The sequence below is a fragment of the Aythya fuligula genome, chromosome Z (genome assembly GCF_009819795.1).
Source record: "Aythya fuligula isolate bAytFul2 chromosome Z, bAytFul2.pri, whole genome shotgun sequence".
Classification (NCBI taxonomy): Eukaryota; Metazoa; Chordata; class Aves; order Anseriformes; family Anatidae; genus Aythya; species Aythya fuligula.
In genome coordinates, this window is record NC_045593.1 from 58113459 (window position 1) to 58185547 (window position 72089).

General features: G+C 37.5%; 1 protein-coding gene across 1 annotated transcript; it reads right to left on the reverse strand.

Moving 5' to 3' along the window:
- Nucleotides 1-14022: 14022 nt before the first annotated feature.
- On the reverse strand, nt 14023-45262 carry SLCO4C1 (solute carrier organic anion transporter family member 4C1). Its single transcript, XM_032206314.1, has 13 exons — nt 44989-45262; nt 39441-39704; nt 32246-32440; nt 29310-29406; nt 28549-28670; nt 27554-27669; nt 27115-27259; nt 25577-25772; nt 20513-20666; nt 18511-18698; nt 16495-16559; nt 15250-15387; nt 14023-14147 (listed from the first exon to the last, which is right to left on the reverse strand). Exons 1-13 carry the CDS (start codon nt 45260-45262, stop codon nt 14023-14025), a joined length of 2079 nt encoding a protein of 692 aa, XP_032062205.1.
- Nucleotides 45263-72089: the final 26827 nt, after the last annotated feature.

A 72089-nucleotide genomic window follows, 5' to 3' on the forward strand; every position in this document is an offset into this window, starting at 1 on the left:
ACCTGCTGCAAGTGATGTTATGCAATATGCTGAAACAACATTACTGTTCAGGCAAATACTAATAAACCTGATCAGCATATCTTTGCAATGTGTTGTCCTTGCTTTACTTCTTCACATCAAAAAGTAATGAATGCTACCCATTGCTAATTCCATACTGAATGTGATGGATATTGTCATGTGCAAATCAAATTTAAAAATGGAAATGAAAGGAAAATATTTTGTCTGCCATAGACAATGTGAAGAAGTTACAAGATAAAATTAGAAACTATCACTTTCTGCTTTATTCATTGAAATATGTTAGTGAAGGACAAAGAGATATATAATGAATGCATCAATCAATCCATGCAAACTGCTACTGGGTTCACAGAAATACCAATCAAAGTAACCCTGAAGTTTTGCAAAGAACACAGTCTTAAAATGAGACACTTAAAATGAGCCCATTCACTGTGAGTCTAAAAAGATTTTGGACTTTTTACACAGAACACGTAGTGACAGTATTGAGCCCTATAGGTAAGCTGTATGATTTCAAAAACACAGTATTTGTGTGTATATATATCTATATGTAATTTATATATAATTTATATATATATATAAATATATATAGTGTGTGTACAAATATATACACACAAAACTATACAATCCAACAAATGGAATAATTCAACTAACTATATCACCACTGTCAGTCTGGTTTATTATTCCTCAGAAAGAGGCAAACTTCATCATTGTGCTCATACCAACTTTAGTACAACTGTTTATATACACACAGGGTATCAGGTTCATGTTGATCCTATTTCAGGATCAAATGTCACAAAAAGACAATGAACAAAACACAAAGTTCCGCCAAACACTAAAACTGAAGACTAAGTTCCAAAAAGCACATTAATATGCAATATACATATTTAATATATATTAAAAAGATACTGCATAGTATGTCCACTCTACTGATTGCACATTTTTTTCCAGAATTATGCCTCTATTTCTTCCTGAGAATTGACTACATGGTATAATAATTTTCATTAATAATTTTCATTAACCAACAGCATATAATAATGTGTTTCTGCTGAATAGGAAATACTATTGGTACAAAGCTAGTTGAATATAAAAACACCTAAATAAAATGTGTGTGAGTTTATTACCTCTGTATTCAATTGTATCATCTTAGGAATGTACCTCCTGATCTGCTCGCATTCTGTTTTTGAATAAAATCTATTTTCAGGGCTGCTAGGTACTCTAAGTAATAATGTGCTAAAACTTACCTATAAACTTCTGACTTGCCATTATTTTTATATCATTTTTATGCCAGACCATTGACACAAGCATCCCTTACTTCTAACTCTTAGGACAGATGTTCTACCATATCAACTTCTATCCAGCCCACACCAATTTTCATCATGTTTTATTATAAACAAACTGTTGATCTATAGCTTAAGGGACTTGGAATGGTATATATCAAATCATCCCTTTACATGATAAATTTTCTTGCCCAGCAGTGTTATAGCCATAAATATTTAAAGGAGTGATCACAGCACATGCTCATTATTATTTTTGAGCTTTACAGATATTTTAGGCAGAATTCCCCATCCCCGAAGTAATTTTGTTTCTTAATTATAAGCAAGAAGGACAAAAACAGACTTTATTTCTCAAGTAAATTACGAAGTCTTCAGCAGCAGCTATATTACCTGCTGCAAACACTAGTGCAGTAAAGAGAGAGAGAGAGAGAATAAGAGAAAGAGGGAGAAAAAAGAAAGACGGAAGAGGAGCGGGAAGTAAGGAGGGAAGGAGGAAGGCAGGAAGGAAAGAAGGAAGGAAGGAGAAAACCAACCACACAACTGCATAATAAAGAATACAAAGGAATGCAAAGTTCAATCGAGTTAGTAAATAGAACATTATTTAATAATATTGTGCATTCCACATATCTGTATCGTTGGAAAAGCAGCCATTATAGAAATTCTTTTAAAACAGCCTGATTCTGAATTGATTTACAAAAACCTTAAAATTACTTTAAATCTAGTATGTCTTTAGCACAGCACACAAAACTGTAAAAGTTTAAAGGGAAAAAAATATTAATTATTACTATCTACTAATGTTTGGCTAAATTATTGCCCATCATACCTTTTCAGTCTCCCGTTACTTTATTGTTGAATTCTGTTTTTTTTTTTGCACAATTGTTTGCTTTATACATGTAATCTCAACTTTTTTGTTTGTTTGTTTGTTTAATTATTATTTTATTCTTCACTTTGCATGCTTTGAAGTGAGCCAAAATAACAAGATGATACATAACACAGGAAAACTTCTATTGCATTAACCAATATCCCTCTAGTCATTTTGAGAACTGTTCACTGGCAGCTGTGGAAAGCACTTAAAGCATGTGTGTTGGGTCTGTCTGAGCTGGAGTCACCTTTTCCCTGCAGCAGCCCACACAGTGCTGTACTCTGCACTCGTAGCTGGAACAGCACTGATATCACTCCAGTGTTGTGTCTGTTGCTGTGTAGTGCTAGCACAGCATCAGGACTCCTTCCAAGCCCCCAAGAGCCAGCAGGCTGGGGGTGGGCAAGTGATGGGGAGGGGACATTGCTGGGGCAGCTGACCTAAACCAACCAAAGGGATATTCCATAACACCTGATGTCACACTCAGCAATAAAAGGGGGGGCTCTCGTGGGGGAGGGGGCGGTTCCTCCTGAACAACCACTACACGTTTGAGGCCCTGCTTCCCAGGACGTGGCCGAACACCGCTCGTTGATGGGAAGTAGAGGATAATTTTTTTCTCTCTCTCTGTGCTTCCGCGCAGACTGATTGTTTCTTTTGTTTCTTTTTTCCTCCCCATTCCCTTTCCCTTTAATTAAACCTTTCTCATCTCAAACCTTGAGTTCTCTGTGTTGTATTTTCTCCCCCTTCCTCTTTGAGGAGAGGGGGAGTGAGAGAGCGGCTGTGGTGAAGCTCGGTTGCCCACCTGAGTAAAACCACCACAGCATGGGAGACCAAATAACAATATTCAAAAAAAACTCCTGACTATCTTCTTAGACTGACTGGAACAGGACATTAAATCCTCTTTCATGCCTTGACCCCTGACTCTTGCTATTATACAGGAGGAAAACTTCATTAGATGAATAATTTTTAAACTTAACAAAGCTGAGGCACTTGGTAGCTTTTTCACCTTCATACATGTAGCCTCAAATTTCTGAAAAATGAATAAAAGGTAAGCAGAATACTTGTTTAATCATTCATGGGCTTCAGTAGTCAAAAACTTCCAGCACACATCAGTTTATTAGCACAGGAGGCAAGACAGTTTTTTCTCGATATAGCAGTAAAAAAAAAAAAAATCTAACTCCAAAAGGTTCAGAAGCAGACTTCCCATATCAGTTCAAGTATTCAGGAAAACAAAAATGCCTCAAAAGGTCATAATAAATCCTACTGACAGATGCAGGAAGATCTATAAATTGCTTATTTTCCACACCAGCATTGTTTTCAATTTCATCTCTTCCAGTAGTTCTTGCTAAAAGACTCATTTACACTGGAACTGAATTAATAACATCTAATTGTTTTTGCAATTGTTTTAATAGCTTCATCTCTTTCCTTTGGGCTTCATGATTTAAATGATAGCATATGTTTGTCTAAAGGCGTGAGCATGATGAGAAAACTGTTTCAGGGTAGATGTCACTGTCTCAGAAGCTCACAGAATTATTTTTATCTTTTTCCTTAAAAACATTTATGCATCTGCTCTCTTTGAAATCTACAAATACTTTTAGGGAGCTGCAGACACAACTGAAGTTAAGGATTTCCACACAGATTGATAGGATCAAAATATCGGTAAAAATCTTTTCCACCTATTCCACAGAACAGGGTGTGGGGAAGACAGTTCAACAGTAAGTGGTAAATAATGACAAAACTGGTGCCTGTGTGAAGACAAAGAGTTGTCTGCATTAAACAAAGTGAATTTTAAATTTGTCTAATCTTGAAGATTTTTAAATATAATAATATGTGCCCAATTACTCTCAGTAAAGTTTAAAGTTTAAAGTTTAAACTAGAAAACTTCATTCTGCCCTCCAGATCTTAGGGAAACATTTTGAAAGAACAAAGTTGTATTTTAAAGTGTTCTTTAATTCTTTTTCTGGGGGAAAAAAAAAAAAAAAAAAAAAAAAAGTCAGAGTAAGACAAGAGCAGAGAGGTCACACAAGAAAATAAACAAAAATGGTATGAAGCTGAAAGGAAAACAAAGGGTTTTGAAGGGTTTTATGAAGCTGAAAGGAAAACAAATAGAAATGAACAGCAGAAATATTAAAAACAAGCCGGTTTTGTTATGGGCTTGTCATCCACCTGCAGCACCACTCCCAGAACTGCCCCACTGGGCACCTACGAGCAGCAATCACTCCTTCAGATCTATATGTAACTGTCTGGCTGACCTCTAGCTTTTAGAAAAGATAGATGGCTGAGTTGCAACTTTCTTTAGTGGATGGCAGCCAGCAATCAGTTCTGATGCTGTCTGATGAACATTTCTAGAAGTTTCACATATTTGTGTCTTCTGTTTCTGTTAAATTTGGTACAGATTCATTCACATCCACAAAAATTCCCAAGAAAGACATGGAGGCAATCTTAAAGAAGTAGGGAACTGACAGAATAGGTCAAATTTTTCTTGTTTTTTTAGCAGATCAATCTTAGAAGAATTCTTATTGCAGTGTTTTTTTTGTTTGTTTGTTTGTTTTGTTTGTTTGTTTGTTTGTTTGTTTTGCTTTGCTTTTTCTTAATGATAGGACAACCAAAGAAAAGAGGCATGCTCAGGAGAAAGTCATGAAAAAGCAAACCCAGTTAACTGAAAATATCAGCACATTACCTGGTAAGCAAAATCCACAAAAATTAGATTAGCATATGTACATGAAAAATATAGCCTTAGAGTTTTTACAGCATTAGAAAGTTAAATTTAATTTCATATACTGCATCTTACTTCTTCTACCTATCCTACCATATATCATAATATGCCCACGGTATCAGGTTGTTTTTTTCTGCAGTTTGTTTCCAGGAGGCTATGCTCCTATGCAATCAACTACTGTACATCCTTCTGCTCCTTTGAGTACAAATTACTGATTTACAAAGCATTTCAAATGAAGGTCGTTCACTTTGACTAGAACAAAATATAACAGGAATGTAATCTTCTTCATCTCCTGTATGAATTTCCTTCCATGTGTCTCATTTTCAGCCCTCATTACTTCTGTCTCATTTCATATCTCCAATTATAGCTGTTTTTGTGTGTTTATTTGCCAATATATTGCTGGAACTGCTTCAGTTCACTTATTGTAGGTAATTACCTTGGTGTTTTGGAGCCTTCATTATCTCTAGTCTGACAGTTTGCCATTCAAAGGAATGACAACAGATGCCTGAGAAGCAGGAAGCACAAAGGTGGGGATGTGGATTTGCATTAATTGGTGGTCTTTTCCCAATCTACAAAGCCAAAGCCTTCATCCAGCTGCCTAAAACAAAAGAATTGAAACATCTTTAGAAGGTGATTAGGTAGGAGAAAAACCTCATGAAAAGCATTTCTCTCTGCCCAGTCTGCACTTCTGTCATTGCTCAGTCATATCTTACTAGGTTTATAGGTTATCAAATACTTTCAATGTAGTTACACCAACTTCTGCTAAGTACAACAAATACTAAACTGTTGTCATGTAATTTGTCTAAATACCTTGATACTCATTAAGTAAATAGCAAAACCTTCACTTTTCTTCAAACCAACTGTTGCTGCTTTATGGTTCTGTTTTTATTTCCAAACAAGTTAAATTTCTCATCATTTTAATCCTTCAAATAAAATATCATAGTAAAATGGGTGTGGGAAGGGGTGAAAACATGCCTCCAGGTAGCCTAGCCATTGTTAGGAATTCTTGAATAATTTTGAGGGAATAACAATCTCCATGATCAGCCTGGATTTTATTTTCCTGGTTTATATTTCACCTCTTCTCAAGGTGAGGTTTCGAGTCATACTAACACACATGTTCAATATGAAAGCTGATTAATAATAATCAGAAAAGCTTTATGTGTTTCCCTGGACTTCCATTTACTAAGGTATTCAGGGGCTGTGGAGGCGTAATTGTCTAACCAGTTACCAACACTCATATTACAGATTTGAAATGCATACACTGCATGGAGCTGAAGGAAGCTCTAATTTGTAAGAGTCTTAAGTAAAGCAGCAGACTCACTCTTTCTGTGTATATATGCTATGGGGGATGCACACATATAATGTATTTCAGCTTTTTTCATCTTTACTACTGAGATACAAAATTCATTGTCTCTCTCTGTATTTTTGCAAAGCTTCTCCAAACTAAAACTGATCCTTGTTGCCTAAGGATACTTTGTCTTTGGGGAAAAAGACATAAAAGAACCCATATAAAAATACAGTTGCATAGAGTGCTACACAAATGTGTCAGGGAAAAAAAAAAATCATAAACAAGCATATTCATATATTTACCACAACAAGAAATCCACACAAGAAATCACACAGACAAAAGAGAGCAGCCATGCTTCCATTAGCAGAATATTTCTGCAAAAGCTGCATATTTTCTTCCCTGCACTCCAAAAATGACTTTTGTTAACAGAAACAGAGCCATCTACTGGCAAAAAAATAATAAATAAATAAATAAATAAAAGGAGGGGAAGTTAAAAATTTTGTTTTCCTTCTATAACAAAGGATAATAGAAGTATTTCACATACATTCATTCCAAAACTGAAATACTACTCAATCCACAACCCTTTTGAAGACTTTCAGAGCTGAAAGATATATTTTCAGTAATTTTTCAGTAAAATTCAGTAATTTTCTTAAATACATTTACACCTGATCTAATTTTAACATGTTTTAGACCAGGAAGCACTATAATGCCAGCTCTTACCAATTCAGTAGTGGTCAACAACTAAACATCAGGTATGTAAAAATATCTAGCAAGCTGCACCATTCCTAAGCTTCCCATCTTTCAGTCCATGAATTACGGAGAAACACTAGGGTGTACTCTGCTTACATCTTGCCATTCCAGGTCATCTTTTTTAAGTATATATAGTCATGTGCAAAGAGATACTGCAAGCAAGGTGAGTATACAAATGAATTTATACATTCAGTTTTAAGTAATGTTACCTACGATGGTCACATGCAAAATAAAATTCAGATTTTCCCCTTTCTCGGTATTAATGAAGCTGGGAGGAATGTCACGTGCCACTGCAATGAACTTCAGAGTTAAGCTATACATACTTTCTGTAGAAGTACTCAAATACAAAGAATTAACTTAGCTTAACAGAGTTCCAGCTTCAGCTCTCCAAATACAGCTTGAAATTCTCTTATCATAGTCCTTCCTTTGCAGAACAGTCTTGATTTTCAGATAAAAGGAAACATAAGAGCTAAGTTTGAATCAGAGGTTTAGCCTCAAGCTACTGTAACTCCCTGGTAAATCTCGTGGGAAAATAAAAAAAAAAAATAAAAAAGGAAGCAGCAACATTTAAATTTTAAAGGTAAGACAATCTATAGCTAAGTAATTTGCAGTACTGGCAGTCCCAGTGTTGTTTTTTTTTATTTTGTTTTGTTTTGTTTTGTTTGTTTGTTTTTCAGTTTACTCAACCATACAGCATGTCACAAAATTTCACTTTCTTCTATGATATTTCAGAGAATGGATCAGTAGGACATGCTGTAAACCTGCCCTTTTTAGCCAAAAGAGAGAATGAATATATCAATTTTCTAGAGTTTTGGATGCTCTTGATTTCTCACCTCTTGAGCAGAAAAGCTGTTGATGCTGAGGAAAGAGGGGGAAAATAAAAAAAATAAAAAAAAAAAAAAAAAAAAAGGCATGTTTGTTAATGTATGGAAATGCAAAAGTGACTCTTGAGGAACAAACCGTCTGCTAGAGGTAATGGCAAAACACAAAAATAAAGGTCAAAAAAAATGTTAAAATGTTTCAGTTAAACATTAATTTTTAAAAGAACAAAGATCCTGATACACTAAGGTCAACAAATGACTCTTGTATAGCTGCTTTCCATCTTAAGAGCTTCACAGAACCACAGAACCACAGAATGGCCGAGGCTGGAAGGGACATCTGAAGATCATCCAGTCCAACACCCCTGCAGAGCAGGATCACCTAGAGCACTTTGTGCAGGATGGCATCCAGGCAGGTTTTGAATATCCCCAGAGAAGGAGACTTCACAACTTATGTGGACAACCTGTTCCAGTGCTCTGTCACCCTCACAGTAAAGCAGTGCCCCCTCATATTCAGCTGGAATCTCCTGTGCTTCAGTTTTTGCCCACTGCCTCTCGTCCTGTCACTGGGCACAACTGAAAAGAGAGCGGCTCCACCCCCTCAATACACTCCCCTCAGGTATTTACATGTATACACATTGATGAGTTCTCCCCTCAGTCTTCCCTTTTCCAAGCTAAACAGGCCCAGCTCTCTCAGCTTGTACTCATACAACAGGTGTTCCAGTCCTCTAATCATATTAGTAGCCCTCCTCTGCACTTGCTTTAGTAGTTCCATGTCCCTCTTGTACTGGGTAGCCCAGAACTGGACACAGTACTCCAGGTGTGGCTTCACCAGGGCTGAGTAGTTCATCACCATTTCCAAGTAAAAAAGAAAGGAAGAAAGCTTTAAATAAACATTTTTAGTTGGAAGTTGGGCTACTTCACTGTAGCCTTAGTATACTCAGGGAGAGAACAAGATTTGCAGATAGCAGAAATAGTTTTAAGATCAGTTCACATACCTTGAACATTAAAATTTGTTTTCAGGAACACAAGGCCTTTTCTCAAGTGAGAAACAGCTAAATTTGACTTCAAAGATAAATACCTTGAGAATAACTCTCAGGAGTCTTTTCTGACACATGTTCCTGGCAAGATCATGGAGCAGATCCTCCTGGAAACTACGTGAAGGCACATAAGGAGGTGACTGGTGACAGCCAACATAGCTTCACTAAGGGCACATCATGACTGACAAATATGGTGGTCTTCTATGGTGGGGTTACAGCATTGGAGAATAGGGGAAGAGCAATTGACATCATCTACCTGGACTTGTACAAAGCATTTGACCCTGTCCTGCAAAACATCTTTGTCTCTAAATTGGAGAAACATGGATTTGACAGATGGACCATTTAGTGGGTAAGCAATTGGCTGGGTAGCTACACGCAATCAGCTGCAGTTGACGGCTCAATGTCCAGGCTGAGACCAGTGGTAAGTGGTGCTCCTCAGGGGTCAGTACTGGGATCGGTGCTGTTTAATACCTTTGTCAGTGACATGGCAGTGGGATCTGGTGCACCATCAGCAAGTTGACAAATGACACCAAGCTCTGTGGTGAGGGTGACACTCAGAGGGAGCTGGACAGGCTTGAGGCACATGTGAATCTCATGAATTTCAGCAAGGCCAAGTGAACTTGAATGGCTGAATACATGTGTTTATGATCAAAAAAAAAAAAAAAAAAAGTGTCCTAACGCTGCCCTTAAATCTGCCATAACGTGTGTGGGTATCGCTTAATGTTAAGAAATCATTTGTTAAGAAATATTCATCTCACCCTTTTCAGTTACAAAGAACATTGCTGTTGTTATAGTAAAGAAGGTGTAATCCTGGAAGATACAAATACTCTTCTGAATTCAGAGGTAGGTTGTCAGCTAGGTAAATGCACATTTGAAGTCAATACTCAAAAATTATACTTGTTTGTTTGTTTGTTTTTTCATTCTTCGTATTCTGCAAGTACTTGTTTAACCTATTGGTGGAGCTCTATCCTGCAAACCATACAAGCAGCACATTAACATCTAAAAAGAAACAAAACACTTTGAAATTTACTATTACTTTAGAACTTTAGATATCAAAAAGTTACAGCAAAAACAAAACTAGCTAATGTGAGTAAGTATACTATACTTCAAAAACGTTTTAGAAACTTATAAAATAAAATACTAGCCAAGAAAGCAACAGAAATTTACCAAGCTGAGGCTCCAGTAGGACTCTGGAGACCTTATTTGAGCTGGAAATGCAAGGCAATATACTCAGTTAAAAGCTTCCTTCTGCTTCAGAGATTAAGACATTTTATCATCTACAGTGTCGGATTGCATTTATTTGCACTAGGAATAGTTTTTAAAAATAGTCATGCTAGTTAGAATATGCAACATTCAAAAACTTTTAAATCATCTTTATTTTGGATAATACTCAGGATTGTACAAGCACATTAAAAAGGAGTTCACAGAGCATATATAAATCACAAAAGACTGTCAACTGCTGTTTGAAATGTTTTGTTGATCAGGAGTGTTAGCATGAACGGAAATATTACAACCTAGCAATATACACACACCAAGTGTTAGATTCTGAACATAGTTTAATTTGATGTACATGTACAAGCTGATATATACATATGCTAGAAAACAAAACAAAACAAAACAAAAACAAAAAAAAAAAAAAAAAAAAAACCACAACTGTGCAATAACAAGTAGGTCTTCCCTTGCTAGAATCCATACAGAAGTTAAAGAACTAACACATCATATACAATGGGGAACAAAGACCACAATAACTATTTCAGAAAATCACTGAAGCAAGTAAGTTGCAAGGGGCCTCGTGAGATCATCTAGTCCAACTCCCCTGACTGAGAAAGTTCAGCTAGCATAGGTTATCCAGGATCAGGTCAAACTGGGTTCTAAATACCTCCATGAATGGAGACTTCACGACATCTGAGCACCCTGTTCCAGTGTTTCACTGCCCTCCTAGTAAAAAAATAAATAAAACTGCTCCTGTGTGGGCTCCTTTCCACAAGCTGCAGCTCCAGCCCAGGGCCTGCTCCTGCAGGGGCTCTCCATGGGCCGCAGCCTCCTCCAGGCCACGTCCACCTGCTCCACCAGGGGCTCCTCCACCCATGGGTGGGGCTGCGGCATGTAGATCTGCTCCATGTGGCACCCATGGGCCGCAGGGGGACAGCCTGCTCAACCAGGAGCCTCCCCACAGGCCACAGGGGAATTGCTGCTGCCTGCCTGGAGCACCTCCTGCTGCACTGACCTGGGGGACTAGAGGGCTATTTCTCATTCCTCTCTCCCAGCTGCTGTCGTACATCAGTGTTTTTTTATTTTTTTTTTTTATTTTTTTTTTTTTTTTCCCTTTGTTAAATCTGCTCTCACAGAGGCCCAAACAACACCCCTTTTCGACTTGGCTCTGGGCAGTGGCAGGTCCCTTTGGAGCCAGCTGAAACTGGCCCTCATTTAACATGGAGCAGCTGCTGGAATCTTCTCAGAGAGTTCAACCCGGCAGCCTCCTGTTACCAAAACCCTGTCATGTTATCCCTCTACAGTTCCAGTGGAACTTCATGTGTTTGTGACCATTTCTTCTTGTCCAGTCAGTTGGGCACTACTGAGATAAGTTCAGCTTCCTTCTTTTCATTCTTGCCATCAGATAGATATTTACATGTTGGTAAGATCCCCCTGAGCGTTCTCTTCTCCATGCCAAGAGCAGCCCCAGCTCTCTCAGCCTGCCTATATGAAAGACGCTACAGATCTTTAGCCATCTTTGTAGCCCTGCAGCACACTTGTTGCAGCAATTGTGCAACTTTCCTGGGCTGAGGAACCCCACAACTAAAGAGCACTGCAGCCTCACCAGTGTTGAGCAGATTTTAAAATGCTAGCAGTGCTCTGCCTAGTGGAGCCTATGACCTTTTTTTTTTTTTTTTCTGAAAGTACATACTGCTGCCTCTTCATCACCTTTCCTACCATAGGCTTTCACTGCAGAGCTGTTTTCCAGGTGGTCGGCCTGTATTGTATGTACAAGTATACATACACTTGAAACTGTTCCTCCCTCAGTGCAGGATTTTACCTTCCCTTCATTTAACTTCATGTTTCTGTATATTCATTTCTCCAGCTTGTCATAATACCTCTGGATGGCCCTTGATACTTCTGTAGTATCTGTGATGTTGCTGAGAGTACACTCTAATCCCATTATCTGGGACAGTTTTTTCAATCCACAACACCATCTAAATACCAATACAGACCTTGTCAGCTCATCTGTGACATTTACCTCTATTTAGTAAAACCTTTAACATGCTATCTACCACTTTGTCTATTTATTTGGAGAGAGAATTGAATGTTTTTATAATGCAAGGTAAATGAGTAAAATGAGTAAATCTACCCAGCTCTATGCATTTTATCTCCCTTCTATCTATTGTGTTGGTCTTCCTAACTAGCCCACGTTATCTTTAGCAAGTCAAAAGTTAAATTCTAAGTTGCAACAGCCTTTAACCTTAACTGTAACTTTACACCACAGCAATACTTCCTTCCTTATCCACCCAAATAGCCACCCCAATAGGAACTAAGAGCAACTAAGAGCGTTAATAACTTCCTCAGAAGAGGAAGGTCCTGTTGCTCTGCCTGACAAATTTTGTAATACACCCAAACATGATAACCAGTATAAACTAAACTATAATCTCACATCTCAAGTCAGACCAAGAGAAGAAAGTTTGCCAGCTTAGCTACCATACTACACATCTTTACTACTAAGTGATTTCCTATACCTCACATGGAGAAACTCAGCAGGAAAACAAATTTGAAGTTTTAGGCCATATTCCCAAACTTTGAAGATCACTAGATCTTTCAAGGGAAGTTAGCCACCTCACTGTAAGTCCAGTCATAAGGCAGCTGTGTTATCAGGAGTTTTTCAACAAGAGAAAGCCTAACTTCAATTGTTTTGAATTGTCTTCCACCACTTTTCTCCTCTGTCTTAAAAACATGAAGTCTTGTGCTTTAGGGTTGTATAGTCTTCTTCTGCTCAAACCTCCTCTCCCCCTCTCCCTTTGAACAGCTCTATCTGAATAACTCTGCAGGATTCTCTTGAGCTGTCTACTTACATCTGCCTAGTTTAAGCACTACATTTGGAGACTCAAATGAAATATGACTCATTTGTTACAAAACTTCATTCTAGTACTTGTTTGAAGTTTTGATAGTCAATAAGAAGTTATGTAAACAGAGAAGATGGGTACACATGACTACATAAAAGTGGCATGCACTACCAGTGTACAAGATAATTGGTTTACATTAGCTAAAACAAGTGCAGAGAATATCTTGCTTATTAAAACAACCCAGTCAATATTGAATGATATTTCAGTAGAAGGCAATGCAGTTTAATACCCAGTAAGAGTGGCTAAGTCACATCTGTCATGTGAAACAGAAACAGCTTCAGTACACAGTACACAAGTCAACAGGATAATTAAAGCCATGTTTTATTGCTTCTAATGTTGGTATACTTATTTGTTTTCCAGCTTTTTGTTTCTTTGACTCCTAGGCTTCTTAACTCACTCGCATACAAATGACACAGCATACACAGAAGTTTAAGAAAATAGGTTTTATTTTCAAAATTTATAGAAAAAGTGTTGACATTCCCTAAAGAAAGAAGCTTGACAGCAACTTTCTGTATATATTATATATTTCAAATAGAAACTAATGCATTTAAGTTAACAAACACTATGCTGTCAAATGCACCTACCTATAACTATTTACAGTTTTCTACAAATACTAAGAAGTGAATTAATGCCATTAGGATAACATGTAAAAATATTTAAAACATGTCCATACTTGCAAACTCCCAAGTGTATCTACAGTCAGAATCCATACTTGAAGTAAAGGCCCAGGCAATGTGCACATAAAAATAATCCCCATTTTAAACATTGACAGTTCCCTTTAACATACTAAGTTCCACATTTTCTCCCACTAGAGTTCCTCCCTTAGGTATTACTGTATAGGCAGGGAAAATGTGACTCACAGTCAGTCCCATTCAGCTCATTTTTGCCATTTTTTGATTGGAATATTCTACTTTGTTTCACTTCAACATTCAAAATTAAACTAGAAATATATGGACTTTTTTGGATATACAGAATGTAATACTAAATATCACATTCAGCAAATTAAAGAATGTGATACACATTCATAAATAAAGTTCAAGAATTAAATATTATCTTTTATATTTTATGTTGTACAAGAACTTTGGTATAAGTGTCTTAACAGTGCTTACTCTTATTGGCTTCTTTTGAAACTCCCTGATTTGCTCACAATTTATGTGTGTATAGCAGTCACCATTTCTGAATCCTTTTGTGTCAGGGCTGGACTTGTTTGTGGAGGCTTATACAAAAGTACTGCCATGATCACAAAGATGATTGTGATGATTTTGCAAGCAGCACCTGAATGCAAAGAACAGAAGAGTCCTTCAGTGTTGAGACAAAACCATTTCACCTATTCATAAAGTTTCACACTGCAAGATTTCAACTGCATTTTTAATTGATACTACAAATTTCAATGTGTTTTAGATGAGCAAAGGGCAGGTATAGTCAGCATTTCAACTGACTTTAGACCTCTCATCTGCCTGTTGGTTCTTGCTTGCAGCAGTTGCTATTGCCATTACTTCAGTTCTATATTTCTTCACCCCATTCTAGCCTAAAGTGCAAGTCTTCCTTATTTCTTGCTTCACTGTTCTTTGTTGCATCAGTATTCTATTTTCCTCAAGCTAGAACTGCCCATGTACAACAGGCCTGGTAAGTATTCTTCCTCAGCTATCTTAAGAAGTTATTCATTTCAATTTCAATAACATTTCATAAGTTATTCATATTCAACACCAGTGGTGCTGACTGGTGTTTTGACCAACTATGGGTGGGATTACATTCTATCACTGAAATATGCCTGAGAGATACTGAAACCTGAAGTTGAGACTTTTTATTTTTTAGTTTAAAGATTAGATGCTAGTCGTTCAGTTTACACACTTTAAGTACCTTAATTACCAGAAGATATGACAACTGCATTTATCACGATTGTACACTTAGCCTGTATTCCCTCCCCCAGACATAAACTTGAAAGGAGCAGCTTGTTAGACAAGTTGGGAAAAAAATTCTCTACTGTTCAGAGATATTTTCATATTGTTAATTGAATAAAAAGAAGTTAAATATGACAAGAGTGAGTTCCTCTTATACCTTAATTTGTAAACGGACCAAAATAGTTAAGACTGAAATGTGTGCACTAAAAGCCCTTAAATTCAGTAAAGTGTGACAATAAAAAAAAAAGACTTGAAAAGTAAAACAATTCTGTATTATGGTTAAATTTTTGTATATGCTTCCCCCAATATTTTGCTTTTTCTGTTTAGGAAAAACAAAAGTTTGTTGCTGATGCTTTTTTCTTTAAAGACCACTACTAAGACAACAAAAGCTGAATGTTGTTTTAAAACAATTCCTTCTAGCAGTCAAGGTCAGCATATTATCCTGTACATGTATTTAATATAAAGAAGTCACTTACTTATGCCCATCAGCAGATATGCCATTCTTTCATTGTCATACACCCAACAGGCTCCTTTAGTTTTACATTCATCAATATCCCACAGAGTACAGCTGTTATCTATTGCAACACCAAACAAAATTGGTCCAGGGATAGTGCCTAAGAAAACAGGGTAACATGTTGAAATGTTTGGAATGGTCTTACCCAATCTTAATGCATAGTGTGAAATGTCAAGCTGGTGGGGAAGATAAAGTGGGAGAGCAACACGCTAAAGGTACATGTAAGTAAGCCCCATGACTTCAGTTAAAATACTTGTATTAGTTACATAGCAAACACCTCTTCAACTGACCTCAGTGAATAAGTAGGATGCACAGAATTTGTTATATATACAGCTCAAAGCAATTTTCAAAGACTTCACTTTTCATAATTTTCATTGGAAAAATGTAATTAGAATTAGGGGATAGAACAGGTAATTACTGAAGTAGGATTTTAACTGAAGGAAAAGAAAGTCCCTTTGTGTAACACACTAACTTGTTCCAAGTGCAGAGGAACAAAACAATATATAATCAAACACATTAATATAACATTTTCCCATTACTCTGATGTAGCCAAGCTTCTAGGAAAAAATTAATGTAGAATGAATATCATTTAATATTATTCCTGCTTAGAATTCACTATATTTGTGTTATTTTTATCACAACAATGCTTTATAAATCACAAGTGGTTTGCATCCAGTTTTATTATACACTTGAGGTACATCACTGCATGTCTACCTAACCTGCTCAAGGACTAAGCTGTTCTTGAGGAAACATGCAGCTATGTCATCACTACAAATCCTCTCTCTAGGGTCCCTGCATGATCCATTAAGTCTATAGCATAAATATCAGTAGTAATGTTGTTAGGTGCTGCCTTCTTTAACTACAGTCGCTGCAGGCAGTTCAAGTTCTTAGTAAAATTTCCATCAACCTTTAGAGTGTGCTTCCTTTTGGAGAAAGTGTCAGAAGGTGCCTTTTGCTGAAAGAATGACATTTACTGACATTTTGTTCTTGCATATATATATATATATATATAACAACAAGAAAGGCTAAAATGAACAAGCATACCTATTTAAAACAAATTTGAATTCTGATAGCATTTGCCTTCTAATAAGTGCATTTTCTAAGCCAACAAAAGGCTGCTACACACCCCTCTGAAAGCTTCTTAATACATGTTGAAGTCTAGAAAAATGTCAAAAGGAGATTGAGAAACAGGAGTTTCAAGTCATACCTAGTAGTCGTAGAAATACTGACTGTACTCCAAGAGCAAATGAACGCTGTTTATCTGGCACACATCTGTAAACAAGATGCAATTTAATACAGAAAACAAGTTTTAACTGTTTCATTTCTCAGCTATATTCCTCAGTGAATATCTTTTAGCTTAATATATTCTTTTTCCAGGGTTTTTAGAAATCCTGTGTGCAGAACAAATAACTAAAGGACTTCAAGAGATTCTTTGACCAATGAATATTATATATATAAATATAAAAGCTATTCCTACAAGAGGTTAAAGGAACTGAAATTAAACTAGCTTAACAAAACAAACTAATCAAAAATCTAGCTTACTAACAGCACCCTGATACACTGTTGAACATCTTTTCAATAGAACAACCAAGGATTTAAGGATTTAAGGCCCGTGCCAGAGAGTTAATCCTGAGCTATTGTACCTGAAGAAGCAATACATAATTGAGTCTAGGCTACAGCACAACACCCTTATAACATTTACATAGGCCAAAAGTGATTAATTATAAGGTTGGGTGACTATCTTATAGAAGTCAATATTATTTCTAATATAAAACTAGTAGATTTTACCTCCTACCCATTTCTTTCAGATATTTCCTTAGCAGCAAACATTTTATCCTGGTAATGTCTTAAAGAAACTACACAAAGATTAACACAACTTGATCTACATCTTTTATACAACTTCTTTTATACAACTAAGCTTCTGCAGCATTTTGTTTACTCAGAGTGTAGGATGTATATTGAAGTACTTCATCTAAAATGAGCAGTTAGCACCTGCCACTGTTAGGATTCCCTTACCATAAAGGCAAACACAGGTAAGAGAATGAGCAGTCTTACATAGTGTGGGTGTTTAGTTCTAGCACTTGAATATGTCAGAAACACCTAGATTTACACTTCAGCGCATACAGAATAAGTTTGCTGAAGAGATAGAATATGCTAGAGTCATTTAACTCACATTTAGCTATTTAAATTTTTTCAAAATTTAAACTGCTTTACAGTCCTCTCATCAGAAACTGTTTCATTGTTTCAGTTTATATAAAGATTCCAAATTACAAATGTTACTGCTTAGAATTAACAGAATAAAATTGTCAGCTCAATTCTGAAGATCATGTAAAATTTCTGTAGCCAGACTAACAGGATAAATTCTTAAGCTCAGGTTTACACCAACCCTAAACAGGAGATTACTACAAAGTACAGTTGCAGAATATCATTCCTCATCCCACCCCAAAACTTGACAAGAAAATAACAGCTTCCCCTCACCCAAGCATCATGTGACGAGTATACATGTCTATTCATCATGAATATTTTCTCTCCACAAATATTGGAAGTGTAAGTCACATTTCAACGTAAAGTGAAACAGCTCCACTTCCACTAAAAAAGTGTATCTAGCTTTCATGCATATGAATGTTAGAGTGTTAGGGATCTGAAAAGCAGCCAAGCCAGCAGTTAAACACATACATGCTGTCAGGTTTTATATTAGTGACTGTCATTGAATCCCCCTATTACAACATTAATGATAGGTAGTCTACAGTTCCTGTCAGAGTACAATTTTACACATCAGAACCCAATTAGAGAGTCAATTTAGAATTAAGTACCTATTGACTTTTATTAGGTTATTGGTAAAATTTGAAAAACTGGAACTACATACACACGGTAGTTGAATACTTTCTTCATCCAAGCATGTGGCACATTTACTGTGTTCTTTTCAACAAAGCAGCCAAAAGTGTGGTCTCATGAAAATGGGAGCTTTTAACTTTTGCTAAAAGTTGGAAAAGGTTATTTTTATGGATTCAAACAGTATCTGCTAAGCAAATGTAACTATAGAGATAGGAAACAATGACATGATTATACTCTGCTTCAAATACTGCCTGCTTTATCCACAAAATACTACAACAGGAAATCCTCTTGCACATTGGTTTGAATCCGTACTCAAAAATGAAATCATTTAGATTTCACTGATCGGAGTTTTCACTAAAATGCTTTTTTCCTGAGCCCAAAAACTTACCTGAGAATGGCCACAGTTGTTGGAGTAACAGCCATAAATGTAAAAACAACAGCAAAAAAGAAGAAGATCAGAAATAAAGGTAAAACTGTGCATTGTGTTGGACATTTTCCAGGTATAGCTTCATAGAGAATGTCTTCTGAACCATTTTCTATTTTCAGCTTCCCAATACAGGAACAGTTGTAGTAAGCCTATAAATAATTTGTAAAACAAAATTTAGCTTTAAGAACGAAGAGTGGCAGTAACATTGTAGATGTTCAGTATGTCTGCATCCCATGGAATACAAGGAAAATAAACTTATTTCACAGTATGGGAAACAGTCTGCTTTCTCATGATCAGATAAAAGGTAACCCTCATTTTTAAAACCAGTTCAGCACAACTTGACTGATCCAGCTCACGTGAGCAGCAACTATTTGTGTGTTTTTTTTTTTTTTGATATAAAAAGTGACAGTTTTTTGAGTAACAAGTTTTGAGACAAAACACGAAAGGCATAAAACTAAAGGAGATCCTGCAGCTAGAGCCACAGTCATATGTAATACATGACATTATGCAAGACCAGCAAAATAAAACTTGAAAAGCTAGCTTTCACACTCAAATCTTACTATCCATCAGTGAAGGGAATCAGCAGCAAACATTGTTTATAATTAGGAAAGGGCAAGCTTTAGAGTCTCCAAACCTAGTTTTATTTTTGCATATAATTGTGAAAATGACTTTCAAACAAAATCTCCTCACAGATATTATAAACACTATGTACAGTGTCACAGGTTAGTGTCCTTTTTTTCTTTCCCCAGGTGAAAGAAATGTTTCATTTGCAGTGTTTCACTTCTAAATAAAGTATTGTCAAAATCTGCAGTTCCCTTACAACAAACTATCTCTAACATGGTTTTCAAAAACTTTTCCCAGTACTGACGTTAGCTGTTGTTAACTGTTACCTTATTTATTAAACAAAGCTGCTGGTTATTTCTATACAATTGAAAAATTTTACTCCAAGCAACTTTAACTACAAAAACTTGTTACACTAAAACAGTGTTCACTCTTTAGATTTAAATCTACTTATGCCACTATTTCCTCAAGCCTCACTCTTCAGGCTTCGTAAAAATTATCCAGTTACAGTGGGAGAACAAACTAAAAACTGCAACAGTCCTCATTCTTCTGAGTTTTTAGAAAGTCTCAGATCATCTGTCTCTATAGTCTTGGTTATAAACAAGCTGGTTTTCACAGCAGGCTGTACTTGACAAGAAAAGAGAAGATATCTACTCAAAAACTTAAGTGGTAAAGAACAGAAGTAATGAGTTGCTTTTGTAAGGATGTGAACAAATGGGATAGTTCCAGGTTCTCCATTTAAATCCACTCTGTTTTAAAACAAAGTATAATTCAAAGTGTTCAGTTATTTGCCAGAAAGTAGTCACCCACCATCATCCTTTTCTTGCCTACGTTTTAAAGACTTATCTGCCTACAATGCTGCTAAAGAGTTTCTTGTGCTAGTAGAGACAAGCGCAAAAGAGACAAGCACAAAAGACTCAATTCTGGGAAGTCTAGATAATATCCACGACTTTCATGGCTTTGGCTTACCACATTCATGGCATACCACCAGAGCAAACTGACATTCAGGGATGCAGACACACACAAACAGATTGCCATGCATACAATAGACGTTATATTATGCTTAAAGATCAAGGTAAGTACTGCTGCTTAATGTCAAAGCAGTAGCTGATTTCTATTTTTCTGACTGCCAATTTTATTCAAAGTAAATTCAGGTTTGATGTGTTTTCAGAATAGAAAGTTTAGTAGCAGTGACACTGCACAAGTAAGAAGCATATCAACATTCATCCTACTGACAAATATTTGCTTCCAATGCACATTAACTTTTCCTGTAGTAATTACCACTTAGTTTCAGAAATACTGTGATTTACCAGCATACTAGGGGAAGAACACTTTCCACATTTAATACTTTTTGTATGAAACAAAAACAGACCAGGTCAGCTACCTGCATAAGATAAAGTACCTTTTTCATGTTGGTAAGAAGAGATGATGTACATCCTGCATAACATGGGGAAAAGTACTGGACTTTATCTCTGCCACAAACTGGGTAGTACGTAGAACGCAAGCATTTGCAGTTAGCATTACATGGTGCTGTTAAGTTATGTAGCATGCCTGTTCTGGAAGGTAAATAGGCTTTTTAATAAAAAATAGCAGTTATGTAAATAAGCAATACAGTATTTATAGGATAATGAATCACAAAATATTTAGTTCAGATTATTTATGCACATAATTGTTCAAAAACAAACCAATATTCCTAGTAGCTACATACAGCTATAGGGGAAATTCCTATTTATTCTGCATGTAGCTGTTTTGTGCTATTATTACTTTCATAGGTTATTTCTCCAAAATACATTCACAAAACAGATGAAAACTCCATGTCTCAACTGAGTTCTTCTACTGTCTCCACTATCCCACATACATATTAAAATTGAATAAATTGAGTTGTAAGGTCTTAAAAATGCAGCAAGATTAAACCCAGTATTTGGTGATGTTTATTCTATTAATTAAATTTCAAGTTTTGTTGTTGTTTTGGATTCAAGTCGAGTTGCAAACCCATTGCATTTCTACAACCTTTAACCCTGTTGTGCAGGCATCTACATCATTCCAGAACCCAGATGACTGCATACAGTAAATACAGAACCATTCTTGATTTATGCATTTTGTTTTCAGTACAACCATACTATGTCCTATATTTGAAGCAGTCCCAATATATTGTCAATATATTGTTAATATAAAGTCAACTTGAGATGTGGGAAGACATTATGTCTTAAGGCATAATTGGAGAAAATAAAAACACTTGATTTTCTAATAGTGGTGCACATAATAAGCACAAAAGCTTCATGGGCTAGAATTTCAGTCAGCTGAAAACAGTCAACTGAAAACAGGATTCTGAGAGTCAGTAGCTGAAATATTGTTCTGTAATCTGAATGTTTCAGATTCATTACCTCAAAGTTAGGATACTTTGAGAGAATTTAACACGGTAATAAAAACTAAGAGCAGAAATATTTTTTCCAGGAATTAAGCTGATTAGTTACACTGCATTCAAACTGCATATGGAGTATTAGGGACATCATATCTACTTATGTACTCAGTTTTATAACAGCACAGTTGAGCCCTACCATTGTCACATTAGATCATTCTTCAGATAGGGAAGAATCAAGAGCCAGTTTGCTCTGGTTTAAAGCATCCCAGTACACCATAAGTAAATTCACAAATAACTTACTAATCACTGGTTTCTCCATACATTGCCTTATCAGTCAAGCCTAGAAATACTTGATCAATTGAATGACAACATATGACCTCTGTCCACATGTGCAGAGGTCTCAATTCTCTGACATAAAAAGGGGACTGAAACTTGAAGTACTCTCAGAGAAAAATTAGAATACAGAAGAAGTAGTTTCATGTACCTAGGTTCTTATGAAATGGAAATTCTTGTTCTTTTTTTTTTTCCCCTGGAGAAACACAGCACTATAAGGAAGTAAAAGTCTTTAAAAGCTCTACAGATTGTGTGTTCTGTAATAGAAAACAAAACAAAGTCCCATAGATGTGTGGGAATGAACAGAAATAAGTTTCTGTTCTTTCACGTTTGAGGAAATACTAGATAAACAAGTGTGGCAAAAACACTTCCTTGAAGCACATACTAGATTAAACCATACGTGTTCATTCTGCTTAGTCTAATTTAATAGCACAACTTATCACAGTTAACACTGAGGGCTATTAAAGGAATACACTTTGTTCATTAACATTGGAGCTCAGAAATAATCCAACATTCATGTGCTTCTGCTACTAAACATAAAAATGCTCCCTCATTACCACCACCAAGCTATTTTTCAATAGAAATGGAATGTTTGCCATAAAGGATTTCTTCAAAGTCTCCACAAAAGTTCATCTACATCAATTGCCAAGCCAACTCTCAAACACCCTCAAAATTTATTCTTTCAGAATCATTTGTTCAGTAACATATGTTATTTAATATAAGCTATTTCTATGTAAACTATTGTATGAACTTGGCTATTGTTCCACAAGCTTTTAATTTTTTTTATTTTTTATTTTTAACTACTACTACATATTTCAGCTGCTTATTCCTTCATGGAAAGGAAGTTCAGAACTAGCACTGTATTAGTGTTACTCGATCTGATGGAGGTCTTGTCTCAAAAGAACTAAAATTAAGTGTAACAGTGAATTAGATAAAACTGAATAATTGTTGATAATAGATACTGAGTGGATAGTTATTTCAGGATTGGTTAATGCTAAATTGTTGTAAAAGGTCTACAACAAGACAGTTGCAACTACATAACTGCTAAGGTTATGCAAAACTTAAACCAAATTAACTGCACTTAACTTAAGATGAAAATCAATTCAGCTGTACCTTCTGCTAGTTGATCATTAACAGTGGACATACAATATGATTATGTATTGTTCACAGTATATATGTATTAGTCACAATATGAATAGTTTCATATTCTATTTCCTGGACAACCTCTTCAATGATCAGCAATATATTGATTATTTTGATTATTTTGCTCAATATGTAACTATAAAAACTTTCCGCAAGTTTACATCCTAGTTTTCACAGATCTGAAGTGTCTACAACAACCTTCCTGCTAGCATTTTTTCATACCCTAAATCAATGCCATGTTTTAAGTGTCAGCGTATTCAAAGGCCTGTGATGACATTTGTTATGGCAAGTTGTAAGGATATAATCTAAATGAGTAATAACTTAGGCTTTCAATGTGTATTTTTTTCCCCTCCAGTCACCAGTGTGAAGTTTATTTTATTCAGTCTGCCATCTAGATCAAGTATAAAGGAGTGATGAAGTATAGTTTCTTCATCTTTCTATAAAGATGAAGCATAAAGGTAATAGCACTAAATTTCTACTCTGTCATCAAAGTTTTACCTGACTTCCCTGGGACCAATCCTTTAAAAAGCTTAAAAAGTTTGCAGAAACAAGGGATACACTTTAAGATGCCTTTTAAGATATTTTTGCCATATACACATACAGCAGGTTTTACTCATCAGGACAGTGCGTAACTCTGATAAAGGCATGATCAACATATAGCATGCCATGATGGCTTAAGGAACATGCTGTGCAGAGTTTAAGCAAAATGTATCCTCTTAAGAAATACAAAAGCAACTGTTGCAGAATCAGAAGCCTGACATTCAATCACTACTGCCTTCAAGGCCTCTGAATTTCTGACCTGTTAACCTAAAGTTATGAGTTAGAGTTTTCATATCTACCTAAAAGAGAAACATTAAAAATACCTGGTCAGTCTTTCACATCACTCTTTGCTATTATGTGGGGGAAAAAAAAAAAAAGAAATATCCCTGTTATGTTTATGTGACCTAAGAATACTGGTAACTTTTATATCCTATAAAATGTGTATTTAATTGCCTCTGAGTAAGATCTGATTCTTCTGTACTATTCTATTATTATATGCTCATTTAAAATTAGTTAATAAAAAGCCTGATAATATCAAGTGAAGAAACCATATAAGCCTAACTGTTGATTAGAAGTTTGCCATTTTTTGCTAGAATTATTACCCACATGCATTTGTTTTAGACACATCAAAACCAATTCCACTGTCTATCCCCTATTCTTCTACATCTTTATGGTGCATTTTATAGTATTGCACCTGAAAGATAGAAAGATCCTCTTCCCCCATTCCACTTGGGTGAAAACGCTTTTGGACTTTCTGGAACAGAGCAGTTTCTACCTTTGTAGAAGTTCTATGGTGACCTAACCTTTTTCTAAAATGGGGGATTTGGGTAGACAATATTTAAATATTGAGAAGTTGCACAGCACACTACTCATGCTCTGCTATGAGCCATCTTGGAAATATTTTGCACATCTTCTGGCTCTTTGGCATATCCTCAAGCAGCTGGAGTTGCCTCTGTGTTATGAATTCAGGGAGTAACTGACCACTTGTCAGTTTTGACACGGCTAGCCCTCTTTTTCCTGTGTTTAAGTATTGCTCATTTTACAGAAGTGTTAAGACTATAAGAGAATTTAAACCTTACAATTTTACAGTTAATTCCTTAATAGGGCATAATACATTTTATATAATATACTGCCTATGCTGGTGATAGCATCATGTGCATTTGATGCTGAAGGATTATTAGAATTGCATTCTCTTAAAACATACTTCTGAGGAAAATTATTTTTAATCTTGCTTCATTTTTTACTCACTTTTTCTACTGCCACACTTGTTTCCAGAGTAAGCTTTATTCACAGGAACAGGAAGAACATTCATCCTAGAGTTCTGCTATTATGATTTGTATAAAGATCTAGAAACAAGTGATTAACTGTGTTCTCATTACTGATGAGAAATGTATTCTTCAGGGGATAGAGAAGTATATATTTTTAAAGAGTCCTCCTTATACATGCTAATCAAATATTTTGAGTCATTTCTCTTAACCATGTTATTCTACCCATTTCATTATTCTGCTTCAGTCACCAAGCTATATTGCCTTTGCATAACATGTCTGCCTCTCACTTCAGATATTAGATATTACAATAACTTTGTTTTCCTAGGGAAGAGCTTGCAAACTGAATATTATTTAAGTTGTAGTGCCCCTCACTTCTCACTCATGAAGCTGCTGCAGACAGATTCCTTTCAGAAAAGAGCTGCCTAGATTGTAAAAGTTGAGTAATAAAACAATACACAAAAGACTTATTACTGTTTTAAAGAAACAGAAAACTAGTTCTAATTTATACCATTTCTACTACAAGTAGACTCGCTACAGAAGCGGGTACCCATCCCTTCACCCTTCCTGTTCCACAAGGACCAGGAATGCTTAGAACATTTTAAGTGCAATGTATCCTTACATTCTCTTAGTCATCTATTTCATGCTAAGTCCAAGAACGAGGTTTTAGAGTTTGTTGTTTTTGTTTTTTTTTAAATAAAACTTCCATTTTCCTACATCAAGGCAAAGTGATATGACATTTTAGAGGTTTTGTATTCTGTGACATAACTTACTTATTTTAAGCATTAACACTAACCCCAAGAGTGCATTAAAATATATTTACCCATCATATGTTTCAGAGACACCTGCGAAAGGTTCATTCCCACACTTAGCAAATAAAAACACTGTGTTTAACAGTAGAGCCACTGAACAAGTGCCTATCATGAACTTGATTATGTTTTTGCAATCCATTTTGCATTTGGATACCAAGATGCCACTTATGACTTGGCCTAGTGCTGCTGCTGGAACTAATACAAGCCCTAGAGAAAAACAAGACACCAGCAATTACACAAGAATGCAAGACATAATTAGTGAAGTACTTCAGAAAGCAGTTTCATGTTAAGTAAAAAAAAAATCACAATACTTACCTGCCTCTTAAGATGCAGCCCATATGATGTCATTTTCAAACCATCCTACCAGAACCTCTCAGCATGAGTAATTTAATAGTTTCACTGAAAGTCATTTCTCCTACCCTTACATTACTTTTAGTCTTTGCAGAAGTTCAGCTTGACAGTGTAATTTATAGATGTACAAAATCAAAGTTCTACACAGCAAATCTAGATTACTTAACTGTAATGCATTCTGTGCAGAAATCTCTGAACACCAGTAGGCTGCTTTATGAAAATAGAAAATTCTAATTCATGGCTTCTTAGTATTTTTCACATCCATCTTTTGTTACACATTTGTGCTATAAACTTTTTATAATAAGAATTATGTTCTGTTATTACAACAGACAGCACAAGACAATGAAGTCTTAAGTTTCTACAGAAACTTGATATAAGTTCAAGACCTAGGTGGGCCAGTTTTGCTGAATTAATCGATATGTACAAAAAAAAACAATTCATCAATGTAATTTGCACTGAGCTGAGATCACTAGTTTTACAGACACTTCTGTTACAGTCAGAGAACTGAGTCACATAGTCAAAAGAGTTTAAGTAGTTAATAGTCATTTAACTAACTAGTCTGTATGTTATCAACATTAGTTCAGGTGCAGCTGGCTTTCAACATTAGCACAGGCATTTCTTTAAAACTGTACATTGGATTAATACTATCAGTATTTAATTAAAATAAATTAAAACAAGGTCTAAAGGAAAAACTGAACATTGTTTCTCACAGCACTGCTAATGATGTTTAACAGTTGAGCATGCATTCCAATTTATTTTTACGTAAAACTTGCAGATACTTTGTTCTGAATCAATGACCAAGTAGCAATAGTACTAATTATCTAGTACTATCCAGAGAAGGAGTACAAAGTCTCTCCTAAACACATTGTTGTTGGGCAAAGAGCAGTTCAACTACCATGTTTTTAAATTGCAGCACTCTACAGCTGAAGTAATGTAGCAAGATGTTCCAGAACTAAGTCTGACACATTGCAAGTATTCATTTGCCTTTCTGCCTTGATCTTGTTGCTGTCCTTTAGAAATAACTGTATCATTTACTCATGTGATCCCACCTAATACCTCTTTCATGTTATTGCATTTATTTCTGCAATGATCAGCTTTTCATAGCCTTCCATTTTCTACCTATTTAAATATTATGATAAAGCAGTTAAGGAAAACAAAAAAAAAAAAAAAGCAAACAAGAAAACCCACAACACATTACCTCCAAGAGTTGCTGAAAAACTTGATGTCTTTCCAAACTGATTTTCTATGAACTTTGGTAGAAATGTGGCAAAGCCAGTGGCAACTAATGCTTCTGAAGAACTAGCTATTATTAGACTCATAAGTACTGGATTCTTCAACAGAATCTATGGAGGAAGCATGGAGAAAGATTAGCAAAACACTCAGGAAATTTCATTGTTGTACCCCGTAAACTAAATGCCACTTTAAAGCAGATACTTTCATGAACTTCACTAATATGCTTTTCAAGCTTTAAAAATCTCATGCATCAACAAAATGAAGTAATATGTAGTTCTCAGCAGCACTGGAGACTTCGCTGTTGCATGAAGAAGCAGTTGCCTTTATAAAGACTTACATAAAGTCTGAAAAAGAGTCTCATTCTCCAAACACTATCAGTTTTAGTAAATTCCAGATTTTCTTACCAAAAGAGCAACAGGAAAGTCTTTAAAATTCTTTCCAATATTCTTGGTTTCAACAAGTGCCTCACTTCCATCATTGTGGGTTTCAGAGATTTTTTCAGCCTGTATTTTTGCTGTTCCTACAAAAGTGCATATTTATTGACAAAGAAATTCTAAATAACAATGTTCATAGGCTTAAAATCAGAAAAAAAAAACATTACAATATTACAAAATTTCCATGGGAAAGACAGCTTGGACACCTCAAGACTTCTGGAATATTGTATTGGTACTGATCTATAAGAAGATCAATGCATTATTACTGTGGGGAAAAAAAGAATGGCTGTAGGAATCATACTTCCATTTGAGAGCCTTAGCTGTATTAAGAGATTATCAGGGTATCCTAAGAGTTTCAGACTGCCCTGAAGGCCGTTCAATATTTTATCCTCACATTCCCCCTAGTTCCCTGTTTCACTGTTCCTTGTCCTCCATCATTTCTCCTTCCACATAATGAGTAGTAAGTAAGTTGCTTTAGATGGATGCTTTTCCAAGAGACTCTGCCTGAACAGGAAATGTATTGAAAGTATTATTTTTAAACAGACTGCTCTGGTATATTTTGATTCATGTTTATTAATAATTCTACCCATAGCCATAACACAATAGCCAAGACTACAATGCAAGAGTTAAGTCTATAGGTGTTACCTGTGATTCTTGGTGCTAACTCCATAGCTTTAAACACAGTCCTGGAAGTCTAGCTGCAAGCATCTTTCAAACTTTGACCATCAGTTTCCACACTCTACCTGTTTCCAGTCCTACTGTACATATTCCCCCTGCCCCATCAGTACTTTTCAGAGCCTCCCTCTGGCCAATTCCTCTCATTTTAAAAGGCCACATATTGGAAACTATATATATATATATATATATATATATAAAATCAGGTTTTAGCCAAAATATATAAAGAAAAGAATCAAAGAGGAATAAAAACAAAACTCAAAATGACACCAAATAAGCACATTATTTACCTGGCAAGTATTTCGGAAAGCATGAAAATGGTATTATCAGAAACCAAATTGCAAAAAAGCATGCAAGGAATGCTATCCACCATGCCCCAAGCCAGCGTGGGTCATCTTGGTCTATCTGTGTACTGGAAAAATAATTTGCAAAGAGCAGGCTTACAATTTGTGAACTCATGCCAGTAATTTCAAATGTCAGCGAGCTGGAATTATTTTTTTAATAGACATGACAAAAGTCTTTGAATACTGTAATTTTCTTTTCTTCTAAATGTATTCAATCTCTTATTTGTTGAAAAAGTAGTAAGCATATTAATCAGCTCTGTTATAACATTGCATTCTACCAAATACAGCTTTACAATTAATTGTTCAAACTCATTCTGATTTGAAGACCACTATTTGGTCTTGTTTTTAAGATCCTGTAGCATATTAAAGCATTGACAAAGGCTTTTAAGAGACAATCTTGACAATCACTAAGTTGTATGAGGGCCAATACAGAAAATACAGGATATGAAAGTATAACTAATGCTTATTACTCATGTAGTCCAGACGGTTTTACAATGCAAAGTGTTACTTCCTGAATAGGAGACTATTTGTCAACTGATATATTTTCTAGAAAACTATCCCCCCCGTATAGAAATAGCGGCACTCTCTCTTACATCAAGTTCATGAAAATGCAGCATCTTCCAAACAAAATCATTTCTCCTCATGTGAAGAAAATTCTTAAAATCTTCAACTAATTAGCAAATGAAAAAGAAAAAAAGAATTCTCACCTTTCTGGGATCTGGATATCAATGTAAACATTAAGTAGCTGTCCTCCTAAGACATAGCCAATAGCAGGCCCCAGCAGTGACATGGCATAGCCAATTCCTAGAAGAGAAAAAAAACATTATTTACCATACATATTTAAAGCCTTCTTTTAAAGAAATCCCTAGATCTTATTGATCTTATTAATGTTTATAAATTCCTTAAGTGTGGGAGGCAGAGATCTTGCCAACCTCTTCTCAGTGGTTTGTGGAGACAGGACAAGGGGTAACGGCCACAAGGTAGAGCACAGGAAGTTCTGCACCAACATGTGAAAGAACTTTCTCCACAGTGAGGGTGACAAAGCTGGACAGGCTGCCCAGGGAGGTTGTGGAATCTCCTTCTCTGGAAATATTCAAGGCCTATCTGGACACCTACCTGGAAAACCTGCTCTAGGGCTTCTGCTTTGGCAGGGGATTTGGGCCTAATGTTATCTTGAGGTCCCTTCCAACCCCTACAATTCTGTGATTCTATGAATTCTGTGAAATCAACTTCAGACCAAATGCTTTCGAGAAATCAGCTTGTTCTTTCAGTGTCATTACTTAGGGTATAGTGTGCAGAAGACCGTTTGTACCTGTATATCAACATGAAAATTAGCAGCTCTCATTAAAAGCTGCAACTCTGAGATGCAGCATAGACACTTCACTGACATATTTGCACATTATTAGATTGCCTTTTGTAGATTAAATCATAGGCACAAAATATGGAAAAACTTTCTGAACTAAAACTGTTACAAGCATCAGTTGTCAGTAGTACATGCATGCAATCTTTAAGAGTCTACATATTTAGGTGTAGTTTGAGTGTTAAGAGTTTTTTTTGTTGGTGTTTGTTTTTTTTTTTTTTTTTTAAGATCTGCCAAGATGAGAACAACACTGTTGACAGAAGTAATATCTGCCACTTGAGTTTGCAGAGGACTCAATCATGTGCACTTCAGTTTACTGATGTGAGCCTAAAAATATAAAATCAGAGCTCTTAACTGCTTCTAGAGAAGAAAAAAGTTGCAGCTGTAAGTACTTGCTACTGAAGAACACTCTTAGGCCTATACATTTTTCTGTTTCAGTACATGATTTTCTTTATGTCACAATAGTCTCTTTGGCTCAGATCTGTAGCATGTTAGTACTGATGGCAGGACTGTCTGCAGATAGATGCTTGCAAGTAGCAGTCAGCTAGAGCTATCTAAATAAATGGTAAGACTTTATTGCCTATATTTTATGCATTTGCCCAGGTTGAAGAACCTAGATTTTCCAGTTTTTTCTATAGTGCTAGTTTTAGGAATATTTAGCACTATTGCAGTCTATTTAGACAGCAGAAAGTAATAGCAGGTAAGGGTAGAAGAGCACACTTGCACACCAGTAAGTCAGAATAAATATGGAGTTGATGTATCCCATTTTCTGTATTTTCAAAATAACAACATACTCACAGGACCACTCTGAATTTAAGTTCACATTCATCCTGCAGAATATCAGACTTCAATTAAAAGGCATTTATTTCCTCTTACAGACCATTCAGTTTAAATTATCATTTGAAACCACATAACTGTTCACCAGTTCTACATGTAAATGTCTCAGTTAAGCAAGCAGAAAACAGTCTTCATGAAGACAACCATTTTCAGAAGGCAATGAAAATAACAGTTCATGAATTGCAAAGTTTTAGTCAAAGATGCTATCACCTATTTACAGTTACTAACAGAAACTTTTAGGGTTTTTTGTTTTGGCTTTTTGTGATGCAAGAAGGTTTGTGTAAGACAGCAACACAATATACTTTAAATCCTTGGTACATTGCATTAGAGTTAAAAAAGAATTACAGTCAAAGCATAGCTTTCCGTCCACTCCTTATCTATTTTTGATGCATCATCCAGAGTACACTGTTGTCCTAAATTCAGCATTTGTCCAAAGATTGTACAAGAATCAAATTATTGTACAACCTATTACGTTTTATTTCTCTATACTTAGCAAAGTCTTGACTTTTCAGGTCATTTCTTGATCCCCTAATCATGTAGACAGTTTTATTTTCTGTTTCATTTATTTCAAATATTTCAAGCTGAAAATTTCAATTTTGCCTCCTTAGATATCGATTTAGAGTCTGGAAAACAACCCAGACATCTAAGATGTTTTAAATTCCTTCTGGGAGTTTTCAGTACAGCCGATATACTTCTACCAGTTTATATGTGAAATGGCGAAAGTACTGACCATCTTCATATCCATTGAAAACACCCTAAAAATTCAACCAATTAGGCAGGGAAAATGCATATAACACAGAATGCTGATTGGAAGCATTAAAAACTATAAGTAATTAGTATTCCTTCATTTTCTAACAGCCCCACAGTAAGACATAAATCCATTTTCCATGTTTCTAGGCAATCCTTTAACTTTCCCTTGTACTTTCAGGTAGAGAAGCATACTTCCATTATTTCCTCCTTAAATGCCAATTTTTTTGTGACTAGAGGGCTGCATTGATCTCATGATGTACAGGAGTGTCCCTACAGACAGGGATGCCCATTGTTAGAAGACAACCAAATGAAGCATAAAGGAAGGTATGGCTATTGGGCTGATAAACAGTAGCTTTCATTACCTACAAGAACAGAATGCAAGTTTTACTCAAAATTCTTGTTGTTTGTAGCCAAGCTGTATTAACCACTTTGATTAATCACTTTCAGTTGCTGATAGGAAACATCAGGAGAGGTGCAAAGTGACCTTATGGTATCTATGGTAACTATTGGTATCTAAAGTAACTACTGAAGAAATTTCACACTTACTGAATACTATCAGTTACGTATTACAGAACTATTTTATGCATATAAGCAAAAATTGAAAAAAGATTTGAGGAGTATATAGAAGAATTTGTAAGATAGTGTAGTCTATGATCTACACAGACAGCGTGTTATAAACAGCTTTTTAAAACTTACCTATATAAAGAGAAGACTTGTGCTTTGGGACACTATCATCAATAAAAGCTGTCCCCAAAGTATACAGTGGCGTTCCTCCAACTCCCAGCAGCAGCTGTCCCAGTATAAAGACATAAAGGTAGTTCGAAAGTGAAGACTTTGTGTTGGCACTGCAGGTGAAGTTTGTAGAGCTTGTTCCTGAAATTTGGCATGTATCTGAATGACAGAAACACAAAACCTTTAAAATTGTTACCCAACTGAAGATAGATATGTATGTGTTCTACATGTACATATCTACTAAATATTAACTAAAATATTCTGCACTATTAATGCTAGGCTCCCATTTTAGTTTTCACCCCTGCTAAAGAGTCCTATATGACACCACCCAAGACTTCCATGACATAGTGCCCTCTGAAAGAAATACAATTATGGCTTGGTTTTTGTTTCTATTCCTTGAAGAAAATATGGATGAAATAGCCTATTAAAATACTTCAGCTTTTTCAAAGTATTATTGACCTTATGTATGCAAAAAATACCAAATGGTTATTCAAGAGTTACTTCATGAACATTCTTTGGAAACAGACATTTTTTTGTTCTTGTACTTCATAAAGGTTCTACGGAGCACTAACAGCAACCTCCATTTTGAAGTGACAGAGGAAATAGTGGCCTGAAAAACAGGAGGAAAGTTGGACTGTTGGAGAGGAAAAACAGCAGTGAGAATCATAAGTGAAAGTCTTCCCTTCTCATACCCTGCTTTTGAAAAAGGACTTCCCTGGAAAAAGCACACCCCACGCAAACCACCATGCCTCTGTCTCTATATGCACATATACAGACAAAAGAGGGAATCAAAAGGCAGAACAGCCTAAGGTTGCATCCACTCCTGTAATGTTTGACTTTATGAGGAGAGAATCAAAAAAGGAAGAAATGAAGTCAGGGGGTATGTTTTCTCTTTCCCCCCTCCTTGCTATCACTGCACTTTTAGTAGCACATTTCTTTCCAAGCTGCTATGAAGAACAGTGTACAACCCTGAGGAAGAAAGATAATATACCTGTCAGTTCAGTGAAACTGAAACAAGCCATCCTGAGGAACAAAAACTATCTCCAGATCAGGTAATTAGACCAATCAATGCTTTGGGTTCACAAAACAAAGATCAAGAAAAAGCTTGCCATGCAGTTTGCTTAACTAGAAGGCTACTTGGGTGTTGTCATAAATGCATCCCTGGGGTTTATCATAACTTTCTCCAGAAAGAACAGCATCATAGTTTGATAAAACAAGAGGAAATGGCCTTAAATTGCACCACAGGAGGTTTAGGGTGGTATTAGAAAAAAATTTATTCACTAAAAGGGTTGTGAAGTATTGGAACAGACCGCCCAAGGAAGCAGTTGAGTCACCATCCTTGGAGGTCTTCCAAAAGCATGTAGAAGTAGAGCTTAGTTACATGATTTAATGCTGGGCTTGGCCATGCTAGGTTAAACATTGAACTAGATCATAGAAGTCTTTTCTGACCTGAATGATTCTATAATAGTGATAGCAGAGTCATGTACCACACAATCAGTAAATCAGGGCTACTGTACAAAAAGTGGCCAACATAGAGTCATGGAATACCTCACTTCAAGAGGAGTCAATATTTTCCTTCCTTCTATTTAGGAAGGATCTTCATTTTAATGTTGAAGTCATATAAGGAACATTATGAAGTAATGTTCTCAAAACTTTAATTCTGGAGTAGATTTTCCATTTAGTGTCAATTCAGTTAACAAATTTTCTACAGAAAACAGCAATGCTGAAATCTTAAATCAAGTTCACTTTGTACTATTATTATGCACAGCATCTAAAATTAATTATCACAAGACACCACGTTCCACAATAGTTTGTTAACCATGTTCATGTGCAGCATATATAACCACAAACGTGTTCTATACATTTTAACCTTAAATGCCCATTAGGTCAGTCTAAAACAGCACCTAACTACTTATTTAGTGTCATATATAAGCATCTTGTTAATATACATATCTGAAAACAAGCAACTGTGCAAGGAAATGGCATGAATTTTATTAGGTGAAAAGAAAGATACAGCCCAGTTTGAGATCTAGGGACAGCCACATGAAATAAGCAGATTACACTCACTAATGGCAATCCAACTCTGACATTGGTTCAAGAATCACTATCTGCACACCCTGTGGATTTGTTCACATAAATCTAAAAGCCTGTGCCACTGTGCTGCTAATTGAGTATTGCTTCTCTTCAGCTCTTCAGTTTACATGCCATAGGATAACTTATCTTGTTGTCACAATAACTATCACACTAGTTTGTTTTCAGAACCACGCTATCCAGACTTTAACTACAAAATTAACAGAACCATCAATATATACTTTAATACAGTTATAATCCTTTATTTCCATCACTTAAAAAATATCAATAAATAAGTCTGATAATTCAGCAAGTATATATACGCATTTGCTGATAGGGATCATGGACTCTATATTCCATTGCAAGAAACATTTTAGAAGCAAAGAGGATTTACCACGGAAGTTATGAGACTTTGAACTAGTGTAAGTCAAAATGGCCAAATGACAAATTACTGTCCCTACTTCAGACATTTGTGTCATCCAACCTTGTCGTTTCTTTACTAATACAAAGTTTCAAACAGTTAAACAGATTGGCACAGGTTAAACCTAACCTTGATTAGTTCCACAAGCCTGTTTGCTGCAGTCATAAGAACTATAAACAAAAAAGGCACTGACTTTTACATGATCATAGAAGTCTAACCTGAGATAAGCCAGGCTGTGGGAAAAGTCTAGATGGGTGGCTGACCACTTATTTACTTTTTCTCTATAAACCTGTTCTCACTTCTAAAAGTCACTGGATTTAACTGGTATTTTGAAGGGCAGAGCTGCTTTAATGGCAACACAAATACAGTTAGTCATTATAAACATATTTCCATTCTTTCCTCTGACATAACTACCTGAATCCAAGCTATGTAAAGGCCGAAGTATTCCCAAAGACCTAATTCAACATAATAGCCAAGGAGGCAGAACCAATTGTGAGATGTTTTAGCAATTACGTTAATTAGAAACAAGACAGGTCAAGACTAGCTTTACTCACACCTTAAAAAGCAGCAAGTAGATGTGTTCATTTTCATTTGGTTTTGTATGTGTTCTTACTTTTTAATATTAAAAAAAAAAAAAAAAACAAGATGTGAAGAATAAGAAAAAATAGCTTAGTTTCTGTTCCTTCTTAGAAGTTTGTCTCTCCTGTAGGTTTTGAAAGGGAAGGTCTTTCTGAAAGCATCAATAAATATTCTAAATAAAGACTATATTCTTAGCTTCTACAGACAGATGTTCTGTAATATCGTAAGTGCTATAGAGAAACATACCAAGTAAAGAACAGCAGTGCTACCCATTATCTGACTAATCTCAGTCTTAGAGCAAAGCTAACAAAGCTAACAGAAACAGGCATGCCAACAGTGCAAGAGTAAACAGTCAAATTAGAAGCTGGCATCACAATGTCATCACCCCTCCTCATTTTAAAGATGTTCTCATCTATCACCAATAGTACCCAAACGCCACAGCCTGCTTTAGCCTTTAATTTGTCCTCAACATATTCTAAGAAAGTGTGTCAAGAACTGCCCTTCTGAGAAGATGCATTAATTCTCAGACCCTAGTAGACTAATTCAGAGTTTCCAGCAAAACAGGGAACTGAAGAAAGGTGCCCAAGTCATTCTAACTCATCACCTCATTAAATCACACCATATGCATTTCCACTCAAAAGGCTAACATCTGTTGTTATCCCAAACTGATATTTTCCTGAAGACACATTACTGAAGGGATTCATAGAATAATTCAGATTGCTAGAGATATCTGGAGGTCATTTAGTCACTGACCAATTTGCTCAGAACTCCACAAGGTCTTGAAAAGCCCCAAAGACAAAGACCATGCAGTCTCTTTGGGTAACCTGTTCCAATGCTTGACGGTCCTCACAATGAAGCTATCCTCCTTCTGTGAAGTGAATACCTATGTTTCACATTTGCTGCAAAAGCCATCTCACACAAAGTCAATTGTTTCAACTGAGATGGAAGTTTAAAAGTCTGTCGATTATAACATCATTCCTACTGTGGTATTTACAGTACTCTGTACTGTCTCAAAGAATAGTTTCATTACAGAAAAAAATCACTAGATGGAGCTCCTAACTCCGAATACAAGAACCAGCTCAGAACCTGAAGACCCTATGTAACGTTAATAAATCATAACAAACAGATGACTACATCTAGATTACATTTTTTAATCTGAAGAATTTTTGGAGATCAGACAAGATATGTGTTTGCTATCGCTACTTTTTTCCCATAAACAGGTAGTCCACTGGTCAGCTACTCATTCAATAAGAATGAAATTAAGCTATTCCTATAGAGTGATATAAGCATGTCCAATGCAGTAGTTTTATCATGTAGGGATATCATTTATCAGGGTATCGTGTGCACATAGTCAGAATAAAAGCACACGAGCATTGCATGCTAAAATAACTTCCAGTTGTCCGCAAGCCTTATAATGGAGACTAGACATAGTTTAATAGTTTAAGTTCCATGTTAGATTTATTTATTCACCTGACAATCATATTAAATGTTGCACTGAACTATATTTCATAATTATACTTTAGGTGAAACTCACTAATTACATACAACTGATGAACAGAAATGATCAAGTAACCAACTAGTTAACTGTTCAACAATAGATGAGGTGGTACATTTTCATACAAAGCACCAAGAAACAAATAGACTGCAAAATTAGGATGTTACACTTCCAAATGGAGTTCACTCCCAATAAATTAAGTCTATAATAAAACAGCCATCCAAAAATAATAAGCAACAAGGAAGGCTGTGGGGTGGTGTTTGTGTGTTTGTTTTTTTTTTTTTGGGGGGGGGGTGCTATTAAATTCTACAACTAAGTGCATAGCCTTTTCATATAGACATTTCATCAACATCAGAATTAGCTAAATCAGACATATAATAAAATCATGTACTGTGGTTAATTTCACTGTTAAAGGATGCTGCTGAATGGCACCTGTAGACTTATACTCAGTCTTCCATAGTCCACGCATGCCCTGGACTTTGTAGTCATTTATCTTTGATAGCATTTGGTTTTAGTCAGCTTAGGACCTTAAATCTGCTCACTTCAGCAGTCACACCTTGGGCATCTGTATTACAACAGTCAAAGAAACAGCATGATTTTGATCAGCTTAAAGGGACATGAAAAAAAGCACATGCTCCATTTGAAATTTTCTAGCTTTTAGATTTCAAGAAGTTAATATAGAACTTAAGGTATAGAATTCCTACAGCATCTTTAAAGGCAAATGAAATGGCAGACGTATTGATAAAACAGGAACAGACTGAGATTCCAAACAGAATTGGTACAAGGGCGAAGAGATTAGTTGCAATACTTTGCTGACTCCCTTCAAAACACCTGCTCAGTCAATATTTCATTTCAATAAAAAACAAAGCTAAAAACACGTCAGAACATTATTTAAATTAAGTTCAGCTTCTCTTACATACTAGTGGAGTAGGGAGGGTAATACTAAAACTGACATTGGGAAAAAGTTCTGTAGCATAGCCAGAAGCAACTAAGCTGTTGCTGTTCTACTATGGGTTTATATATAATCTCTTGTTTGTAGCCTCCAAACATTGAAAAATCTTGTTTTGATTTTCCTCCAATTTGCCCTTACTCCATTAAAACTTGAACTAACTTCTGACATCTATCTGTTGGATGGCAAACAACAGTTCACCTATAACCAAAGTTGTTTAATTAATGGTCAATATCTGGATAGCGCATGGAAGTGCAAGGCAAGATGTGATGAACACAAAAAATGACCTGAGAATCAACAACTGGAATACTAAGAACCTTCCGTAAGATTGCTCAATAGCTACTGTTTTTTTGTTGTTTTTTTTTTTTTTTAAACTAGCACTCTAATACGCTTAGTTATTATAGACACATCTGGTTAAGCACTACAATAACAATTAAAACAATCAAAGATTAAGTCAACCTACTTTAAAGATATCTGGACGTTTCTTTATTAACTACAGGTGAGCCACTACATAGAGATACAAGTATGTGGCATTAAATTTACAGGACTCAAAGTCATTTTATGAGGAAAGCTACATAAGATCTCAGAGCAGACTACCACCATTTCAGTACCGTTTTGTTCTGTGCAGTTCAGTTTTGAGTGTTTCCTCTATATTTCAAACAAACCCACAAGTTTACATCATCATTTTAGACAAACCTAGTGAAACTTCTTAATGAATTATTCAGGATGATTTTACAGTAGACAACAGTTCAAAGCACAACAAAATTGCAATATGTAGTAGCCTTTTGACAGGAAGACAGTAAGCCTGACAGCTTTTGTTTAAGATTTATTCTACTTCTCTAACCTATCTTCATACTGGGTCTGGCTGGGATAGCGTTAACAGCTATGTTATGTTATGCAGCAGCCCATGTAGTGCTGTGCTCTGCACCTACAGCTAGAACAGCATTGGTATCACACCAGTGTGTAGTCTATTGCTGAGCAGTGCTGGCACTGCACCAAGACTGTCCAACACGCAGAAGACAGTAGGATGGCAAGAGGTGGGGAATGGCAACAGGGCAGCTGAGAAACCAACCAAGGGGATATTCCATGCCTTATGCAGTCACACTCAGCAATAAAAGGCATGGAAGGGAAAGGAGAGTGGTGCTCTCATTATGAAGACATCTGTCCTCCTAAACAACCACTATGTGTATTGAGGCCCTGCTTCCCAGGACACAAACATTTCTCCTTGATGGGAAGTACAGAATAATTTTCTCTGTGCTTCTACAAGGCCTTTGTTTGGAGTTCAGCTGCCCAGCAAGGTAAAAATCACCACATACTTGTATCCTTATTCACAAAGAAAAAGTCAAATCATTTTTAATCAAGTTAGGTTTTCATTGCATTCATCAGTCCAAATAAAAAAGCATTTTACTCTACCATTGCATGTAAGTACAGATCTGACTCAGACCTCTTCTGAAAAAGCAAGTCCAGTGTAGAGACAGCTCTTGAACTCATGGATTTCACTTTCACTTCCATTGTTAGAGACAATGTTACCCCACTTTTAGGGCTTCAAAGATTAACTAAGGGTTACCAAATTAAAAGTTGCACTAGCTCACTATGGAGATTTCAGAAAAAAAAAAAATAAACCAAAACATAAGAATAAGCTTACCTTCACGCTTAGCTCCAAATTGGTATTTTCCACTACTGAAATGTGGTAAGGAAAATATAAGTGAGCCCAATCCTAGCATAAATGCTGAGAAAGCCAGCCATCGTGGTTTGTGCCCTCTTTCTCCAAAGAAAGATACGAAAAGTGACAATATACAAAAAGCAATGTCATAGCTTGCAGAGATTAAGCCAGTGAGGGAACTGTTCAACTCATAACGCTTCTCAATTGTTGAAATACTAATGTTAATCAGGCCATTTACCACAATACCTGCAAGAGAACAAAAAAAACATACTTAGTCAAAAGTACTTAATTTGATGGGGTTGCAACAGTAAACTTACTATTGTGTAACAGAAGGGTTACAATGAATATACTTGCAAAGCCACACTTTAAGGTATTTATTAACATTAAAATCTGAGCATATAGTGGATTAACACATTGACAATTTAAACCAGCCAATCTGCACAGGAACTACTCCATTTTATTCTCTCCTGTGGGCATTAAAGATTTAGCACTCAAGTATTCATCCAGCAAACTATCATGCCCCAAGCTCTGCTAATGTATTCCATTCAGATTCCAGGTTCAGTTTGAAGCACAAACTTCAAAGTGACTATATTACGTTTTCAGAAGATACTGTACAAATTAAAATTAATTAGTCAAGGTAGTGACCTGCATTAGACTACAAACTAAGACTGAATCAAGTTATTTAACAATACATAGCCTTCAAATAATTGTATCAAACATATTTCCTCCCTATGATCACAAAGAAAAGATATAAGAAGGCTTTTGAACATGCATCTTCCACTACAATATTAAAAAAGTATAAAGCTATTTGAAAACACTGCAACTCCTTCAGGGCAACTGAGGTGATTTACTTTAACTGACAAAAATGTTTGCCCTCTGAATCTTTATTTTCTCTGAAGCTGAAGTATCAGACGACCTGGAAAAAATAGGCCTTGCAAGAACTGCCCTACTTAGGCAGAGGCAAAAAGCAAACTCCAAAAAACAACTGATCCAAAAGCAGAAGTTAAGCCAGTTGCAGTTTCCAGTGAATGCTTATACACACCGTGCATTTTTACAAAAGCTTTGGCTGCAGGTACTAATTTCTATCTGCCTCATGTTCTGTTTGCATTTGGGACAATGCAAAGTAGCTAAAGTTTATTTTTAACAGTCCCGAAAATATGATTCTGTTACAAATGAGATGAATATCTGTACTTTATAACATTGCTAAATAACTCCCTGATAGTCTAATTAAATTGTGCCTGTAATAAAATGTATACATTGGGAAAGTTAGGAGGTCTTGAAGTCACAGCTGCAAATAAGATTCAGAGTTCTGAAACCTCAGAGATGACTGTTTAGCATCTCTTCAGACACAGGCCCTATAGTTATCCCTCTTATTCCTAAAAATTCAAACATGATTCTCTACTATTGTTCCAAGAACAGCACAGGACGACGGCTGGCTGGGGACAGCAATAGATTTAAGTTAGCTTTCAACAAGCATTGCACTGTCCAGAAGTGCAACTACACAAAGCTGAATTTCAGAGCTGTCTAGAGTCCCCTACTTATTAAAAAAATTACTCTAGAACTGTGATCAACCAGCTGTTTTCCTATCACTGGAATCTTTCCCACAACTAAGCACTTCAGCTTTCTGTACCAAGAGCCGCCTCCTTACAATCTTAATTTTCTGATACACCACTGTGGCCTTTTTATTAAGATAGTTTCACCTGTCAGTCTGGCCACCACACTTAAATTCATATAGGATTAACAGAAGTATTCAGGTGTGTCTCCATGCAATTATTTATTCCTTTGGAAACTTTCTTCTAAAGGAGCAGTGACCAAAGAACAATGCTAGCATGAAGGAATGAACAAACAAATTTTCCTATTTGAAAAGCACATTGAACATTTGCTAAAGCTTTAAAACATTCATGTGAAGTAAGTGACCTACTCAACGAGTTGATTACCAAATTAGAAGGCATTGTCTTTTGCTTGTTGTTTAGCTGTCTCCTTTGAATTTACAACCTAAAAGCTATAAAAAACCTTGCAATGCAACCTTGCAATGCAATCCAATTTTATTGGATAATTAGATTTCAACTGTAAAAATGCAGATGTGATAAATGGCAGCACAACGTCTCTGATGCCATCATCTAGTGGATAACCACTAAAGTCTCCTCAGGAAAAACACAACCTGTTTGATCTCAACACTTAAATAGTAGTATAGAGATTATGTTTTAACTGTCGACATCCAAAACATTACTGTCCTACCACATGCTTAAGTACACCATGCACTGATCCCTAAAACACCGATTAATCATAAACCAAGTTCTTTTGCTCTAACAAAAAAAAAAAAAAAAAAGACCATATTTTATTCATCCATTTACCAAGGAGTACTCTACAGTTATTGTAACAGATTTAAAGCAGTAGTTTGCAGACACTCCATTAAAATAAGTGTCCTTCCAGTAACAAATCTAATCAGGATATAAAACATTAGTGTTACCTAGAATTTTCAGCTAGATTAGACTGGGCCAATCTCAAAGACTAGTTCTGTTGCTTTGTTTAACAGAAGTATTACTGACATCTAAAATAAATAGACTTTCTTGTGTTCAAAGTAGTGAGATAACTTTTACCTTGTGTGCTACTGTAACTATGAACTGCAGCATATCCAGTTACTGTATTGCAAGACGCAATCATACATTTATGCAATTCAAGTGCCATACAGAAATCAGGTATTAGTCATGTAACTGTGTTCTACGCAAATAAGTATTTTCTGTTCTGGAAATACAGGTTTCACCTGTACTTGAAACAAAAACAGACAAAAACAGAGTTAAGTTTCACCTGGAATCTACTAATTAGCTGAAATAGAGAAAATCAGCTGCTACTGATAACAACCACCTCTCTTCTAGGCCAGCTAGAAAGTAACCTGAGAAGCACATGACCTCAGTTACACACACACACTTCCTCATACACTGCAGATAACTACCTACTGTCTTCACTCAGTCTGTAAAGGGTCAACTGCAAAGACTTCTACACATCAGGAACATGTTAATGATTACTTCATTATTGTTCAGCACAGTAGGATAAAGTTTTCCTAGAGGTACATTGTCAATACAAAATGTTTACATTTTATCTTCCTCAGTGATTATTGCTGCAATTTGGAGAGTAAATCAAATACTTAGAAACAAACCCAGAGTACAGCAGCAGTTTAGATGAAAACATGCACCACACAACTAGGATTTGGAAGTTACCTAAACCCTGGAACTGCAACACCTGAATATTTTTGCAGCATCACATACAGCACTGAATCTTGTCTGTAAACTGTTCTTGTTTTTTCTGCTTCTCAAAAAAGAGTGGCAGTTCTAGTCTTCACTGCCCAGTTTCCTCCCACAGGCTAGCCAAAGCAAAAGGTACTTGTTCAGAAAGTTCAGATAACAAATCTTTAAGAATGCCACAAAGTATACGGTAGCCAGGCCTACATCAGCTTTCAAAGAAACATCAGATGTTTCCATACACTACGGCCCAAAATCTGAACTAGATTATAGATATCCCTCTGAGGTCTAGCATACATCTATGCATCTATGCTTATGGTAACAAGACCAAAGTAAGCATCTTAAGGAACACACATAGCATCTTAAGGGGACAGATATTCTGGAGATTTAAAAATTTTTTGCTATTGAAAACCTACCCTTTTAATAAAAGGTAAAATTCAAGTGATATTATTCAGCCAAACAAGCACTCAACACAACCTAGATTTTAAGAAACATTGCTATAATAAGTTGAAGTGCTGGAAGTAGTCAAGATGCAGTTTAGTACAATATATTCTGAAATGTTTCGATGTCAGTTTTCGGTCATGTTCAGTTTCCTATCTCTAATAAGTCTTCGGCAACTCAGTTGTCAAAGAAGTCTGTTATGTAAGAAATTCTTCTGTTGTGTATCCAGAGAAGGTCTACGAAGCTGGTGAAGGGCCTGGAGCACATGTTCTATTAGGAGTAGCTGAGGGACCTGTGGTTGTTTAGTCTGGAGAAGAGGAGGCTCAATTGAGACCTTATTGCTCTCTACAACTACCTGAAAGGAAGGTGTGGGGAGCTGGGGGTCGGCCTTTTCTCACAAGTGATAGGACTAGAGGGAATGGCCTCAAGTTGCACCAGGGAAGGTTTAGGTTGGAAATGAGGAGACATTTCTTCTCAGAAAGAGCAGTCACTGGAATGAGTTGCCTAGGGAGGTGGTGGCGTCTCTGTCCCTGGGAGTGTTCAAGGAAAGGTTGGCCATGGTGCTTAAGAACATGGGTTAGTGGGTGACACTGGTGGTAAGGGGATGGTTGGACCAAGTGATCTTGGAGGTTTTCTCTAATCTTTATGATTCTAAAATTGATTCTGACTGATTCTTTTTACTGTTAGAGACAGTGTGAGCTAAGGCAAGAAAACAGTAATCATCTCCTGCTCATAACAGCTGCAGCATGGCTTCTCAAATACAGAGAAAGAACAACAGATACTACTCAAAACTCTAGACACTTTCCTAACCTAAAAGATGTATGTTAAGAAAAACAAGATTGAAAACAGGTTAAAATCAAAAAGAATTTGTGAAGACATGCTCTGAGAGACACTTGTTCTTCTACAAAATTTTCCCAAGCAATGTGAGCAGCAGTCATATTTTTCTCGGTGTAAGAAGAGCCCCCAGCTCAGCTCTCCCAAGACCATCCCAATGATCTCAGTTTGGTTCCAGGCAGGTATACAGCCATCCACACCCTGGTTGCCTTTAGCACAAGCAACTTGCTCTCTTAGCACAGGACCTGTGCACACTCTCCCCCAGCCACATTCTTTATGTGCAACACAGATCAGCTTTAAAGCCTCAGACTTTTTCAGGTGACACAGCTTTCTTTTCTAGCTAGTCCTATGAAGTGCTAAACTGAAGGCTCTCTAAAGTCCTAACAAATCTCATCACCAACTACAGAAAATAAGGATGAGAATACCTGAAGCTGAACAACAGAAATTAAGAGAAAGCTGAACTTCGCATTCCCCTAAAGTTAAGCTGTTAGTTAAGCATTAGACAGATACGTGCAGTGTGATCCACAGAACAAGATTAGACTTTTGAAAGCCATCTTAATCACCCAGGGTTCCACCCAACCATGCCAAGCTTGTTTTTTTTTTTAAATTAGCAGTCAGGTAACAAAATGCACAGCAGCTCTGTGTACACTTATAGCTCATGCTTTGTTTTCTGGCTTTTATGTTTTGTTGTGAGTGATGGGGAAGCAGTACCAACAGGAGCACAACGCTGGCAGGGCCAAAGCCTCGGCGGTGTTCAGAGGCAGGCGGAAAAAGAAAATAAAAAGAAGAATAGAGTTGAGTATGGAGAGCAGCATTGTGCAAGCAACTTCCCTCTCCAGCCCTGGGGTACCTTCTTCCCCTGGCGCAGCCGCTACCGCCACAGCTCAGCAATGGCACCGGGCTCGGGCAGCTCCGTGCTGGAGCCAGCACCTCTGTGCCCTACCCTGCGGCCCGGTGCCGGCTGGCCCGGGGACAGACACACCGCCACCTGCCCAGGGCTGCAAGCCCGCGGTTACCTTGGAAGATGGCCAGCAGGCTGTAGGCAGCCAGGTAGCCCTCGGGGTTGTTGCAGAGCTGCAGAACCTTGGGGGTGCACCGGCCCCAGCCGCACGGACCCTCCTCGGCCGCCTCCGCCACGCCTCGGGACGGGGCTGGGGACGGGGCTGGGGCTGGTGCCGGGGCTTCAGCATCGGCACCAGCATCGGCACCAGCACGGCTCGCGTGTCGCTGGCCGCTGAGGTCGGGGCTGGGGGGCTCAAAGGCCGGGTTCTCGATGCCGTCTCCCTTCATGCCGGTACCGGCTGCGAACAACGCCGGGGCGCGACGCTCTCCCTAAATACCGACGGGGAGGGAGGGAAGGAGGGCGGGGCGGCACCGGGCCCGGCTCGGGCCCCGCAGGAGACAGGGGCAGGGGCAGGTGGCGGCGGCTTCCCCCTCCTCCCGAGGCCGAGCCCGGCTCCGCCACGCCACGCCCTGGCCGGGGCAAGGACGGCGGCGGCTGCCCCCGAGGAGCGCCCCGGGGCCGGGAGGGCAGGGCCGGGCCGTTAGGGCTGCCGCGGCCGTTGCCAAACACCTCGGAGCGCTCCTCGGGACGGCTGCGGAGAAGGGGGAGCCCAGCCCCGCCGCGGTGCTTTCCCGCTTTAGGCAAGCGAGCTGGCACGCTTCCCTCGGTGTGGAAACCCACTCACAATCCACCCCCCACCCCCCCAAAAAAAAAACAAAAAAAAAAAAAAAAAAAACACAACTGGCCTTTGCAAATGTCATCCTTACAAAATGCCATTCCCCGGCTGCAGCGTAGAAAGTTTCCACCCGCAGGAGCTTCCCGTCATCGAGCAAGTCACTCGGACACCGGCCGCGGTAACTTGTCGAGCACACAAGGAAGTGCGGGGTGGGAATTACTTCACTCATCTGTGCAGGATCGACCGGGAAGGAGACCAGGGATCACTTAGCTGCCACCACTAGCGTTAATCTAGGGTAGCACAGGTGTGTCTCGTAGTTTTTCACCTTTTCGAGAGTGCAGTGCTTTAGAGGTAAGTGGAATAAAGTGGAGATGCCATCAGTGGCTTTGGCTCAGGGTCGCACTGAAAGCTTGGTCATCCTCCTGAATTCCCTGCTGAATTCCCCTCCTGCAGTCCCAACCTCACTTCCCATGGTGTCACAGCTCGTCAGAGGGAAGTATGCACTTTCAAATATTTGTTAGCAGCTACATGGAGATAACCCTCTGAAAAACAAAGCAAAGCAATGACAAATAAAAATAAAAATAAAAATAAAAATAAAAATAAAAATAAAAATAAAAATAAAAATAAAAATAAAAAAAAAAAAAAAGTTCTCCCTGCTGCTGCTGCTCTTTCTAGGGACAATGGCAGGAGCTGGGACCTGCGGGGTTCCCTGGACCTTGGACCTTCCTCACCTGCCCCTGCCTCAGCTACCTCACAGTCCCCCTTGGGCTTTGCCCACACCCTACAGCCAGAGCCCACAGGTAGCTACTCCCCAGCAAATCATTCCTCGGCTAGTCAGTGATGGCCCCAGACCCTGAAATTAGCTTGTCATCACTTCGGTCTGTAGACAGGGATGTTTTTTCCTCATCTGGTTACCAAAATATATCCCTGTAGCTAGCCTCTTGGGAGGTCTAAGGATGTGCCTAAACTAGCTGGCAAGCTAATCTGTTTCAGGAATAGCATATCAGTAAGGTCATCTTTGCCTATGTGGATTTTTTTTTAATTGTTTGTTTGCATTTTATTGTATTTTTTCTTTCATCTAATTAAAATAAAATAGGACATATCATTAGAAGTAATATCCTGATCTTCGCTAAAGCACTTATGTGCTAAAGTAGTAAGAATGATCCACTAAACTGCTAAATAATTGTACCGTCTTCCCTTGATCTGCTTGGTCTGTCAGGCTTTTTGTTATCTTCATCTACTGGGCCCCCTCCCAGATGATGGTTTTGGTTTTATCATCACAGGAAGGTTACAGAAAGGAAGGGAAAAAGAGAAGTGGAGCTCACTGTGAAAAATAGTCTGCCCAGCTGAAGTCAAGAACATTTTTTAAGAAAGTGTAGGAGTTGTAGTACTGTGGTGTCTGCTCTAGGCCCTTACAGAATGAACCAGAGAATTAAATAGGAATGAACTCTCAAGAGGGTTTATGTCACCTACTAGAATACAGATTTTAGGAGAAAGCCACAGGGAGAGGGAGACAAATAGAGAAATAAAATACGAGGTATATTTGCACTGGTTTTATTGCTTGAGTGATACTGTTGCTTCTTAACAGGCAATTTATAGAGAAATGCAGCAGATCCTAACAATTTTTATAAAATGCTTTATTATGAGACATCATTTAAAACTATTATATAAGTTTAAATTCACAACATTCAAGACTAGATATACAACCCACCTGAAAATGTCAATCAACAACAGCTTTCTAGGAAGGTATCTAGACTGCAGAGTTAAAAACGATAATAGATGTTAAGGGGAATAATTTGATGGACTGGATGGAAATTGCTGCTGGAAAAGGTGAATGTGACCATACAATGTATGTGTATTTTTATTAGAACTAATTGTGGTGGTGTAGCAGTAGGTAGTCACCACACCTCTATCTCACTTCATCTCCTCATCAGGAGAGGAAGAGAAGATAGATGAAAAAAAAAAAAGCACATGGGTTGAGATAAAAATTGGGAGATCATTCATCAATTACCATCATGGGCAAAACATATTCAGCATAGGGAGACTAATGCTATTTATTGCCTATTGATAGCAGACAAAAGCAGAGAGAAACTAAAAGCAAACTAAAATACCTTCCCCATGCATCGGCCACCCTATTCTACCTCCTCCCCTCAAACAGCGCAAGGGAACAGTGAATGGGGGCTTCAGTCAGGCCTAGACACTTCATTTCAGCTTCTCATTCACTCCTTAACAGCCTTCCTCTGCCCCTGCTCCATGTGGGGTCCCTCCCATGGGATACCGTCTTTCCCGAACTGATCTTGTGTGGGTTTTCCACAGGCAGCAGCTCTTCAAGAATCAATAAACTACCATAAGGAAAAGAAAGACAAAAAGAAAAATCTGAAACAAATGATCAAACCGACCATATTATTTTTTTATTCTAAGTTCAAAGGTGATTAATCTTTAAGGGGGGAGAGTTTGGGAGCAAACTTCTAATAGATTTATTGAATTATAAAACTCTTTAGACGGAGCACAATCAATTTATGACTAGAATAAAGGCACAAGAATTGCCTATCTCTGATGTCTTTTTCTGATCCAAAGTTCCTGTGAAGTGGGAATGGGAAACTGCAATCTAGGAGAAATAAAACTGATGTATCACACTGAAATACATTTTGGGGAGGCAAACTAGTATTTTAAAGAATAAATTTGCTATGTTGAAAAAAAATTGCTATATTTGGGGAACTATTTTAAATCCCTCTTCACAGTCTTGTATTTGTTCCCTTGCAGCTTCTGCAGATTCAGAAGTCCTAGGAGTTCTCCTGTTGCTTGGTGTCATGGCATGCCATGTTGTTCATCAGACATAAATCCACCACAGGAATAAGACCTGTGGATTTGCTTAAGAAATAGAGATTAATTTTAAAATGTTTGAGAAATGTTATTCTCTGAATTTGGAAAGCAGTTGAGTTTTACATTCAGTAAGGTGAAAAGTACATATGTAAAACTTTTTTTCAAGCATCTCAAAACCTGTCAATGGGTAGCTGATAATGTAAACTGTTGGTAATAATAGGGTTCAGCTAAGAATAATGACGTATATAGAGAGAAAATAAATAAAATGTAACTACAGTGTCTTTCTTGTGAAGAATTTGGGGGGTAGGGTATGAAGGGAAAGACATGTCTGTAAAAAAAATTACGAAGCTTTGTGGATATTCTGTGTGACATTCTGCTCTCATTTAAAGGCCAAGTGGTATACAGCCCTACTTTCTCATTGTAAGAAGATTACGTCCCAAAAATATAGCACAACATTTTGTCAGTACAATACTTCCATTGACTCTACCAGAGGTAAAATAAGATGCAAAGTGGATTGTGCTGGATTCTTATAATACGTTTTGAGTTAATTGATCTAGGTTGGATTTCATACAAAATAAATTGTTAAACAGTTTGATTTCTTCTATTGAAATATCTTCATTTCTATGAGTTTTTGTGTTTGTTTGTTTGTTTTTTTTCCAGTGAAGAAAAAGTTTGAATCTTGAATTTTTATCTATTTGTTGATATTCAAAAGGAAGAAATTAACATCTCTTCTAAGTATACTTCCCCATTTCGGTGGTTTAACACTATAGGTATCTCAGCACAACCACTACTCTCAACAGAAGAGGAGAAAACACATGAAAAAAAAAAAAAAAAGAAGCACGTAGGTGGAGATAAGGATAAAGGGATCACTCAACAATTATCATCACAGGCAAAACAGTCAGCATAGGGAGATTAATATATTTGACGACCTATTACTGACAAGCTAGAGAAGTGAGAAACTAAAAACAAACTAAAAACACCTTCCCCCCATCCACCCTCCTCTATCTCCTCTCCCTGAGTAGCACAGGGGAACAGAAAATGGTGGCTGTGGTCAGTCCCTGATGCTTTGTCTCTGCCACTCCCTCACAGTCCCTCTCTTGCCCTGCTCCACATGGGGTCTCTCAAATGGGATGCCGTCCTTCCTGATCTGAGCCTGCAGGGGCTGCCCACAGGCAGCAGCTCTTCAAGCACTGCTCCCACACAGCTCCATACCACAGCGTCCATCCATCCCCCAGGAGCAAACTGATCCAGCACGGGTCCCCCACAGGTGGGCAGCAGCTCCCCCCAGAGCCCCTGCTCCTGCGTGGGCTCCTCTCCACGGGCTGCAGCTCCGGCCCGGGGCCTGCTCCTGCGGGGGCTCTCCATGGACCACAGCCTCCTCCAGGACACATCCACCTGCTCCACCGGGGGCTCCTCCACCCATGGGGGGGCTGCAGCGTGGAGATCTGCTCCATGTGGGACCCATGGGCTGCAGGGGGACAGCCTGCTCCACCAGGGGCCTCTCCCTGCACAGCCTGCAGGGGAACTGCTGCTGCCTGCCTGCAGCACCTCCTGCCCTCCTGTGGCACTCACATGGGGGGCTGCAGGGCTGAATCTCTCACATTTTCTCATTCATTCCTCCCAGCTGTTGTTACACAGTAGGTTTTCTTGTTTGTTTGTTTCCCTTTCTTAAATCTATTCTTCCAGAAGCACACCCAGGATCGCTCACTGCCTTGGCTCTGGCCAGTGGTGGGTCCCTGTTGTATCCATCTGAAACTGGCCCTTATCTAACGTGGGCCATCTTCTGAACTCAGCTCATGGAAGTTCCCCCTGTAGACTCCCTGTGCCCACTCTCATCACAAAACCCGTGCCACATAAACTCAATACAGGCAGGCATAGGGACTGGGATACGTTAGCACCCCAAAAGACTCATAATAGAGCAGAATGTAGCCTGTTTTCTTGGCTTGCAGAACCAGAAATTTAATACATCAGTCATCCTTTTCTTGACCAACTTCATTGTTTCATATCTGAACTAAAATCTTAATTCCATTTAAATCCTGATGACATATTTAATTTGGAAACAATATAAAATCAGCATTTAGATTTTTTGTGTGTAGTTGTCTCATTATTTATGCAAAAATGATCTGCTTTTGTTTCTTTTTATTCTTTTGAAAGTGAACAAATTAAAACCTATGGAGTACCTAGGTAATTTTGTGCTGTAGGATCTGAACTAGTTAAAGGTGTCCCTAAATGACATTGTGCCTCAGGGCAGTCATGTGATTCTGCCAAAGTAGCATTACCTTTACAGTGTTGGTACCTTTAGTGTTTTGTGTCTATGCTAATTTAAATAAACTATCATTTAATCGACCTTATGTCTAATTCTGTCAACAGTAGGGGTACAAAGAACCAACATCAATTTTTCCACGTTTTGAGCATATGGCGAAAGAGAAATTTTCTTGGAGGGTTATCTTGTTAAAGGCTTCAGTCATGGACCTTCTATTTTTACTTCTGCAACATTTTTCTCCTTGGGAAGATGAGCCAATTTATTCTGCAGTGGTATATATATAAGTGTAAAGACATCAGTCTTTACAAGTTTGTTTTACATAGTTAGTGATAGTAAAGGGGCTAAACTGGTGTCCTGAAATTAATTCCTACATTTATTACCATTGTTTGTTAAACTGTCTATTGAATGTTACCCAGTGTGAACTTGAGGCATCTCCTGTTTGTATCTCAGTACTGTAGTTTACTTCTAACCAAATCTTGCCTGTTTTCTTCAGATTTCATGTTTCACATTCATTGATAATGTGACAAAATTAACAGTCGTTGATTTCTCACATAGTGAGTTCCATGGATTGTTTTCTACTCTTGGAATCTAATGAACCGATGAAGACAGAAGGACCAATTATTTCATTTAGTTTCAGAAACACTAGTTTCAGTGTTTTCTAGAGCTTGACAGTCTCTTTTTTTCTGTTTTTGCCCTTAGTTTTGTTTGTTTGTTTGTTTGTTAAGGTCTGACTCTTACTTTGTTCCATCAGCAAATACATGACCTCTAGTGGCAAGCAGTTAGTAATGATTTATGAAGTAAACTAAATTCTGCATATGAAGAGCAGGAGCAGGTACTCCACAAAGTTTCTCTCTTAAATGCTTATCTGACCATGATGGCAGCTCCTTTTTTTTTTTTTTTAGCAGTGAATTTAATCTGTAACATTCATACGGTAAGTGAAAATGCACTCCACCTTTGTGATCATTCTACTGCTCGGTCTTCATCCTCAGTTTCCTTATATTCATTCCTGGTGAGGCCACACCTGAAGTACTGTGTCTAGTTCAGGGCTCACTAGTACAAGAAAGACATATAGCTGCCAGAGTGAGTCCATTGAAGGGCCACTAAGATGATGATGTAGAAGAGGGAGGATGAGAGGAAGGTGTTTTCAGTTTGTTGTGTTTTTTTTGTTGTTGTTGTTTTTCTCACTGCTCTAGCTTGTCACTAATTTAAATAATCTTTTTAAATAAAAAATAATAATTGACACTGGTAGTAAATTATATTAATTTCCCTATGGTGACTCTGTTTTGCCCATGATGATAATTGTTGAATGATTCCCCTTGTCCTTATCTCCACCCTTGGACCTTTTTCATTGTATCTCTCCCCTCCTCCTTCCTTTCACTTTGAGGAGGGGGAGTGAGAGAGTGGTTGTGGTGAAGTTCAGCTGCCCAGCTGAATAAAACCACCACACGTGCTCAGAGAGATGCTAACTGTGCTGTGACTAACTGTGACTTTTTCCCTGGCCCTGCTTGGATCAGGCAGACAGGACACCCAGATGGTGAGCTTGCAATAGCAGGGGTGAGCAGTATGGGGACACTTCACCCTGGGAAGCTGAGAGGGCTTCCTTCTTGAGGGACCCCTCCCCAGGCCAATGAATGACTACGGCCTCCTTCTTCCTTTTCTAGTGTGACAGACATTGCTGCAGTGTCAGTGACAGGGAGCAGCTAATCAACCTCAGCTCTCCCCAGCCCACCACAGCATGTGGATAGCATGGCCATGAACCTGGACAATCACTGCCCCATATGCCTCAACATCTGGGGTGATTCAGCTTATGCAGGGCCATGCCTCTACCAGCTCTGTTTCACCTGCATCCAGCAGTGGACTGACAGCAAGCACAAGTGCCCTCTCTGCAAGAGGAAGACTGAGCTTTGCAGTGCACTCAAGACAGGTGAATGACAAATTTCAAGAGTTCATCATGAGAGCATCTGCAACAGCGTCAGTCATCACCTGCCAGGCAGGAACAGCTCAGGAAGGCCCAGCTGCCCTTGTCCCAAAGCAGCCTGGCCATGTGTTGCAGGGCTGGTGCCCAGGGCTTCTGTGGGCACGCTCCACCAGCACAACTGGGTGTACCTCTTCCAGGCGAACCCATCGCTGCTCCTGCCCCTGCTGTCCTGGCTGTGCCAGCTGCTGGGGCTCATCTCTGGGACCAAGTGTTCATAGGCACTCATGCTGAAGAATTCTGACACTGGTACCCTGTGTCTCTCCAGCCTGGAGAAAGAGCTCCTGGTCAAACTGCTGGAGCTCAACCACTGGAAATGTACAGCAATATTTGTACACCATTTAACTGGTGTCACTGTGTGATCATACAGCAGGGAGACCCACAGTTTGCTGGGCCTTGGTATCTCCCACCCTGCCGCAGAACAGCAGGCAAGAACCACAGGTACCCCCCAGCCCAGCTGCCGCCCCAGCAGTGACTCCTGCCCCCAACCCAGAGCCCTCCAGCAGCCCCAGGGAAACCAACATGGAGGAGCTTCCTAGCACCTCAGGAGATGGCCTTTGTGAAGTCCCAGATACCCCCTGCCACCCTTGTTGATGTCCCCAGGGAGCGAGAAGTCCTTAATGGAGAGCCAAGGGAGGCTGTGGCAGGTCTCTCCACTTCCAGCAGGGGCAGGGACCACCCATATGGGGGCCCCAGTGGGTCCCAAAGAGGAAGGCCTCCACCTCCCAGGCCTTAGGACCACCACCCAAGAGGTCACACCACTGGTGATGCTGGGACAGTGGCCCCAGAGCTGGTGAGGCCAGCTGCTGGGGCATGTGCCAGCCCCTCAGGACACAGAGAAGTCCTCAGTGTCTCACTATCACAGAGAGTAGTAAAGCAATAAAATTACAGGAAAAAGTCTCAGTGCTGTCAACAATGCATTGGTCATTGCCATCCCCACCCCTGCTGCCGTCCCTGCCTCTTCCTGCTGCTGTGCCCACGGCCTCCTCACATGCCCACTGCACCCAGAATCCGATGGGTTCAGTTTGGTGGGAGAGGGTAATGCCACCCTTTGCCAGGAGGGCTGGGGTATTCATCTCGGCATTTCCCTCCTGAGGTGCCCAGCACCACTGCTTTGCTCCCACTGAAAGTGTGTGCTGCCCAGCTGCAGGCCTGCAGCTCTGTAGCTGCTCTCAGCGATAGGTTTGCAGCCAAGGGGTGCCCAGAGCCAGCCTATGCCCATCCCCATCACCCCAGGCCTTGCCTCCCGCTCACTACCCCCTCTGCCCCTGGGCCTCAGGGCTCTGCCTCCTGTCAGCCTGTGCAAATTGGAACACAGAAGGTTCCTTCTGAACATCAGGAATCACTTCTGTACTGTGCAGGTGACAAAGCACTGGAACAGGTTGCCCAGGACAGGTCTTCTTCCTTCGTGATCTTCAAAAGCCATTTGGATGTGGTCCTAGGCACCCTGCTCTAGATGTTCCTGCTTGATTGAGTGGGAATGGAGGAGTTAGAACAGATGAGCTCCAGAGGTCCCTGCCAACCTCAGACATTTTGTGGTTCTGTTATCTGCCATAGAAAAGTTTTCAGCAGCAGAAAAAACGCATCTCTTTATGTGGGATGATGCAGTTCTCCCACTTCACTGTTTTAGTTACCATTGACTTTGCCGTTTTATTAACAGAGGATATTGTTATGAATACGTGTCTAGCAGATGAGTCTATTGAGTATTTTGAGCTTTACAAAATGTTTCTGAAAAAAAAAAAAAAAAAAGATGTGTAGAAAGAAATTTGATAGTATGTTAGAGACACCACTGCAAAAGCAACTCAGTTAATGTTAAGGCTGTACTGGGTGTAGAGTTAAAGCTTCAAAAAGAGTTGATAAACTATGATTGTAAGATTTGGGCACCTGTTCCAACACTTCATATTTTTTATCTTAAAGAATTGTAGGAGAGAGTTGAATTTTCTCAGGAATGCCTCAGGCTTTTCTAAGTCAGGGACATTTTCAGTTTTGTAGTTAGTTCTGTTATAAAGGATAAAACAATTGATGGAACTTGCTGTGCAATCCAAAGGATCAAGATTTTCTTTAGCAGTTCTTCAAATTAGACTCATATAGTACATGAACAAGGCTTATAATCAGCTATGATTATAAATATTTCTGTGTAGAGATATGGATATTAAAGTAAATTAATTCACATAAATATATAAGCCCTGAATCTGTTGCTGTGATTTTGAGAAGTGTTTTAATGTCAAATATTTCCAACTGTTCTAGACTTTTACTGCAGATTTTTGGCATCAAGTGCAATAAAGCTGAAATTGCACAATTCTGCTCCACATTTTCATTGAAGCAGCAAAACTTGTCAGGGGTTTTCCAAGGATTTTCCCTCCTTCAAAATATATAAAGTTTCTGTTTGTTTAGGAGGTTTCAGTCTGATTTCATTTACTAGCTATTACCTTCCTGGCCAAAACCAATATTTCTGTTAATGATTCTTGGATAGGTTCTTTTCTAAAATTTCTTATTTTCTAAATAAGTGTGCTTGCTTAATCATGATAATTATATGTGTGAAATATAAAAACTGGAAACTACTATATGCATTACAACATGGTGTTTGTGCGTGAAAATTGTCAAGTTGATGAAATCCCTAGAATATCTATATCTCTGTCAAAAAATATTCCATTAGCAAATTAAGATTTTTAAAATTGCTTTGTACAGACGGATCTAGAAATGAAACTTTTCACCTGATGCTTGTGTTTTATGTTTCTCTTAAACTAGAAGAACAGAAAAATTGTGATATTAACTTAAAATTAATTTAAAAATTAAGAACAGTAACTGGGAAAAAAATAAAATAAAAAGTGAAAACTCAAATTCAGTTACACTGGAGTTTAAAATATTTTTAGCAGTAAATTACTTAATTTCCCTTCTCCAGCATCCCATTGAATATATTGATGAAGTGGATTTGATTCTCAGGTTATTTAAAATAGATGTAAGAGAATAAATAAATAAATAAATAAATAGACAAACCATTCATATGTTAGAAGTTATAAAATGCTTTAGCCAACTTAACAAAGATTGAAAAAGACACTCACATTAAACTTATTTCACAGCCATACCAGAGTAAAAGAAGAACAGTAGAGAGAAAAGGTATCAGAAAGATTTCTAGCCATAAATGAATCAATAACTACACCAGGAGGGCATGTAGCATACCCATCAAAAATGGCAGGAGACATCTGACCACAGCAATGCACAGGAAGATTTTGACAGATCAAAGGGCACTTCATACTGTCACCAGTTTATGGGATACAAGTTAGTGTTGATTGCTTGAATTTCCAACAGTTTGTTACACATTACCTTGGGGTAAAACAAACACACCGTCTTAACAGTCTAATCAAAGAACTGTTAGTCCAATTACCAATTACTAATTAATACATGTATAGTTCAAGTAGTATACAGTTAAAATGACATATAAAGAAATATCTAGTGTCTGCCCCCTATTTGGTGTTACATTCACACTCCCAAAGATCCCATGGGTCATAAGGTCACTAGTTTCAGTTTGAATCGTGGGGGCAAGTGTGGCAAGTCATACTGAGTTTCCAGTCAGGCCAAGTGAAGTCATATAGGCCATGCAAATTCAGGCAATACAAAGGCTGACAAGTCTTGAGGATGGTGTCATATCAGCCTAACAAAAAACCTTGTCTTGTTGCAAGCAACAGCATTCATATTTACTGGGCTACTATGCACTTTGCACCCACACAACTCACAAAAAAGGATATTGCCATGGGAAGGTCCAAGTGAACATGACCCCCTATGACCCTATCTGCTGCGAGTCAGCACCTCCAAACAAGTGATGGTCAGGCTGAGATGAGGCAAGGAAGTGGGCAAGGGGATCATGTGCAGCCCATAGTTGTGGGAGGGAGAGTGGGGGAGCAGGGACAGCAGCCAGGAATCACTTCCTGCAGGCCTGCAGGCCATCACCACCAGACCAGAGAATGGTGATGAGGCTGGTGCCAGGCACAACTGGCCAGTCTGGTCCAGGGGGCAGGGGCTGGGCACAAGACACAGGGCACAAGGACCAAGGGCAGGAGCCAGGGCTTGATGCAACTATTGGGAAGTCAGGGGCTGCCACAGTAGGGCTGCTCCCAGCTCTACACATAGAGCTCCATGCCCAGCAGCCTGATCTGTGGACCTGTCTGTACTGCACCAGGGCTGGTGTCACAGGCAGCCAGAACCAGGGACAGGGATGGATGGAAGGAAATAGGCTGCAGTAACTCTTGGGGCATGGGGACCTCACAGATTTGATTAAGAAATATCTCATATTATCAATACTTTTCCAGATTTTCTTGGAATACAGCATATTAAATAGTGCCAACTATTCAAAGATGGAATGATAAGCAGCAGGGGGTACACATTTTTTTTAACCATGTCTTTTTTAATGCCCTATTATTTTAAGTTTATTTATAAACTATTGGCAATATTAAATGAATTTCAGATAGTCTTGTACTTGTTCCAAGCATGCAGCTCATACCTGTGGAGCTGGAGATCTTACAAGTTGTTAAAATTCACCCTGACTTTAAGAGTTTTTCAGAATAGTAGATTACTAACCAGGAGAAACTGACAAACTGATTCCACTTAGAGTATACATGTGTGCTCTTTGGAAGAGTGCTAGTCATCCAAGGAAAATTTTGAGAAGGAATTAAACAGAATGGAAAGCATTCTAAATAAATAAGATTGGCATGTAATCCAAGAGATAGGTGTCACAACTTGAGTGGGAAGGGAAAGAAATAACTGAGTTTGTTTAAATATAGCAGCTCAAACTACTTTACAGAGACAACATATCAGGAATTTGCCGGAAAATCTTGTGTCACCTTAGTTTGTCCTAGCTATGATTCCATTGTTTTTGCAGCTAATTATAACTCTCATAATTACAAGTTATGGTAGTATATACCCTAGCGAACATATGGATTTGATGTGACACCAAACATTTTTCACTGAACAATTATCTAACTCTTCACAAGCATTTTAAATCAAATTCTGCTGAGAGATGTGTTCCCTTGGGAACTGTGCAATATAGTTTAATGCACCATTCTTTGGGAAGAGCACTCAAAAACATACAAAAAACAGAGTATAATTATAATATAACTACACATTTGAAATACAAGTTTTAAAGTGTAAGTCCCAAAAGAGAACTTAAATTTGTCCAGAAGAAGGGAAAAGGAAGTTTTTGAGGGTAGAATTGCAAATGCTGACTTTCAGTTCAGTGTTCCAGGAGTGGGTAACCCATTGACTGGACTTATTTCAACAGCCTAATGTAAGAATATAATCAGAATGAACACTTGAAGCTGAAACACATCCTGTCATTTACATCATTCAGCAAGGATTTTTTTCCTTTGAGTAAACCCATTTCATACACTTTACCCATTCTGATAATCGCCTTGACATCAATGGGACCACCTGCGTAAGTAGGAACAGCACAGTATGTGTTCTCCATGAAGAGTGCACAAACTGTCAATGAAAGCAGTATCCTTCCATAAATTTAGGTGAACCTGTTTAGGAAGTACTTTTCACAAGATGTGAAGAGACAATATCCACTGATATTAATAAAACAACTGTGTGCCTGTAGTAGTAGATGTGAGTGAGGAATAAATTCATTATGTGAAAACAAGAAAGCAAGGCAGTATTATGTATTTGGTGATTCTCCAAATGTGTTCTTTTCAGCCAGGTAGCTATATAAAATTATTTCTTGTGTACCAGCTTTGGCTGGGATAGAATTAATTTTCTTCATAGCAGCTTTTATGATGCTGTGTTGCAGATTTGTGACCACAACAGTGCTGATAACACACCAATGTTTTAGTTGTTGCTGAGTAGTGCTGAGTCCTTGCACAGAGCCAAGAACTTTTCCTCTTGTCACGCTGCTCTGCCAGTGAGGAGACTGGGGGTGCAACAGAAGCTGGGAGGGGACACACCCAGGACAGCTGACCCAAACTGGCCAAACGGATGTCCCATGCCATAAGACATTATGCTAGGCAATAAAAGCTAGGGGGAAAGAAAGAGGAAGGGTGGACATTTGCCACAATGGTGTTTGTCTTCCCAAGAAATGCTGTGTGTGATGGATGCTGCTTTCCTGGAAATGTCTGAAATGGCCCACCAAAGGGAAGCAGTGAATAAATTCCTTGTTTTGCTTTGCTCGTGCATGCAGCTCTGGCTGTACCTGGTAAACTGTCTTTATCTCAACCCACTAGTTCTCACACTTTTACCTTTCTGATTCTCTTCCCTATCTTGCTGGGAGGCAGTAAGCAAGCATCTGTGTGGGGCTTAGATGCCTGCTGGAGTCAAGCCACAACACCTGAATATTCTCATCATCTAAATGTTGTTATGGGGTGAAAACAAAAGATGCTTGATGTTTTCATTAAAATCTTTATGCAATACATATTTTGCAGGGGCAGCATTACTGTATATCTCTGTTGCAATTTTCAACTTTGAAAATTTAGTTCATAAATGCAATCCTCAGTTTTTAAATTATGTGTCAATATGTAAATGGTAATCTTACATCATATTTGATTGATTTAGCTATAAACATTAAGCTAAATCCATGGCACTAAGGCCAACAGTGTAGTAAACATTTGAAATGTTCATGAGGAAGAACTAAATACAGAAGTAGCCATGCAAAATAAATTTTCATTCAATGAGTCACTCTTTGTGTTTACCATTGACATATCTAGCATGAATAACATTGGACGGCAGTGTCCACCCATGTATTACTTTGCAGTTTTAAAGGATGGGTGTATTCATATTCCATTTCACACTTGTTCTGTTGTTAACTTTCTCAATTCGTCTTTACATACTGAGATGGGTGTGAAAACAGGTCCAACCACCTTTAACAGCTGAATATATGACATAATTCACATAACATTTTTCTGCGTAATATTTCAAACTCACCTTTTTTAGTTTCTCCTTTGAGAAATAAAAATATAAAATCTGCTTTATTTCAAAACTGTATATCTGAATGAGAAATTTTCAAAAATTCTGTAATAGAAAGTATGGACTCTGTGCTGTGAGCTCTATATTCAATTCAAATGTTGTATCAATAGGCTCTTTTATGTTCAACAGGTTAAATACATGGCTATCACTTCACAATTCTGATATTTAAATAACATTTGCAAGTGTGAGAAAGCAGTCTTCTTTCTTTACATAACTGTATTTTTGTACAAATAACTGAAATTAAATTTAGATTAATGTTAACAAGAGTATAACATTTTAGGAAATATAAATCAGTAGCATGCCTTGAATTGCCAATTTTGTACCTTCTAAAATGGATAATAGCTATAGAATTCTTTAAGTTCTGCGTTTCAGTAGTACAAGTGATATATGTACAATGTATTTACAAACACCATGTATGATATATGGTATTTGAGACAGAAGAACTGTTATAGAAATAGGACTCAAAGTAAAAGAATGAAGAAACACTGATTTTGAGAGAGGACAATGACAGCATTACATCTCAAGTGTTCAAAGTTAACTGTAATTTCACTTGGCCTTCGCAGTGCTTGGAAGTTCAAGAAGAGAGCTCAGAAAAGGACTGATAAGTAGCGAAAAGGAAAAAAAAAAATAAAAGAATAATAATAATAAAAAAAACAACACTCTCGTTGGATCCACATTCGGTGGATCAGCCCAGATTTTGAAAGGACTGGTTTAGTTAACTATTATTTTGTTTTGTATTCAAAAACATTAGTACACTCTGGAAATTCCTAACTGGCTGCTACTGCTTTGCTTTTCATCTTGCCAGCTAGCACCTGGTTAGCCACATTAGTTAATTTACACCCCACATTTTTTTAAACAATATATTTAGAAAAGTATTTATTTAGTTCATAAAGGATATGTATTAAAATCTCTGCTGCTTTTTCCTATTTGCTTGATTTACAATATTTCTGTTTTCAAAAGCAAAAAGTTCTTACAAAAAGGAGGATGAACTTCAATACATACATAACATCTTCCAGTTATTTGAATTATTTGAATTTAGTTTCTAAATTTTTAAGGTCTAAGAACGCCTTTTGGACAAAGATGAATAATGCAATCCATTACAGCAGTGATCATTACACTGTGATTTCAACACAAATTGAAGGCACAGACACCAGGTTTAGTCCATAGCATGAGTCAGTGGGTTGGCAGATCTGTATCTGTGGTTCAGCCAGCTGTGGAGCAATTGCCCTGTTAAATTTGCAACAGTGTGGTAAGAATTTGCCCAAGCCCCTGATCACAATATTAACTACCATGTGATTAACAGGTGAAACTGGCCTTTTCAGTGTGTCTCTGGAAAGAACAACTTTATCACATCACTTCATAAAACTTGTGACAAAAAGTGAACTGCCAAAATGTCTAAGAGTTAAAGTGATATTCTGTACAACAGCCAGAAGTTCCAACAGCATTCACAGCTGCACCTTCAGAAAGTATTGCAGCTTCTCTTTGAAACATATGCATCTGCTGGATACAATGATAGCCTGTGTTATGGTAATTCCTTTATTAGTATGCTTCACACTTGGCACCTACAATAAAAACCAGTCATATATTTTGCTTTCCCAATGGTATATTTCCTTAATACTAAAGTTTCTGGGTGGTGGAAGGTGTTATGTTCCAACTGACTGTAAGTATGTCACTTTTTTAGATATTATTTCTGAAATTATGTTGCACTATGAAACCAACAGTATAATTGAAACTTCTTGTGGAACAGAATGCCTGTAAAATTCCTGTATTCATATTGTTTAACAGACACTAGCATATACTTAGTCTTCAGCTGCTTTTTTGGAAAGCACAAAGGAACTCGTTAATAAGAAAGCAATTTTTCTTATTACTATGACAATAACATTGTCTCTTTCTGGTAATAATTTATTCGTAGGTCTACCTGTGCCTCCAGGACAGAACATATGCTAAAGCAAAAAAGAGGCATCCAGTCCCAGTGACAGTCCAGGCATAGGGTGAATTCCTGCTTGGAAATTCCTGCTTGGTATTGGAAACACAGAGGAGGATCTACAAGACTCTGTGCTGCAGTTCATTTTACAGTCATTTATACACACTGAACTAGCCCATGTGTTCGCTCAGGCATAGGCCATTACCAGAAGTAATCTCTTGCAGGGAGAGTATGAGCACTGTATGAATATTTCAAAAGCTGTGTAGGTGCTAGCAGGTATGGATAAATGGAGATCAGTTCTTCCACTGTGACTGCATGCCCTTCTCAGAGAAACTTAAAGCAATGATCAATCAGCCAGGGACAGCTGTAGAGGTAGGCTGTCAGGGAAGTTCCTCAAACCTCTTCCCCTTATTATTAGCCTCTCCCACCTCCCACTTCTTCCTTTAGAGCTGGGCAGAATCTTTCTCTTTGAAAACGCAGTAACATAAAAAGCTTTGAATTTAACCTATCAAATGCTAGACACAGGAAAAGAAGAGCTAATAGTCAAACTGCTTGTGGTGGTACCCCTGACTACCTTACCAATAAGAAGCCCTGAAAAGGCAGGCCCACTACAGTTTTTTTGCTGAGAGAACATCTGAGATGTCAGGGATAGTGACAGTTCCAGGGACACCAGTTCCTCCCATCATTAGCACGTGGGCCAACATGTTCCCCAACTTCCTACTGGCAAAGAGGCCTGAATCTTCAAGTCTTTCCATCTCTGCTCTGCCAGTTTTCTGGGTCTGTATTTGGATTTGTGCTGCAGAGAAATTTTGAGGTGTGTCTTCTTAATACTTGCAAACACTAACAGAAATGTTGGTGGTACTTTTTTTTTTTTCTTTCTTTATTGGAGACTTTTTAAGTATGTAAGGATACAAAGTCAGTAAAACATTGTAGAAAATACGTGGGTTTGGTACTTGAATAAAAATGACTCTTTATACTAATACTAAAAACAGCCTTTTCACATTCTATGAAATGTTTAACAATATTTTTAATAGACTATTCATGTTAGTAACTTCAAAATTTCCAAATAATAAATAGTGCTGCATATAGCTTCACTTCTTCCTTTACAGTGAACTTGCCTCAGCCAAATTTTTTAGCCACAAGGAAGTAATTTTCTCCTATTTCAACATTCCATGCCTCTTCTCAGAAGTCTCTTTGGGTTTCAGTTGGCTTGAAACTGGAGGTAAGGCTGGGTAGATTTATTCCAACTTAGGCAGTGCATTTTCACAAGAGGTACTTGGATAAGAGCCCAGTGGAGAATATAAGTACAAGAAGCTCAATACCACTGCTTGGAACAGTATTTTAGAAGTAAATTATTATGCTGGTGTCCAGATAAAACAATTACCTGAAGATTTAAAGGCAGTAAACCATAGTAAAGCTAGAGTAAATAGAGTAACTCAATGGCACTATTAACTGTCACTCTGGCATATGGCATTGTTAAGACAGACTATAAGATGACTTTATTAATGGAGAGAGAAAACATAGTATATGTGTGAAGTTTGCACAGGTTTACATGTTTAATACATTAATTTAAAATTAAATAATATTACAGGATTGGATACTAGCTATCTGCTGGTAAAATTTGAGATAAAATATTGTTATAAAAAAATTGTTGGTAAACTTTGAGATAAAATAACACAGGCTGCATTACCAGGAATCCAACATTGTTAACAAAATGAGGAGGTTCTAAAGAGCTACATGGGGAAGTCTGAACAGACTTCTGAAATAATTTCTAACAGGATGCTAAGTCACTGGAATTAGAGTTCATATGACTGTTTTCCAGGGTGTTTTAGTTATTATCTTTGCTTAAGAGAATCTAAGAGAAATAATCAACTTTGGGGAAGGTTCCTGCTCACATTGAAAGTTTCCTGGAGAGGTATTACAACAAGACCAGCAGTAATTTTCTCCTTAGTGGCTAAGCAATGCATAAAAGTACATGTCATTCTGCCTCTGCAGGCAAATGAAACTTTTAGAAAGATTTGTTTAAGAGTTGGATATAAACTGTATGGTCATAACAAATATTTTTCTGTTATTAATGTCATTGTTTCATTTGGTATTTGTTTCTTTTGACATTCCACATTTATTATTGTCATTGTATCCATTGACAAGTGATACTTTGCTACTATTGTATATTTTGCCAGGGTACACAAAAAGTGATTAATTAACTGGCAGCTTCTAATCAGGTATCTAAGGAAAAAAAAAAAAAAAAAAAAAAAAGAACAACTGTGAAACATGTAATAATACCATAATTAAAAGTTAGTGAAAGGGCATGAGAACTATATTAGAGCTCAGATTTGTTATTATAACAACGTGCAGCTGCTTAACAAAAGCATTTCCTCTGCTGCTACTGCTTTCTGCTGCTTTTTCCTCTCAGACTTCTGCTTGGATGTTGAAGTTAATTTCCTGATGGACGTCCTTCCAGTGAGAGAGACCAGCAGTGTGGGGTGGGTACAACAGCTGTGGGACGGAAAGGCCTGACAAAGCACTCTCCACAGCAGAGGAGTAACTCATCCACTACACCGGTCTAACCTGAGACCTCTTTCTACTCCCTCCTCCAGCAATTCCTCCCCATACCATGACCCAGCCAGGACCAGCAGTTCCATTGGGAAGGAGCTGAGGAGCCTGGCAGCATCTTACAGCCAGGGACCATCCCACAATGCCAGCTAGGAGCAGGGCAACCAGGGACAAGTAAGGACAGCCCCAGCCACAGCACCATGCACCTGCAGGAGGACAGGGCCAGGCCAGGCCATGGCTAGGCCCAGTTGAGCAGGGCTCATGGCTGAGCCAGCCTGTGGGAAGCTGGAGTCCAGAGGCTCCAGGGCTGGCATGGGGACCTGGGGCAGGTGGGGGATCCCTGGGCAGGCTCAGCAGGGACAAACAGGGCTGTCAGAGCCTTTCGATATCCAGCACCTGCTATAAAGTCTAATAATACATGTCTCTTTTCAATAAAAGTCACTTAGGATTTCTTAAAGCTTTTTGAAGACCATTGTTACAGCAAAAGAAAAAAATCAATTGCTGTGTCTGCTCCATCTTTGGTGTCTGTCTTGAGATCTTTATTCAGCTGTGGAAGCATCAGCTCCTTCACTAAACTGAACTGGAGTTAAATTGAGGTTTATATGTGAGCCTCTTTGACTTTTATTTTCAGTCATTAACAATTGCACAAGAACTGAACTATTAAAATAGCAATGAGACCAGATGGCTGGTTTCAGATGGCCTAGTAACTAGGGAAACCTTACTTTTCTGTATTGACATTTGCATGGATAGAAACTCATTTTTGTTACTATAGCGGAGTTCCCATTCAAAAACAGAATTTTTATCCTCAGTGATTTCAGTGGTAGCTGAGGAAAAAGATGAAAATGGAGAAACTATATAGCAGATGTTATAAAATATTCCCAAATTTCACAATCTGAAGTCTTCCACCCAGCTGTTATTTTTTTTTAAGCATCTGTTAGCAAAATAAGATATTAACATTGTGTTAAGCAATGAATCATTGAGGAAGCTTTCTTGACATTATAAACTGCTTCTTTTCTTGTTAACAAGACTAGAACTGAAGAAATTTAGTTTACTCAAGGACAAGTGACTATTCAGATAACAGGAAGTTGTAAAAGATATAATGCCAAATTGGTTACACTTAAAATAGAATTTTACTACAGGACTAAGAAACTACATACCTGCATTTCATTTTGTCCCTCCGACACCCTCTCCTACATGTACTCATAACATGAACAAAGGAAATACAAAAGCAAATACCCCATCTTTTCTAAGTCCTCCCTTCTACCATTCCAAGTTACACTGTAATATTCACTGTCATCCAAAACTCTGAGGAAAGTGTTGTGAACTCATTTGTTATACTTTCTCACTTCTGTGGGTCCATTGACTGTAATCTGGTTGAAACCTTATTGCTAAAATAATTTTCTGGCTTGTCAGTTAGACTTTCATCTTCATTTGAATAGCTCTAGTTGATTCTTTGCTTCCCCACCAAACTGGGGGTATATTTCTATTTCTCCCTCTTTGTTTACTTGTTTTTACCTATATGATCCCCCAGAACCATTTCTTTGAGTCACTATAGTTCAAGCAATATATAAATTTAATAAAGAATAAATGGCACTATTCTGATACCAAAAATAAATAAATATAATGAACCAAACTAAACTAAAATAAAATACAGGATTGCTCACTGTATCCTCAAATTTTTTACATGTTGATTTGAACAAATGACTACATTAATGATGAAGTCACATTCTTGTCCTTGGGTGTTCCTCTAGATACCAAGCTGCCAGGAAATGGAAACAGTATTATTATTATTATAATTAAAGTAAATAAAATGGTTTTATTATCTCTGGATACAGAAAACTAAGACATGAGTAATTTTTTCAAGTATTATGTGAAGATTGTAGGACCATCTCTACATTTTTCTCAGCCCTCACACAGCTACGATGGCATATAAAACCTGGTAATATGGTAAAAATAAAACGCTGGAAAAGTATGTTTAAGAGATACAGAGAATTATGTTTATGTTCTATGTGTTTATAGTTGGGATCTTAGAAGTTAACAAACATAATACTTTAAATATTAGTGAGCAAATATAAAAAATGTACCAAGGGAAACAGAACATAAGTATTATATTTACTTTTAAGAAATAATTTCTGATTTTTAGAAAACAATAAAAACTAATCTGTTAAGAATACTGATCATTTGATGACTAAAGGAAGGGCTGTTGACAATATGTTTTTCAGAATTTTACAACTGAGGTGAGAAATACAGAATAGATATATTTATTTATACACTGAAATTAATTCTAATATTCCTTTTGTGTGAATTAACTTCTGCAAACAGAAGCAGAAAGGGGATTGTCCTGTCCCACAAATACCACTGGCTTGCTATTTGCTATCTGATAGTGGAAACGAAAACCAGGGTCAATTTTAACCTTTTACTGAGATGAACATTTCTGGATATACACCTTGCAATGTTGTAGTAAAGGAAGATAACCTAATCATCATGACTCACAAACAAATAAACATTTTTAGCTTTACACAGAATTTTTTTAACATTGAGATATTATTAGAACATTAAGATACTATTAGGACTTTAGATTACAATGAATCATCAAATCCAAAGTGACGGGGGTGCTATTGAACAGGCTGCTGAGGATCCTCTGTTCCAGGAAATCGGTTCACAAATTTAATAACTGCATGCAACGGGGATCACTCATTCCTTCAGAAACTGTTTGCATTACAAAGAGATGCCAATTAATTCTTAGAATAAATTCTAAGCTGTGTGTTTAGGCAATACAAATACTGTGTGGACATATTCTAATATTGCCTAAGTCTAACTGCACATTGCAGTTGACCACCACTAAATTCAAAGCCCTATTTTTTCTGCCTTGTTAATATACAGCAGCAGCAATATCACGAGAAACTACCTCTTTCACAGACACCTTTTCCAGCTGCCTGTCTATTTCAATTCTTCATTTTTATTCATATAAAGAAAATGTGATGAATTCAAGCTAGAGAACTCCACTCTCATATTTACTCTTGCCGTCTGGTTTCCTGCCTAGGTGCTCTACTCTGTAGTAATTAAAGTCTCATATCACACTCATGTATATGTATCATCTATTTTGATAGGAATGATCATGAGATTGTATTCCCCTAGCTAATCCTGAGAAGATATGCTGCTTTTCTGAGAACACTGACAAGGAGTGTTAGAAGGCAGTTACACCTACAGAACTTAATAAGGCTCCATCTTGTCATTTTTATTAAATGTACACACTAATTTATTGAAGTCCTAATAAGGACACTTGAATGGACATGTTGATAATCTAACATGATAATGTTGTCCAGATCTGCTGGACATAGATATCAACTATGCCTTCTTAGTATTGTTTAGCAAAGACTAGTGCTTGGAGACCCCAGTCCAGACAAGTAGTTTTAAACTGGTTTAATCATCAATAGAAACAACACAGCCTATACTGAGGAAGAACAATCACAAAATATTTTTCATGTTTTCATATGTGAGTACTGTCTGCTAGTAAAATTATTTGCAGGTAGCTTCAAATACTTGGTGAAATACTTGGAATATTGGATGAAAAGGATTCATTTCTCATTTCTTTAAAAACAAATAAATAAATAAACAGGAAAAAGAGATATTTCTGCATCTATCAACATCTAAATTATCTAAAAGAATAACTTACAGACCAATATGTTACATGCAACATCTTGTAATTATAAAGAATTTGATTGTTATTATATTATTTTTCAAATTAGTGTTTTGGATTTGTGGTTAAAGCACACCAGTGTTTTGGCTGTTGATGGAAGGTGCTTACACACCATCAAGGCTTCATTCCTCTGTCCTCCCCTACCCCCAAAGCCCCCAGCCAGGAGGTATACACAAGGAGCTCAGAGGGGACACAACCAGGACATCTGACCCAGACTGGTCAAAGGGATATGTGTTATACCATATTGTTGGTATACCAACAATACTGTATTGTTGGTATTGTTGTGCCCAGCAATGAAAACTGGAAGTAGAAGAAAAAGGAGGAGAGCTGGTTTGGGCTTCCAAGATAGCCATTGCTCAGAGAGTGGCTGAGCATCAGCCTGCTTCTGGGAGGTAGTGATCCATCACTTTTTTTTTTCTTCCTTCACCTATTAAATTTTCTTGATCCTGACCTGCAAGTTTTTCTGCTTTTATTCTTCATATTTTCTCCCAATTCCATTGGGCAAGGGGTGGAGTGAGTGTTGTGAGTGAGCCACCTGTGTGGGTGCTTGACAGCTGGATGACGTCAATCCACCACATCAAGAAAAAATATTGGAATGTTATTTAGACTCCATGACTCCAGTTGGGTGAATTTTATGGTGGGCGTATTGATCCAGACAGCACCCAGTTGTTTTGAATCTTACTACTTTAGGCAGAAGCTCATTATCCAGCCATAATTAATAAAAGTGACCAAGATAACTGCCTGCACATTGAGAAAGAATTGGCTGTTAGTCATCTCTTGTGAAAAGCTCCTTCAGATCTTTGCAGAGATTTTCCTAATTATCCAGATATGAAATTTCTTTTGATTACAGTGATCCTGTAGCAAAACCATGAATGTGAACTGGAAAATAAATAAATAAATAAATAAATAAAAAGTCCTGTTTTTTTTAATGAGAGATAATCTTTTGGAGAAAAAAAAAAAAAAAAAAAAAAAAAAAAAAAAAAAAAAGGTACATTTCTGTCTGAAAATCATCTTAATTCATTTAGTTGTGTAGTTTTCCCAGACAAAATAATTGCAATAAACTAGAGTAATTCTTTAAAGTGGAGAGATAAATCTCTTAGGAGCCAAAATAGCCACAAGATTTCTGTTTGTGTGTGTGTGTGTGTGTATTTAAAGAAACAGATCACAGATCACATTCTTTGTCTGAAACTGGTCTTAGTTAATCATTCTTTTTTGTTTTACATGGGGTAAGATTAACTTTTAAATTTAGACTTCTAGGTATGCAATATACTTAGGTAAAACTTCTTTTCAGATTTCATTGAAGATAAAAAAAATCCCTAATGGGAATTTGCATTTTAGACCAAAATTTATGTAAAGGTATTTTAGGGAAAACTAAAGGTATTTATTACTAAAAAAAAAAAAAAAAAAAAAAAAGTTTTGACAGAAAAGTTTAGGTAGTCTGCAATTCACTACTTCTTTATTGGGATTTCTTTTCTCTCTTCAGCATTATTTATTTTTCCTTTTTGATACTAATAATGTGGAATCTGTCTCAGCTTCACAATTGAAAAATGAAAACAGGAAGTATAATGGTATCAAAAATAGTAAAAGTTTTTAATTTAACTCTCCATTTGTTCTTTTTTTTTTTTTTTTTGTATTGAAGGTACCAATTATATTGCATAATTCATGTGAATTTTGTTTCATTATAATTTTATACTATAGACTGTACAGGTATATACTATAGGTGTAGTTCATAGGAGTTTATAATACTTGCAAAATCTTATCATTTGAGAGCAATCATTTGATTTATAAGCTGAAAAGAAATTTAATGTCAGCCACTCTCCTACCTTCCAGTTGCCTGATCTTTTCACATGAGGACAAGAATGAGATCAGTGATGGATTTTACCATCCTTTTTTATTGAGCATAGCCTGTGCTTGCAAAGTTAGAATGACAAAAAGGAAAATAGTTAGAACATTTCTAGGATGATTTACTATTGAAATACTATCAGATATTCTCATTCCAAATAGAGTGAAGTGACTTAGTCTATAAAGTCTCGTTGTCTGCAGTAACCGAACCTCTTTTCTGCTGAAGGTCATCTTTGTGTCTCACAGGAGACAATGATATTACTTTGACATTGTGTAAAATTCATTATTTCTCAATTATGTCAGCAATCCAGCACATTTATTTCATCTGGGGGCTTTGTAATGCCTTTAGAGGTGTGTAACTTCATGCTTAATTTTTATGTATACCACACTTAAAAGGAGACTTCAGTTATCATCTAAAAACCTCTAACATATTCTGTGTCATCAGATTCTTTTTGCTTATGGAATAAATTGTTTTTGTAAATATTATTTTTCATCTATACAACCTCCTATAAACATCAGCCTCATTAAAACAAGACTGACTCAAGTCCTGTCCATCAGTTCTGTTTAGTAAGCTAGAAGAATTTTATCAGATTTTTTCTGCTTCTTCTCCATGAGAATTCCTTCTAGAGGATGACAAAGACAATGCAGAAATTTTTATATTGCCTTTTCATATGTAAGCAAAAATGAATGCTACCTAGAAAATCAATGGTATGTGGTACATAATTCTATCAACCATAAAGTTATTGTGCTTGAATATTTTAAGAATTTATTTGTTTCTGGTTTGTAGTGATGAAACTATCTTCTTTTGTTTTGGTTTGGTTTTTAAGGCAGGAAGTGAGGAGGTGGTATTTTAGAAGGAAATATCTCAATACGACAGAGTGAGCTCTGAAACTAATGATCATTTTTATGATTATGAACTGTTGTGGCAGTACTTCAGCGAGGTGTGTTATTTCTTGAACTGTTTCATCTGTATTTCCCAAGACAACACAGGGACCTATTTTCATTTAAAAATACAAATGGGAGCCATAAAAGTAAATAGCCTTTCAGGTAGACAATTCTGTTTTCAGATTACTTTTGTCAGATTTCCCTCTTTTTACCTCTTATTGCAGGATTAAGAAGGTGTTTCAAGCTTTAGCTGGTTTTGTATACAATGAATCATTGTATATTGTGTGTACTGTGAAAAGCCTCAAGCAATAGCTGAATATAACATGAAATATTTCTTTAATGTTTTCATTGTTTTTCATTGGTGTTTCTTTGAAATATCCATCATCAAACATACATTGTTTTGATTACTGAAACACCAATATTCAGAAAACTTTGGTATGATGATTCATCCTGCAAGGATAAGTAGATGTTTCCACAGGCTGTCTGCTATTCTATACCTAGCAATAATGTTTATATATAGAAATGAAATTCTATGTATTCAGCTTCTGAATTAGTGTTTCAGAAATGGACAAAAATTAGCTACGAAATAAACTGCCATGTCTTCCTGGATGCATCTTGAAAATGGAAAAGCAGGTGAAGAGAAGTTCACACATATATTCAGGTATCATTTTCATTATTTCCTAAAATAGGTATCAAAGAAAAAATGTTCTGTTTCCATCGGTTTTTACACTAAAATATGTGATTATTGCCTCTATATTTATAATATTTCTTGATGCACATACATCCAATAAAAGTATAGAACATGTATGTTTATGCTGATACATAAAATGTACACATTCAGAAACAAGAATGATTTGTTAGGTTTATGAATACTGAGCCAATTCCACTGTCTGCACTGAAAGTTCTGTGTGATATGAAAGCAGTGTTTACTTACATGCTGCTTGCTGTGAGGTATTTCCTTCTTAGAAATATTTCAACATATCAAACAACCTCTGTAGCTCACGGCATAGTGAGAAAGCAATGAATGAGGAAAGCTAATTGGGTAATGAAACTTCACCAAAAACATTCCACTACCACTGAACCCTAGCTTCTTTCCACCCACAATGCTATGACTATAGCTAACACGTAACAGGGAGCCTAAAAAAAAATAATAATAAAAAGACAAAAAAAAAAAAAGTACAAACACAATCTACCCTACTTAAAAATAAAACAAAGAACAACAACAAACAACATAAGAGTTTAATAATTTCAATGAAAAGAAACATTCAAAAACAGTCTTGACTGGACCTTTTTGTTGAAAATAATAATAATAATAACAACAACAAGTCCAGCCCTACAATTTACAGCTGAAAGTGACTATGGACTACTGAGTCATGATGTATGAGAAGGGTGTTGAATTTTGAAACCCTGAACCCTGTTACAGCAAATATGAGGAAATGAAACAGGTCTCTTGCAAATATTTTTGTAATACACCAGAGAATTCCTGCACAATCTACCCTTTTCTAAGTACAGAGTCCCATCT

Coding starts and splice junctions, on each gene's coding strand:
- SLCO4C1 (XM_032206314.1), bottom strand. CDS start 45,262: ATGAAGGGAGACGGCATCGAGAACCCGGCCTTTGAGCCCCCCAGCCCC. Junction 20,667..25,576: donor GTCTCTGAAACATATGATGG/GTAAATATATTT, acceptor TTTACCTTCCAG/AACAGGCATGCTACATAACT. Junction 14,148..15,249: donor ATATCTGCTGATGGGCATAA/GTAAGTGACTTC, acceptor CTTTGCATTCAG/GTGCTGCTTGCAAAATCATC.